At 42.6% G+C, this 50,973-nt stretch overlaps 3 protein-coding genes across 3 annotated transcripts; 2 read left to right on the plus strand and 1 right to left on the minus strand.

Moving 5' to 3' along the window:
- Positions 1–2,177: 2,177 nt before the first annotated feature.
- Positions 2,178–14,709, minus strand: CT55 (cancer/testis antigen 55). The gene is made up of 5 exons (XM_043897763.1): positions 14,483–14,709; positions 11,200–11,384; positions 8,635–8,779; positions 3,779–3,891; positions 2,178–2,585 (listed from the first exon to the last, which is right to left on the minus strand). Exons 1-5 carry the CDS (start codon positions 14,571–14,573, stop codon positions 2,394–2,396), a joined length of 726 nt encoding a protein of 241 aa, XP_043753698.1. The 5' UTR covers positions 14,574–14,709; the 3' UTR covers positions 2,178–2,393.
- A 10,490-nt stretch (positions 14,710–25,199) lies between these two features.
- Positions 25,200–30,984, plus strand: LOC122690623 (small integral membrane protein 10-like protein 2A). Its single transcript, XM_043897503.1, has 2 exons — positions 25,200–25,962; positions 27,522–30,984. Exon 1 carries the CDS (start codon positions 25,392–25,394, stop codon positions 25,626–25,628), a length of 237 nt encoding a protein of 78 aa, XP_043753438.1. The 5' UTR covers positions 25,200–25,391; the 3' UTR covers positions 25,629–25,962; positions 27,522–30,984.
- A 2,489-nt stretch (positions 30,985–33,473) lies between these two features.
- Positions 33,474–34,949, plus strand: LOC122690323 (heat shock protein HSP 90-alpha-like). Its single transcript, XM_043897376.1, has one exon. The coding sequence runs from the start codon at positions 33,489–33,491 to the stop codon at positions 34,947–34,949; it is 1,461 nt and encodes a 486-aa protein (XP_043753311.1). The 5' UTR covers positions 33,474–33,488.
- Positions 34,950–50,973: the final 16,024 nt, after the last annotated feature.

A 50,973-nucleotide genomic window follows, 5' to 3' on the forward strand; every position in this document is an offset into this window, starting at 1 on the left:
GTGAAAAGTTGTTTATGACAGTTGAGTTTGAGCTCCAGATAGACTGCAGCAGGTGATTGGTTACACATTTAAGGAATGTAGGCAGCACACCTGGGTGGGAGTGGACATTTGAAATTCAGATTTTAAGTGGCATCTGATACCATCTATTAAGTGTGACCACTTGAAGGTTGGCACTTGGGTCTCAATGCTTATAGGGCTTCAGAACCACTTGAAGAGCTACCTTTCTTTTAATATTTATTTATTTACTTATTTTTGGCTGTGCTGGGTTCATTGGCTTCACTGCGCATGCAGGCTCTCTCTAGTTGTGCCAAGTGAGGGCTACCCTGTAGTTGTGGCACATGGGCTTCTCATTGCAATGGTTTCTCTTGTTGTGGAGCACAGGCTCAAGGGCATGCAGGCCTCAGTAGTTGTGGCACATGGGTTCTAGAGCACAGGCTCAATAGTTGGGGTGCATGGGCTTAGTTGTCTCGTGGCACATGGGATATTTCTGGACCAGGGATCAAAACTATGTCCCCTGCATTGGCAGGTGGATTCTTAACCACTGGACCACCAGGGAAGTCCAGAGCTAACTTTAAGATGTAGTGAATGGAGTGGATGTGCCTGTGACTGTATCAAAAAGGTGAAATATACAATCTGATTTTTATTTCTGATATGGGGTGTTTTTAAGTGGGGGTGAAAATGTCCTAAAATTAAGATTGTGGCAATGGTTGAATACCACTGCACACATACTACAAACTACTGAATTGTACACTTGAATTGGGTGAATTGTATATTATGTGAATTCCATCTCGGTGAAAGTGAAAGTCGCTCAGTCGTGTCCAGCTCTTTGTAATCCCATGAACTATACAGTCCATGGAATTTTCCAGGCCAGAATACTGAAATGGGTAGCCTTTCCCTTCTCCAGGGCATCTTCCCGACCCAGGAATCGAACCAGGGTCTCCTGCATTGCAGGCAGATTTTTTTACCAGCTGAGCTACCAAGGAAGCCCTCCATCTCAATAAAATTGATTAAAATAAAAAAGGCACAGTTCAGATTTGGCCCAAGGGCTGTAGTTGGCAGCTCAAGATGACTGTCATATTTCTTTTCCTGTTACATGTATCCCCTGAATGAGCTGAAGGGAATTCGCATATCAGCACTTCAGGTTGGAAAGCTCTACCACGCAACACTGGAGTCCCAGAAGTGTGTGGTGACAGGTCCCTGTGTTTACATGGAACTTATTAAAACCCCATTTCTAATACAAGCCAGACTCATACTTTCTGCTCCCCAGTCCCCGCACCATGATGTCGTTCAGTTAGGGAGACCAGGTGCTGCACCGACGAGGATCAGATGATCAAAGACCCTGTATCCTTGAGGTGGCAAAGACCTCAGGGTTGAAACAGCCCTAAAGCAAAATGTCCAAACTAAAGTTCTGCTGGGCCAGCCCTGTGAAAGCGGACAGATTCTGGAGTTTGCTCAAAAGATGAAGGAAAAGGATTCTGCTCTCTCCCCTACTCCCACCACTGCATGCCAGGTGCTGACATGATTCACTCACTCCATTGAGGAAGTTTGTGAACTGGCAACTAGGATCGAATCACCAACAACCAGATTTACAACAATCCACTATCTCTCCAAGAACAGTCTTCCATGTCAACCAAACAGGAGAAATGAGTGGGGAGCTGACAGAATCCACGGCCCATGCGTCTTTCAAGTCCAGTGGTGGACTTTTTCGGAATTCCCACAATGTGTGGTGCTGCTTTGGAATAATCACTTTCCTAGGGACCTGGAGCCGCAGCAGCACCCACTGGCCCCTTTCTATCTGCAGACTCCATAGATCGGGAAGCCAGGTGGGCATTCACAGAACACAAGTTCCATCAGGGCACAGAATTTTGGCCGTTGTGTTCAAGGTTATAACCCTAGCACCTAGCACATAGGAGTCAATCACTATTTCTGAAGTGGACCAATGGGTGACTATCTAAAATCTAGAAAATATTGACTCCAACTACCCAACCATAAAGTGGGGAACTAACCACTAGCTGGTAGTCCCACTGGACCTAGAACACAAGCACATGAGTTCTAAAGAAACATTTCTTGGATTAGAAACTCTGAAAGGTGAAAAAAATCACAAAATGTAGATTAATTTTTAAAAATAAACACATCCACTAAAAACAGAAAATCATGAACATAAATCATTACAAGGGATGAAGATGAAAATGTCTTTAATCAATAATGAAAAATGCTAAACACCCTCCAGAAGATGCATTCCATTTAGTTAGACCACAGAAGATTTTAAAGGTTGTCTTTGAATTAACTGTTGAGGTTTACTAAGCTATTTTTTTTCCAGAATACATTTAAACCAAGCCTTTTACTGCCAAGAGAAGAAAAGATGCACAGGGAATAAAAACATTGCTTTCTTATTACCCCCTTTTCACTAGAGTCATAGAAATTGCTCTCCAAACATAGCTGGACTGAACACTCTCCACCACGATTGCATCGACCATGTCAGATACTCGAGGTACGTAGTCATCAGGAAGTTTCAGAGATTCCAGGGTGAAAAAGATAGTATCATCTAGCACCCCATTTCTTCCCTGCAGGCTAGTAATGCAGACCTGTAATTACAAACAATGCAAACGTTTATGTAAAAGGCTCATGCACTTTCACAAGGTCTGCACCTCCTCACTCAGGATTTAATCTGTTGTTTAGTCGCTAAGTCCTGTCTGACTCTTTGCGATTCCATGGACTGCAGCACTCCAGGCTCCTCTGTCCATAGGATTCTCCAGGCAAGAATACTGGAGTGGGTTGCCATTTCCTTCTCCAGGGGAATCTTCCTGACCCAGGGATCGAACCAGTGTTTCCTACATTAGCAGGCCGATTCTTTACCACTGAGTCACCTGGGAAGCCTGGATTTAATCTGTAGGTCACTCCAAATCAGTGATTCCCAACATGGCTGGCACATCTGAGACACCAGAGTGGAGCACTTTGTAAAACTACTCATGCTGAGACCCCATCTCACATCAATTCGGTCAGAATCTCTGTGGATTCAAGTCTAGTATTAGAAACCCTGCTCTAAATATAACATACTCTGTCCATTAACCTCCACAGTAACAGCAGTGAGAGTGAAAAGGATTGAGTAAGAAAGGAATGCGGTGGTAAATAGAACATCATTTCCCCCACTTTCTCTGTCACATTTCAAGCTTCATCTGTGAAAAGTGAAAGTGAATGCCACTTAATCGTGTCCGACTCTTTGCGACAGTCCATGGAATTCTCCAGGCCAGAGTACTGGAGTGGGTAGTGTTTCCCTTCTCCAGGGGATCTTCCCAACCCAGGGATCAAACCCAGGTCTCCCACATTGCAGACAGATTCTTTACCAGCTGAGCCACCAGGGAAACCCTACAAACTGAATTTCTATTAGTCTCCAGGACCCAAACCACACCCAGTGTTTACTGTAAGATCTAGTCCCTTCACCCATGACATTCATTCTTCCCCAGCAATTCCCCAAACATGGTTTGTTTTCTGTTCTGTTGCTCTCAACATTTTAATACCTCTCATATAAACTGTATAATTTAGATCTTAATTTTATATATATATATATCTTAATTATATATAATTTAGATCTTAATTATTTTTTTTCTTTAATTATTTCCTTTCAGAAGCACCACCTTTTCAATAAAAAAATAAACTCTTAGGCAAAGAATGTATTTTCTTTTAGGTTTCCCAAGCCAACCAATAGAATCCCAAGCAGCAAATTATCACCACAAGCAGGCTAAGCCAAAACAAACAAGGGCAACATCAGATGAATTACCTTGTGCACGTGCTTGTGTCTCAGAGGCTTCACTGAGAGGGCCTTTCTGCTTTGTGCGTCTGGCTGGATGGAAAATACAACTTCTACTCGGTCACCCTGATAAGGTTCAAAATCTAAAACCACCAGGGAGAGAAATCAAGTTGGAATTATCTCACAATGTTGTCATGTGAAATTTCACAAGTTACTTTGATGCTGGAATACCCTAAAGTAGATTCTATGACATTGAAGGTCCATTTTGAACATTTAAAAACAGGTAACCTGCAAGTCTTCCTGTCAGAAAGGAATTTTATAATGTTTTAGGCATTGATTCTCTCTCCTGACTTCAAGTCAACTGGGGAAAAGCATTAACTGTGCATCTCAGAGCAATCTTTGTTGAGAGCAGCACAGAACCTGATCAAACTGTTGGTCACATTCACACTCCTTCTGGAGAAGAAGGAAAGTACGTAAGAATATGCCTGCCTGTGTTCAAACCTTAACACTGCCCCTTACTCAATTGACTTAATTCTCTGGGCCTTGATTTCTTCATCTGTAAAATGAGAAGCATAATAGTTGTACTTACTACATAGAATTGAAGGGACAATTAAAACGCATATAATAGTATTTGGCACAGAAGCAACACCAAATACATGTTGATTGCTATTAGTGGGAGCCATAGCAGAAGATGGTTGGATGGCATCACCAACTTGATGGACATGAGTTTGAGCAAGCTCTGGGAGTTGGTGATGGACAGGGAAGCCTGGCTTGCTGCACTCCATGGGGTCACAAAGAGTCAGACACAACTGAGTGACTGAACTGAACGGATAGCAGAAGAACATATTGCTAGAGGAAGAGACAATTTTCTCAAGGGTTTTGGACCAACGATGAACTCTATATAATTTACATTTTTCAACTGTCAACAAATCTTTACAGATTTTACACAAGTTAAAAGCGAGTCACAGTGCCCAAATGTACCATGGAGCATTTGAAGCCAATAGAATTCTCAAATGCTGCTACTGAAAGTGAAACTTGATACAACCACTTCAGAAAGCTGGCAATATCTATTAAAGTTAAATGTTTCTGTACCCTATTTCTAGTTCCATCATAGCCCTTTCTTTGTTCTCCTTGGTTTCATCACAACTAAATTTTAGAAGGACTGAAAACCACACGAGGGACCTCTTGTCTTCTTTCTCTCCACATTTCCTTTGTGTGGCTTTCTATAATATCCATAGGCTAATAATTCCAGTAACTGGAGCTCTAACCAGTTTCAGATCCATATATCCAAATGGTTACTCAAATCATTATGTTTAAAGCTGGGCTCTTGCTAGTCTTCTCATGTGCCCAGTTTTGCTCCTTGGTCTTTCCATATCTCAAAAATGGAAACTCTACCCTTACCATTGTTCCAGCGAAACACTTAGGAGTAACTCTTGACTCCACTTTCCTTCACACCAAATGTCCAGTCCATCAGTCAATACTTTCATTTCTAACTTCAAAGTATTTCTAAAATCAAAGCAATCCTTACAGCCTTCCTTTCTACCAGTCTTAGCCAAGTTTCCATCATCTCTCACCAGGACTATTTCAATAATAGATTCCTAACTTGTGTTCCCAATTCCATCCCTGTCCCATGTAACCTGTTCTCAGCATGACAGCCAGAGCGAACACATTAAAACATAACTCACTTCATATCACATCATTGTTCAAAGTTCATCCCCCCCAAAAGGCCAAATCCTTAATATGATCTATAAATCCCTGTGTAGCTCACCTCCTTACTTTTCTCTTTAAGATATTTATTGAAACTTTACTTTTTCAGTAAAACCATCCCTAATTTTTCAACCCATAGCTCCCTAGATTTATCATTATCCTAAAACTATGATTCAGCAGTTTCAAGCCTAGTCCTAAGAATCGAGCCCTGACAAAGAAAATCATAGGTTCACAAAAAAGACTTATATAAGAATGTTTTTTAGCACCTTTATTCATAATAGCCAAAAGCTGACAGCAGCCAACATGACCTTCAATAGGAAAATGGAGAAACTGTGATGTACAGAATGAGCTACAGACATATGCAACAACATAGATGAATCTAAAAATACACTTCTGAGTAAAAAAGTATTAAAGAAGTATATATGTCTGATTTCATTATATCTATAAAATTCTAGACCTCCAAATTAAATATATGGTGGGGAAAAAAACTCAAAACTGTATTTTGCCTTGGAGATGGGGGCGGGGATTGACTGGGGAGAGGCATGAGGGTAATGTTTAGGCACTTGGATTTGTAAAAACCCAAAGACACTCCAAAAAAAAAAAAAACTAAAAACAAATGATGAACTTGAGCTGCTGACACACATGTTGCTGACACAGATATGATGCCTACTCACAATGCTCCAGCCATCCTGCCCCTCCTTCTTTTCCAAGGAAATGCCAGAATTTTTCCATGTCAGGACTTTTCTCACATTTCTTCCCTGTGAAATATTTTTCCCAGGTGGTTCCTTCTCCCTCAGGTCTCAGCTCATGTGTCACCTCCTCAGAGAGGCCTTTGGTAACCTGCTGTCTATAGTAAAGCTCACCTCACTTTACTCCCAGTTTTACTATCACAATGCCTTCCTCAAGTCCTGGAGAGCAGAAAACAATCTGTATCGCTTTTGTGAGGGGGGCTGGGGGAGGTTTACTTGCATATTGTCTGAGTTCTACCTCTTTCTAACTCATTAGAATATAAGTATTATGAAAACTGTACCTGGAACAGAGTGAGGTACTCAAATATCTGTTGAATGAACATAAATAAGGAAAGAGCATACACGGACTTGGCATGATGTGGAACAAACAAAAAAAATCAACACAATTTTTCCTTCTTTTAGATTCCTATTATGTTTTAAATTGTAACAAGTTTTTACCATTTTCATTGGGTTTTATAATTAGATTAAAAACAGCTATTCTGACATTTCTAAATATGACTGGCTAGGTGCTCAAGTCTTCTTTTTCATCTACTCTCTCTTTCACCCTAGACAGTCTATTACTTCAATTCACTCGATTTATTTTGCAGCAGTAAATCCCTCCACCTGTGCTTTGAGTCCCATCCTCTCTTTACAACCAGGGACTGTGTTTTATCAGTCCTTCCTGCTCTCTTCTTCACTTTCAATTAATCCCTTTGGCATTAGCAACATGTTCAAGTGTTTCCCATCTTGAGAAGAATTCTTCTAGCAAGGGCTATCATTGGTGGTGACTTCCTGTTGACATGGTTTATAGGGACCAAGAGATTGCCTTTAGAGCTTAGCAATCCAAGAGGCCTGCCTCTTCTCTTAGCATTAGGTATTTCTAACTAAATGGGTCTAAGATCCTAGCTGCCACTAGACAATCATTTTTGGGAACTTCTCTTTGGACTTAGGTACAATATTTTTACTTATATTCATCTTTCAAAATCCAGCCTGGCAAAGGGTTGCAGGGGTACGGAGACCAGCTGGGAAATCACCTCACCCAGGTAGCCTTTCCCAGTTCTCTCCATAGCAGTCAATCATTCTCTCTCCTCTACTCAGTAATGTGGTTTTTTAAAAAAAAAAAAAAAAACATTCTTTTAATCACATTCTTTTAATGTCAGTCTCTCCCAGTTGGACTATCAGCTCTTTGCAGGCAGGGTTTAGTAAAGTCTTAGTTATCTTGGTCTTGCCAATATCTAGCACTCTATCTTGAGCTGAATTAATAAATTGAAATAGCATCAACAAACCAACAAATCATTGCTTTAGGCATAAAATAACAAAGTGTTATACCTGATAATTAATGGACACACACACACACACACACACACACACACACACACTTGGAATGTGTTGGAGGAGGTGAAGACGTAACCATGGTTGGCCCACAAACTGGACCTGGGCACTTGGAGGCTGCTCATCTCTTCCACGGTCCTTGGAATGTACGTTCCACCTACCGTTCCCACGTTTCAAGGACACAGCCTTGACAGAGTAACGTATCACTGAGACCATTTGGGTGGTATTCGTGACTGAACTCTGTTAAGACCTCTGTATAAAGTGTTGAAATTCTGGCAGGGGAGGGTATAGATCTACTTGTACACTCAAAATAAGGCTCATACATTAAACTCCCTTGCTTATTAAACCTGCTCCCTACCCATCTGGAGTGGCCTGCCTCTTTCTAGGTCTCTCCTTATTTTCCATTACAGGACCAGTTTGTGAACCAACAGAAAGGTACAAGGTTACTTCCAAACCTTATTTTAAAGCTTTTGAAGAATTAAAAAAAAACATTATCCCTGTATACTTGTATTAATAATATTTTTCAGTTAGATTAGAAATTCAATGCCTATAGGAATGGAAAAATTACACAAATACTAGTGATTACATCTAATAAATGACAATGCAACAAATGACAGGATGAACTTTTAAAAATATAACACATCTATCCCTTGCTGTACATAATTTTTAACTCCAAAAGTTCACCTCAAGTATTAAAGAGCTTCCAGTTGGAGTGAAGGACAATGGAGAAGTAATTAAATCCTCTTACCAGTTAGTGTTAAGCATGTCACAAATTTGACCCTGGAAATGATGCCTATAACCATCTTCAAATGCAATCTATAAAATTAAAAAATAGGTAAAACCTAATTTTAAATTTAAAAATTTTTTGGCTGTGTCCCTTTGCTGTCCACTTGAAACTATCACAACATTGTTAATCAGCTATACCTCAATATAAAATAAAAAGTTTAATTAATAAAAAAGACAAAGTTGGAGCATTTCAGAAGAGATTATTTACAATGTTTGAAATGTCTTTGTGAAAAGTATCTTGTGTATACATTTGGCATTTCCAAAAATCTCTTTTGCATTGCTTATTAAAGGAACATTTCAGCAATCTAGTAAAAATATATATGTAAATTGTACCTTTACAAACAATATCTAGAGAGAAGTAAGCTGTGTGATAAATGAACTCAACACCTTCCATCAGAGAGTTCATACAGCCAAGTGAGATTCTAGTACAGGAGTCTGGCAGTTCATCACCGTGGCTATTATCACAGAAAGCATCCACCTACGAGAAGAAGAAACACTTACTTCACACATAACAAAAGTTTAAAAATCAGAAACATATGCTTAAATCATTGTTTTTTAAGAAAGAGTTTAAATAACTATAACAAACAGTGGTGAATATATTTTACATAGCAAACATATCATAGACATGAGATGATAAAATAATGCCTGAGCTTCATATATTTTTATGTTTTAGAGCAGTTTAGGAAAATTAAGCATCAGTTCAGTTCAGTTCAGTCATGAGCTTCCCATATATTCCTTTTCTACACTCACAGTTTCCTCTGTTACTAGTATCTTGCATTTGTTCAATCAGTACATTTGTTCAATTGATGAACCAATATTAATTATATTTAATTAAAGTCCATAGTTTAAATGAGGGTTCACACTTTGTGTTATGCTGTCGTATATTTCTAAAAATGTGTCTGAAAACATTATTTGTGCACCAACAAATTAAATGCACTGACCATATTAGATGCAAAAATAAAAGATACTATTCCTGCCTGTATGAATTCATAACCAAAGGGGAGAAAAATGCAAAAATAATGAATTCAAAGCAAGTTATGACAAATAGTAAAAATATGTGCAAAAACTGGCTTTGGGGAATTCCCAGTAAGGAAAGAATTTATGATTCAGAGAATACAGGACAATTTCTTGGAGAAAGTGGGATTTGACCTAGGCTGTGAAAGAAGAGAAAGATTTTACTAGCCAATGAGAACAGGGCTGAGGACAAGGGAGATAGCAAAGGAGAGAAATCACATGGCAAAGTCGTGAACAAGGAGGAAAATCATAAGATTTCAGATCATGGCACTTTGTGGGAGAGTATTATAACACAACACAAAGTTGGGAAAATAAAGGCGGGGGGAGGGCATAGCTCTAAAAGACAAGTCAAATTAGGACTTAATTTATCTATAACAGAGAGGCATTTGAAAGTTTTATTATTGAAAATAAAAAAGTCTTTATATTTTTCTTTGCTAATTACACTAATAGTACATGTTCATTGTACAAAAAATACAAGGCAGAGAAAAGAAAAAAAAAAAAACAATTATACATAATCTGTAAACCCAACAGCTTTCTGAAGATAAGCATTGACCATATTATATTCTGGTACTTACCCTGCTCCAGATGTTTTTACTATGCATAAATATCTATGCACTATTTGAAGGAAAATTTAATAATATGTATACTACTAATGCACCCTCAAATGATCACAAGTATGTCAACAATTCATCAAAGCACCATGACTGAGGAATAAAAGTTGCATGAAAGGGGATTTTTGCCTTTTCATCCTAGAGTTAGAATTATTTCTGTATTATTTTATGTGTATATAAAACTTTCCAAATTTAGAGAAAGTTTATATTAAGCATTCAGTTGAGAGCTGCTATCTAAATAATAGAGATACTACTACTACTACTAACAACATATATCTTAACAATTTAAGAAAGAAAGGCACAAAGGAAATTTCAATGTTTTCCATCAACCAAGTTATATAACAAAAATCCATACTTTACAGTGAAACCAAGAGGGACCCCGTGGGTCTTTCCTGGGAACAGACCCTCTGTCCCCAACTCCCTGCACTCTGCCTCTTGTTTGTAGAAAAGCTTTAGCTTCCTAAGCCTTCTCCAACTTCCAAAGAGCAAATTTAATCAGAGAAATAAGAAAACGCAGAAAGGAAAACAGTCAAGTAAGACAAAATAATTGTTTAGCCATAAAACAAGGCTCTTCAGTTCCTCCACAAGGACTATAGATAATATTCTGAGCCATATCCTTTGAGCTGTTCTGCAGATACTGAAATCCCCACCAGTCGGCAGAAGTTAATTGCATGCTGACCACCAGCACATAGACCTCAGATCAGTTGGAACCATAAGGTTAACACTGTTGACTTCTGAAATACCACCCAGTTCCTCATCACCAACCTATCAGAAGGATATCCATGAGCTGATTAGGCACACTGCTCCCCCTCTTCCCTAGCATGAAAGAAACTTGAATTCTACTCTGAATTACGATTGTTCCTTAGGGCATTAGTCTGCCATCTTCTCAGTTTGCTGGCCTTCCAAATAAAGTCGATTTTCCTTGCCCCAACACCTTTTTTCTAGACTTACTGGCCTGTCATGGGATGAATAGAATGAGCTTGGACTCAGTTACAGTAGGAGACAAAATTTGTTGGAATATATAATATATATAAATATATAAATATGTTGACAATGGTTTAAATTATCCTAAAAAGCAAAAAGCTTATTTTTTAGAGTTTATTTATTTGTCCATGCTGAGTGGCTTTTGGAATCTTAGTTCCTCAACCAGGGATTGAACCTGGGCCCCTTGCTGTGGAAGTGCCAAGTCCTAACCACTGCTCAGACAGGTTGAATAAATAGAAACAAGGTTGGAATCCCCCAGGAAAAAAGACAGTCCCCAAACTTATCTTACTTTGATTGCTTTCAATCCATGAGATGTTTCATTTTCCTCCACAACTGCAGTAACCTTTTGCCCAACTTTCAGGAGCACATTGCCAGTCACAACATCACTGCTGAAGTAGATCAACTCATCGATCAAGCCATAGTTACTACAGAACTTTGTCACGACTCCTTGCACAGTTTTTGACTTGGTGTGACCTAAGAGATAAGTAAAGGTTTCATTAATCTTAAAAGCAAACACACATTATAAAGAAGCCCTACCAAAGGAAGATGGGCTTCCCAGGGGGCTCAGTAGTAAAGAAACTGCCTGCCAATGCAAGAGACTCAGGAGGTGCCGGTTCAATCCCTGAGTCGAGATCATCTGGAGAAGGAAAAGGCAACCTACGGGAGGGGGGATCGGGATGGGGAACACATGTAAATCCATGGCTGATTCATGTCAATGTATGGCAAAAACCACTACAATATTGTAAAGTAATTAGCCTCCAACTAATAAAAACAAATGGAAAAACAAATAAATAATAAAATAAAATTAAAAATAAGATGGTTAAAAAAAAAAAGAAAGAAAAGGCAACCTACTTCAGTAGGTTGGAAAATCCCATGGACAGACAAGCCTGGCAGGCTACAGTCCATGGGGTCACAAAAAGTCTGACACAACTGAGCATGCATGCGTAGATGATACCAAAAGAAGATATAGCAGAAAATGAATTAAATCTAGAAATAAATTGGGTTAGATTTAAGATACAGATGACAATGAGAGTAGAACATAGTGGTAAAGTGTGCAGGATTTGGGAGGCAGGTTGCTTAAATTGAAATGCTGGTTCCACCATTTATTTCTGTTTGGCACACTGGCTCCATGCCCAAGGCAGTGGGGCTTTGAGGTGAAGAAAGCTGAGTCTGGAGCCTGACCTGATTTCAAATCACACAGCTCTTCCCGCTTACCTAAATCTGTGTAACCTGGGGTTTATTTCTTACCCTCTCTGAATTTGTTTTCATATGTAAAACCAGGGCAATGACAATGTGAATTCACAAGGGTGAATCTTAAATGGTCTCACCTTACTGGCCTCCCCAATCAATAGAAATTGACTAGACGCCAGACAAGAAATTCAGGCAAGACTTTATTGGGGCCCTTGATGCAGTTGGGGGGGGGTGGGTAGCTAAAGAAACAAAGTGTCTTTACTTCCTCCCTCCCAGAGCCTGGTGGCAAGCAGGCTCCTTATGTGGGGTGTGGGTAGGGGGTGCGTCCAGGGGTCAGGCCTAAGGGGTGGCTTAGGTAGTTTGCCCACCCTTCTGGTGATGCATGCAGGGGGCAAGCACAGTATCCTGCTTTTGCTCCCAATCCCCTGCTTGTGCTCCAGGCCCTTCAAAAGTGACAGTTTAGTCTCTTTGTATCTTTTGGGTCTGGAATTTGCCCCAACTGCACATGCATACAGTTATTTTTAGTCCCATACAGTTTCTTTGTATTTTGTTGCTCAAGGAGAGGTGTGTACAGGTGCAAACATTGCAGCACTGCAGCAACTTGGGTCCCAGGTTCCAGCCTGTCTCATCACCACAAAAAATAAGATAATTTTATCAGGTGATAAGAGGCATTAACTAGCCTTATTATGTAAACATTTCACAATATATACATATATCAAATCATCACATTTTACACCTTAAACTTATAATTTTATATGCCAATTGTATCTCAATAAAGTTGGTGGGAAAAGGTCGTTATAAATATTGACTGACACATACATATCAACTGCTTAGAACTGTGAGTGCCTCCCACCAATTAGAGCTTATATGTTAGTCGCTATCATGGTATCTACATCTAGACAGCCTAAAGCATCAACTGTTATATAATTTTACTGTAATCAACAACAGCACGAACAGCAGATCTGGAAATTCTTGAGCAACCCACCAGACAAAGCACATAAAGAGATCTGGGGATTTAAATCTAGCCAAAATGTGCATCTGAATCACTCGGGTTTATTTTCTTTTATTTTATTTTGTGAACAAACACACCTAGTAAGCCATAATTTGGGATCTGAATCTAGAGGTCAGCCACGCTATGAACCACAATGCTTGACCAAAGACTTGGATGAACTGATTGGGGAAGGCTAGGGAATACCTTGATTATAATAGATTATAGAATCACAACCGAATAAAATCCTGAAAATTTGAAAAAAAAGAAAAAAGAAAGGGGAGGAGTCACATTTATTACTTTAAATCATAGCACTGAAAAAAGAGGAATACAAGAGAGACAGCTTCCACTCAAGCACATGATAACTTGTCAAAGACTCCTGTGTTGTTCCTTGGGTAAAAGGGAGGGGAATTAAGGGATGAAGCAGTGTCAGCTAAAAGCTACGCAGCAGCCTTCCATCGCAAACTTCGCTAAGACTCAGCCGCCTCTCTGGGGCTCAAACTCCTACAGAAGCTGCAGGGAGATTCGGGCACCTGGGAGCCGGGGCCCTGCTGAGGGAATAATGCTGCTCAAGAGCCGTCTCTGGCAAACTGCTACCCTAGGCGAGCGCACAGTGGATTCACTCCCATGGCATGAAGCGCCTGCGGCGGGAGCGCAGAGGTCGGGAAGCGTTTGCAGGGCCTGGAGTCTGGGTGTCTGGTGACACCGGCTGGGGTCCGCTCCTCCCTGCCTGTGTCGCTCTGACCCCGCTGTCCAACGGATCGACAACCCTGTGACTTCTCTCGGGGAGATTTTGAAGATTAAAGCACGTGGATGCCCCTGAGCCCCTGAGCCCAGGGCTTGGCCACAGACAAGCACTCAGTACACAAGAGAATTAATGCAACCAGAGCAGGGACGCCACTCTCCCAGCAAACCTTTTCATTTTAAGGGATTCCCACCAACAAAATCACGCCTTCTCAATGCTCCCCGAGTCATCCCCTCAGTGCCAGACTCTGGGGCAAGTTTTTAGGGCACAAAGGTGATCAAGTTAAACGCGGCCCCTGCCCTCCGACCGGGGACAGATGTATGATTCGTCCACTTGCCTCTAAACACGCGCTTTTGTGAAACCATAGCAGATTCACCCTGTACGGAAAGGCCGTCGCAGCACACTCGCAAAACACAGGCACAATTTCCAAAGGCATCTGCGGAAATGCAAGGGTGGGGCACAGCTCCCCAGGGAGCTTCTCAGTCAACATATTAACTCTAGACTAGGGACTCCGGGTTGTGTTCAGGGACTCCCCACATGGAGGTGCCGCCTGGGACACACAGCGCCCTTCTGGGCTCATGCGGCCTAGAACTAGGAGTGGGATGCACCGCTAAGTACTCAAGGGGAAGGAAGGGATGAGGTGAGTACCTTCCAGGAGCCTCTGATGCTGCGCCCTCTCTGCTTCCGACGAGTCCACCTTCCTCCAAAAGGCAAGAGCCCTGGAAATAAACCGGAGCATAGTCCTGTAGTCAGGGCGGCCTGGGCTCCGCGTGACAGTGGGCACGAGGCTTGCTTCTGTCTAATCCTCTGCCTCCAAGCCGCACTCTGATCACAGCCGCTGCCCAGAGGCCGTGCCTGCCTCTCTGCACCGCCCAACTTCTAGTAAGGCCCTCACACAGGACTTGGCTGGAGCTGCTCTACTAAGAACTTTACGGTTCCCACCCTCCAGCCAATCCGGGCGTAGCCCCCTGGGAGGAGGGTCCTGAGATGTAGTGGGCTGGTGGGCGGGACTTCGTGGCTCCTCCCATCACAGAAGAAAGTGGAAACCTGGAGGCCATGCTGGAAGTCGCTTCCAGTCTAATCCTTTTTTGCATCTCTTAGGGTAGACAAATTCGCCCATGGGCTTCTGCAGGGAGGGCCTGGTGCCTGTTTTGGAAGATGGCGCCGCAGCTTGCCCTGAGGATGGAGGCGGGCTCCCAGGTGTGGAGCCCCATCCCTCAGGGCCCGAGTTCTTTTCCTTTGCCTCTAGAACCCCTCCACCCACCCATACCCCAACAGCACCACCTCCTCACCCCTACACAGGCTCCACAGAGGGTTCCGTGATCCGCTTTAAGCAACAGTTTTCTGTTCAACGTTAAACCAATACCATCGATATTGCGGAAAAGTCAAACTTTTGCATCAGCTTGGGCCTCAAAACGAAGGCATGGCAACCCACTCCAGTGTTCTTGCCTGGGAAATCCCATAGACAGAGGAGCCTGGCGGGCTACAGTTGATAGGGTCTCAAAGAGTCCGGACACGACTGAGCAAAGCCACAAAGCTGCTTGGAAGCTGGAGCCAACTGCTGCTTTATAGCGAAGCACTCGTGGTCCTGAGAGACACTTTTAAAGTGTAAGCTGGAGATGAGGGTGGCTAAGTGAGGAGGATCAAATGATGTAGCACCATGCAGAGAGTTTGGATTGCATCCCTACTAGTATTTGGCTTGGCGGGGGTGGGAGTAGGGGGGAACGGACCATGCAGACATGGTCACATTAAGAATATTAAATGAGGATTTGGGTTGTCTTCAGTAAACCACTCACACACACAAAAAAATCAGTAAAACATCCTTTAGCGTTGCTCAGTCACTCAGTCGCTTGCGACTCTTTGCAACCCTATGGATTGTAACCCACCAGTTAGGGCAAATTCTGAACAAAAGATGCAAAGAAACAAACAAAAAAACCCCCAAAAAACCCAAATCCAACTGCCACTTTTGAAGAGCCTGGAGCAAAAGTAGGGTACTGAGCGTGCTCCCTGCACACAACAACATTAAGGAGTGGGCAAAACACCTAAGGCACCCCTCCAGCCAGACTCCTGGACACACCTCTACCCTCACCCTATATAAGGAACAAGATTGCCCCACATGGAGGAGTGAGCAAGCAAGTGAACTTGTTGTTTGTTCCCCTACTGCAGCAGGGGGTCCTAAAAAAGTCTTGCCTAAATTTCTTCTCTGGCCTCTAGTTGTTTTTTTTTTTTCTCTAGTTTGTTTTTATTGATTTGGGAAGGCCAAGAACCTGTAAAATCTGTTACTTTTCTCAATATCTTAAAACTGTTACAGGCTGCTGGGGCTCAGAAATAGCCCCAGACTCTGGAGTCTGGGACAGAGCACACTATCTCTTTGTGCAACCTTCCCTGGACAGTGGGCAGCTTAACATCCATGGCATCTAGTGGCTGTCCAGCAGTTCCCTTCCCATTTCTCAAGTTGAGGTATTTCCACTCTATTCTCAGTTTTTCGAGTGACTTTATCATCAAAGGATGTGGGATTATGTCAAACGCTTTTTTTAATTGAGATGATCATGTGATTTTGGGCTTTATCCTATTAGCATGGTGTACAACATTGATTTTCAAGTTTAACCAAACTTGTGTTCCTGGGGTAAATCTCACTTGGTCATTGCTATGGACTGAATTCTGTCCCCTAAAATATATATGCTAAAGTCCCCAGACCTCAGAATGTGACTGAATTTGGAGATAGGGTTTGTAAAGGTGTAATTGGTTAAATGGAGGTCATTCGGATGACACTGATTCAATATCAGTTCAATATCAAATTCCTCTTATCAGCCCTCATAAGAGGAAAATTTGACACAGATTCAGATAGAGGGAAGGCGAGGAAACAAAATAACCATCTATAAGCCAAGGAAAGAGGCCTTAGGAAAAAATCAACCTTACTGACATCTTGTTCTTGGACTTCTTAGCTTCTAGAATTGTGAGAAAATGAATTTCTTTTGTTTAAGCCACCCAGTCTGTGATACTTTGTTATGGCAGTCTTAGAAAACTAATACAGTCATTGCAGACAGTTCTTTTATATGTTACTGGATTGATTTAAGGACTTTTGCCTTTGAATTCATAAAGGACATTGGTCTGTAGTTATTTATTTTTTCTTGTGTTGTTTCCATCTAGTTTTTATATACTAGATGGATAATACTACTCTCATAGAATGAGTTTGGATGTATTCTCTCCTATTCTGGCTTTTTGGAAGAGTTTGAGAAGGATTGCTATTCATTCTTTGTAAAATGATTGGTAGACTTCAACAGTGAATCAATCTAGACCTGGATGTGTGTGTGTGTGTGTGTGTGTTTGAAGTGCTTTACTTACTAATTCAATCTCTTTGCTTGTTATAGATTCATTCAGATTTTCTGTTTCTTTCTTATAAGGGTTTTGGGGGTTATGCTTAATTTTTATAACAGCATTATTGAGATATACTGTTACTGTTAGTCACTCAGTTGTGTCTGACTCTTTGTGACCCCATGGCCCATAGCCCACCAGGCTCTTTCTATGGAATTTTCTATGCAAGAATACTGGAGTGGGTTGCCATTCCATTCTCCAGGGGATCTTCCCCATCCAGGGATCAAACCTGGGTCTTCCACACTGCAGGCGGATTCTTTACTGTCTGAGCCACTAGGGAAGCCCCTTATTGAGATGTAATTCACATACTATTGAAAGTCGCTCAGTCGTGTCCAACTATTTGTGACCCCATGGACTATACAGTCCATGGAATTCTTCAGGCCAGAGTACTGGAGTAGGTAGCCTTTCCCTTCTCCAGGGGATCTTTCCAACCCAGGGATCGAAACCAGGTCTCCTGCATTGCAGGCAGATTCTTTACCTGCTGAGCCACAAGGGAAGCCCTCATATACTATAGTAGTGACCTATTTATACAATTAAATGTCTATTTCTTCTTTGGTTAGTTTTGATCATTTTTGTCTTTCTAGGTCATCTAATTTTTTAGCATACAGTTGTTCATATCATTCTCTTATAGTCCTTTTTATATATAGGGATGTCCTCTCTCTTTCCTGATTTTAGCAATTTGAGTCTTCTTTTTCTTTGGTGAGTCTACCTAAAGGTATATTGATCTCCTGATCATTTCAGAGAACAAACTCTTGATTTCATTTATATTCTCCCTTACTTCTGTATTGTCAATTTGATTTATTTCTGCTTTGATCTTTGATTTCTTTCCTTCTGCTCACTTTGGGTTTAGATCACTCGTCTTATGGTAGAAGGTTAGATTATTGATATGATATCTTTGTCCTTACTCTGCAATTTCTAAATTGATTCTCACTTAATACTCTTTAGTTGCTCTCACAATAAGGCACAATACTCCAGTAGGCCCTTGGCTTGGCAACTTCATCTTGGATCCCTTACACTGGGTAAGCTGTCACGGTGCCCAGACATAACACAGGTGTTCAGAGACACCAGCATTCTGAAAATCTCCTGTGAACTTACACTGCCTTGAGTTGTTTATTCATTCTTCATTATTTGTTTAATGTCTCCCTTTCCTCCAGACACTGTCTCATTTCTCCATTTTTCTTAGCATAGTGCTTGGCTCTGGAGTAAGCCCTCATCAGTTTTTATAGACTGACTGATAAACTGACCAGTGGACCCATCATGCTATGTGGTATCTGCCTATTCCCTTGGCCATATCCCTCTTATTAGAAGTTCAATGAAGGCAAGACCTTGTCTGCCTTGCTCCCTGAATCAGTCGAGACCAGTCAGTTTAAAAGAAAGCATTATAGGCATTTCAAGAAGGAAAAAAACCTAATGCTGGAATTAGATATTGACTAATCTGTTTAAGGATTAGCAAGAAGAGATAAGAAAGCCTTCCTCAGTGATCAGTGCAAAGAAATAGAGGAAAACAACAGAATGGGAAAGACTAGAGATCTCTTCAAGAAAATTAGAGATACCAAGGGAACATTTCATGCAAAGATGGGTTCGACAAAGGACAGAAATGGTATGGACCTAACAGAAGCAGAAGATATTAAGAAGAGGTGGCAAGAATACACAGAAAAACTGTACAAAAAAGATCTTCATGACCCAGATAATCACAATGGTGTGATCACTCACCTAGAGCCAGACGTCCTGGAATGTGAAGTCAAGTGGGCCTTAGGAAGCATCACTACGAACAAAGCTAGTGGAGGTGATGGAATTCCAGTTGAGCTATTTCAAATCCTGAAAGATGATGCTGTGAAAGTGCTGCACTCAATATGCCAGTAAATTTGGAAAACTCAGCAGTGGCCACAGGACTGGAAAAGGTCAGTTTTCATTCTAATCCCAAATAAAGGCAATCCCAAAGAATGCTCAAACTACTGCACAATTGCACTCATCTCACACACTAGTAAAGTAATGCTCAAAATTCTCCAAGCCAGGCTTGAGCAATACGTAAACCGTGAACTTCCAGATGTTCAAGCTGGTTTTAGAAAAGGCAGAGGAATCAGAGGTCAAATTGCCAACATCTGCTGGATCATCGAAAAAGCAAGAGAGGTTCAGAAAAACATCCATTTCTGCGTTATTGACTATGCCAAAGCCTTTGACTGTGTGGATCACAATAAACTGTGGAAAATTCTGAAAGAGATGGGCATAGCAGACCATCTGACCTGCCTCTTGAGAAACCTATATGCAAGTCAGGAAGCAACAGTTAGAACTGGACATGGAACGACAGACTGGTTCCAAATGGGAAAAGAAGTAAGTCAAGGCTGTATATTGTCACCCTGCTTATTTAACTTATATGCAGAGTACATCATGAGAAATGCTGGTCCGGAAGAAGCACAAGCTGGAATCAAGATTGCCAGGAGAAATATCAATAACCTCAGATATGCAGATGACACCACCCTTATGGCAGAGAGTGAAGAGGAACTGAAAAGCCTCTTGATGAAAGTGAAAGAGGAGAGTGAAAAAGTTGGCTTAAAGCTCAACATTCAGAAAACTAAGATCATGACATCTGGTCCCATCACTTCATGGGAAATAGATGGGGAGACAGTGGAAACAGTGTCAGACTTTTTTTTTTTGGGTTCCAAAATCACTGCAGACGGTGACTGCAGCCATGAAATTAAAAGATGTTTACTCCTTGGAAGGAAAGTTATGACCAACCTAGATAGCATATTGAAAAGCAGAGACATTACTTTGCCAACAAAGGTCCGTCTAGTCAAGGCTATGGTTTTTCCAGTGGTCGTGTATGGATGTGAGAGTTGGACTGTGAAGAAAGCTGAACACCGAAGAATTGATGCTTTTGAACTGTGGTGTTGGAGAAGACTCTTGAGAGTCCCTTGGACTGCAAGGAGATCCAACCAGTCCATCCTAAAGGAGATCAGTGCTGGGTGTTCATTGGAAGGACTGACGCTGAAGCTGAAACTCCAATACTTTGGTCACCTCATACAAAGTGTTGACTCATTGGAAAAGACCCTGATGCTGAGAGGGATAAGGGGCAGGAGGAGAAGGGGATGACAGAGGATGAGATGGCTGGAGGGCATCACTGACTCGATGGGCATGAGTTTGAGTAAACTCCGGGAGTTGGTGATGGACAGGGAGGCCTGGAGTGCTGCGACTCATGGGGTCGCAAAGAGTCGGACACGACTGAGCGACTGAACTGAACTGAACTGAATCTGTTTAAGGTCTGGAGGAGCAAAGGTCAAGGACTATGGATACCACAAAGAAATTAGCACAGTGCAAGAACTGTGCCGAACCCATAGAGCTTTCCTGATACCCCAGTGCTGGAGACTGACAGGTAAGGGTGCAATTCAGGAAAGCTGCAGGAACCTCCACCCCTTAAGCCTGCAACTAGTCTGCCACCACCAATATTAGAGAAAGAATGCATTCCTTCTGGCCTCCACATCTTGCAGCAATGCCTCTCAGAGAGACTGTGATTAGAACCTTGCCTGCAAGTGGTTATGGGCATGAGAATGGGACCAAATGCAAACAAAACCCAGAAGTAATGACTTGCTTGAGTAAAGTGTGTTGGTCTTATGGGCATGCAACATTTTAGGAATGGCTGATACCTGCCTTTTATATTCTGACTCCCTTTATGGATCCCAAAGGTAATTTATCATGGACTTATTTCTTTATCACTACTACTATTTATTAAGTGCTTACATCACTATGCCTTCCAGTCGGTCTGCCAAATACTTTCCATTTATATATTCATTTAATTAATATTTGTTGAATGCTATGAGCCAGATAACTCTTCTGAGCCCTTAGAATATATCAGTGAACAAAGAGAGAAACCTTGGTCCTTAGAACTAACCTTCTTGTGGTGGGGGAAGGGTAGATGATAACATAAAATGGCATGTTACTTAGCCTTCTACTCAAAGTGTGGTCCAGGACCTCAGGGTTTATTCTTGCCTTCCTTCTTGCTTACTTGCAACTTCTTTTTCTGACAGTGAAGAACCTGACTTCCAACGTCCTGTGTAGGTATTTTTATTTTTACCAGAATAGTGCTTTATTATAGGTCTCATCCTGTTTCTTACTTTTTTCATTTGCACTGGTCAAGATCTGCCTATGTTGCTGTGTGTATGTCTAGTCTCTTACTTCCAACTACAGCATACTATTTCATCATGTGTATCCCCCTGTCTTACTGACTTGTAACGTTCTTTGCAGAAAAAAATATGTTACCACCAAAAAGAGCTTAAGCAAAGACCTCATCAACAGTCGCTAGGGAGAATCAACCTCAATGCCTTTGCAATCGCTGTTTCCTCAGCCTGGAATGCTCTTCCTCTAGCTTTTCCATGGCTATTTCTTTCCCACAACCCTTTGGATTTCAGCTCAAATGTAATCTTAGAGTTCTTTTCCCTGACAGGTTTCTATAAAAGTGTTCTCTCCTTCTACCATGAAACATCCTATCACATACTCAGATACTCCTCTATTCTCTTTATGTCCTGGTCATTAGCTGAAAAATCTCATTTACTGATTTATTTACAAATGTACTGCCAGTCTCCCTCAACTCAAACATCGGCTTCTTTTTAATTTCATTCTTACACTTTTTAATGTTCAGGATTCCATAAAATGTTGAGTTTCCAGAAAATAGGGTTAGTCTCAGGGCTGTCACATGAAGCTCCTTGGGTTGTGTGCTGCATATTTACATCGTATTCTGTTGTGATTGCTTAGGCTTCCAGGGGAAATTGCTAGGAGGCCTGGAGATGTGATTCCTGACTGGTCCTTCAGGAGCAACTCTCAGAGTCACATCTCCAAACCTGCCCATCTTGGAAGCCTGCTCTGCCAATCAGGAAGGTGGGGAGGAGAATCCGCTGGATTTATTCATTGGCACTTTCATCTCAGGATCTGGAAGCTGTCACTTGCCACCACCACCGCACGTGCCTCTCAGCTCCCAGGAAGCTAATGGTTGGTCACTGAGAAACTGGTACAGAAAAATCAACATCTCCATGACTACACTTGCCAGCATTTTTTTATGTCAATTTATTGAGGGCAAGGATTCTGTTGGCATTGTTCTCTTCTATGTTTCTAGCACCTAGAACAATTCTTGGCATTAAAGAATAACTGAATGAAAGAAAGGTAATGTTCTGGGCAATTCCAGATGACCTATAGGGAGGATATGTTTCATAACCAAGGTGAGTCAGACCAAATCAGAATATTTTACTTTCCCACTTGTCCCTTACTCAACAGAATTCGTCCCTACTCCTGATAGTGTTGGTGTTATACAGCAGGCTGTAAACAGAGGGGTATTTCTCAGAAGATAACATGGTTCAGTCCTTAACCCTTCCTCATCCTGATTTTGTGACCTACCCTTAGGGCTTAGGCTATGGCAATAACTTGCAAGTAAAATCACCCGATAACTTGGAGTTTCTGTGATACTGGTGACATTATCTCCTCAGTGTAAGTGAAATGCAATCCGTAGCAAAATGATGTTTTAAAGCTACAAAAGGTCTTTTGCCAATAAATAATCTACTAATGTTTGCAGAAACAACTCTCTAAACTTACAGTAGCATTGCTTTTAACTTTATTTATTTATTTATTTATTTGGCTATGTTGGGTCAGTTGCGGCATGCAGGATCTTTGTTGCATCATGTGGGATCTTTTGCAGGACACAGTCTCTCTAGTTATGGCACATGGGTTCATTGTTCTGCAGCATGTGAGATCTTAGTTCCCTGACCAAGGATCGAACCTACGTTCCCTGCATTTAAAGGCAGATTCTAACCACTGGACCGCCAGGGAAGTCTCTCTCCTTCACTTCTGAAGGATGTATTCACAAATATAGAATTTGGATATACATTTATGGGTGGTAAACTGAACCACAGATTAATCTTGGTCCATACCACTTCTTTCGGTGTCCTTGATGCTTCAAGTTTGCCTTTTTTCCCTTGACCATGTAGGTAGGACAATTGTCTAATCAGTGTATGTAAATCTGTTGGCTTTCTTAAGAAGTCACATGGATGCCATAGAGATGTTCAAGTGTGCTGAACAGGCATTTTGAGAAAGCCTTAATACTCAGATCAGCCCTCCTTGTGAAACTGGGATGGAGTCGTGGTGACTACCTCTTAAAGACAAGTTTTAAAGTTATGACTAAAAGGAGACATGAGGATTTTTCCACTTCTTTAAATAGTCTTGAAAACATGGTCAAGTTTGGGTTGGACTTGGTTTAGAATAAAGATGAAATGAAGCTACAAAGGGGCTTTTAAACACACCAGTAAGAAATGCCATGTATGAGGGCAGATGAAAACCTGAGTGATTTCTGTGCAGTATCCAGGGCAAACACAGGATTAAGACAAGTGTTTAGAAATCACTATAAGGTATGAAGAAGTTTAGTACATGCCGCCTCAAAATATGCCACTTCAGTTATACTGATTATTTTTAGCTGAAGTCATCTGAAAAAGGAGAAGGCAATGGCACCCCACTCCAGTACTCTTGTCTGGAAAATCCCATGGACAGAGGAGCCTGGTAGTCCATGGGGTCTCAAAGAGTCAGACATGACTGAGCGACTTCACTTTCACTTTTCTGACAAAACAACTTTTTCTTAAATCCCTTTATTTGCCTAAAGACAGATCTTCCAAAAGGAACTCAATAGTCATAAATCCCCTCCTTGGAAGTTTCAACAACCAGGAAATATTGACTCTTACCACAGGAGAACTAGAAGTCCTTCAGTCATGTCTGACTCTTTGTGACCCCATGGACTGTAGCCTACCAGGCTCCTCCATCCATGGGATTCTCCAGGCAAGAATACCAGAGTGGGTTGCCATTTCCTTCTCCAGGAGATCTTCCTGACCCAGGGATTGAACCCAGGTCTCCCACATTGTAGGCAGACACTTTACCATCTGAGCCACCAGGGAAGTCAAGGAGAGCTAGAAGTCAACACCAAACCCAGACAACTCTGTCTCAAACTATCAAATCTCCCATCTATGCTTCTAAGGAGTCATTCATTTTTCCATAAATCATTTACTGTCTCCTAGACTGCCTATATCCTCCCTCCCCTATCCTTGGCAAAGTGGTATTATAAGATCTCAAGTCTCACTGTCTTTCTGGGTATATTTTTCTTATGATGCCCATGCTGAAATAATATTAAAAATTAAGGAGTGTATATACATTTTTTGTAAATCTGAATGTTGTCAGTTTTTTTTCATTGACCTATGAAGTGTATATAGCTAAGAGAGTAGAGGGAAAGTCTTTGCTCCCCAACAGGTAAAAAGTAAGGACAATAGGGCAATTCAAGAATAGAGAAATACACAGCATCAAGCAAATATACCAGAGAGGGAAAAAATGTGCGTGTGGATTTGGTGAAACTCCATAGTGCAGAGTTACCAGGGGAAAAAATTATGAATTAAAGAAAAGTTGGGGCTTCCCTGGTAGCTCAGAATGTGAAGAGTCCGCCTGCAAAGCAGGGACCTGGATTCCATCCCAGGGTCGGGAAGATCCCCTGGAGATGGAAATGGCTACCCACTCCAGTATTCTTGCCTGGAGAATTCCTTAGACAGAGGAACCTGGCGGGCTATATATTCCATGGGGTCGCAAAGAGTTGGACACGAGTGAGCGACTAAAACACACACACACATACACACACTGTGGGTTGACTGACCCGGTTTTCTGCGGAGACAGAGAGGGAAGAGGATGGTGCAAAGGGGCAGAGAGCTCCGGGTGGGCTTTCCTTGCAGAATAGCGCACTCCGCAAAAGGATCCCTGGAGGGCAGCGCCTTCCGAACCATTCAGGCCCTCCGGCTCTCTTCTTGGGAGTCCAGGAGGAGGCGGGGCTTGTCGGAGGGGCGGATCCCGAGGGTGGGGCAGAGTCGCTGGCAGCGGTTCTGTGGTACCCGGCAAGGGGCGGGGCCACGTTAGGGGTGGAACTGCGCTGGCAGTCGCTAATGTGCGTGCAGGCGAGGGGGCGGAGCTGTGGCTGGGCAGCTCAGGCCTGGCCTTGGATGTGGCAGAGGCGGCAGTGGGAGACCACCCCCCGAGGGGAGACCGAGGTTAGGGCGCGGCGGGGAGGGGCGGGGTGGGACGGGACTGCTGTCTGCCAGGAGCTCCAGGCATCGAGTCCACCTGCCCGCCAGCTCGTGCTGCGGTCGATCCGCGGAGCCCGCGCCGGCCCGGGCCCATGGCGGCGTCGGGGGTTCTGTCTGCCGCGGCGGCAGCAGCGGCCCTGTCGGGCGTGGCAGTGCGGCTGGCGCGCTCAGCCGCGATGCGCGGCTCGTACGGTGCCTTCTGCAAGGGGCTCACGCGCACGTTGATCACCTTCTTCGACCTGGCCTGGCGTCTGCGCATGAACTTCCCCTATTTCTACATCGTGGCCTCGGTGATGCTCAACGTGCGCCTGCAGGTGCGGATCGAGTGAACGCCCACTACCACCTCCGCCCGGCCGCGATGGCAGGGGCATCGGCATGAAGGGTCATGGGGCCGCGGGCCGCCGGGACATGCCAAAGAAGGGGCGGCCCAGGCCTCTAGGCCCTAGACCTCCGCGGAGGACGCAGCCACAGAGCCCCGGCTCCGGCCAGCCACGTCGCGGCCGGTGACGAACTGCACAGAAAACTAGCGAAAAGGGCCCTTTCCGTCGAACTCGAGAAAATTATCTGAGTGCAGCCGACCTGTTGCCTCACTTTGGCCGAAGAGGGGAGCAGAAGGAAGAAATTCTTCAATAGGAACATGAATGACTGACCCTGACCCAAAAGGTAGGAAGCCAGAGGTTGGACTTGCTGGCTGGAGGGAGGCGGTTGCCATGATATCTAGATGTCCAGCCCCTGGGCGGCTTGGAGGAGGAAGGGACCCGTGGAAGCCAGCCTGGAAAGCTGCCGAGCCGAGGGTAGGCAAGGCAGGGTGCACACAGGCCCTCCGGACTCCCTTGTCATATTTCCAACTTGGGGATGAGAGGCGGCTGCCTGGGCATCTCCAAGGGTCAGCCCATCACCTCGGCCCATGGCCCCGGTAGTGTCACCTGAACACGGGGGGATGGAGGGAAATGGCCCCGGAGAGGCCCGGAAAAAGCCCTAGAATAGAGCGCATGCTGGCCCACTTGTCCTCCACCCATCAAGAGGCAGCCTGGAAGGCTGGTTGTGTTCTTGGCCCAAGCCCAGGTCTGTCTCTTTCTCAGCCCTTCACAAGACTTCCTCCTGGTGGGTCTCTGGGACTGCTCTCTGCCTGCTCCTGCTGTCTCTGTTGCTCCTCTCCACCCTCCAAAGCTTTGCATCAGGGGACAGGGAAGAGTGGGAAAGACGTGTTCCTCCCAGCCCTGCCCCGTCTCAGCCACGCTCCCTCCACCTCCTACCAGTGCCCTCCTGGTGCCACAGAATGCGCTGCTCCAGTCCTGGACAGCCTCCAGCAGCCCCTGTGTCCCAGAGGATTTGGGAAAGTAGGGGTCTCCTTGAGTGGAGGGCAGCTGTCAGGCTGGGTTGGGAGAGCAGTTGGAGAAGAGGCTTGTAGGGTAGGCGACAGCTGGGGAGACGGGGACATCTCTGGGTGAGGAGGCAACTCTCAAGTCCCCATGTTTTTCTTGCAGGAACTGGTGTTATAGAAGGTGAACTGCCCCTTCTGTGGTCTTGTTGAGAGAGTCAAATCCCTGCCTGGGGCACCCCTGACCCTAGAGCTGCCTGGGGAGCAGCCAAGAGAAGGGCCTGACACCCCGAGGAGAGGAAGGGCCTTCCAGGCAGAGAGTCTGAGGGGAGGGGTGGCCTGGTGATCCAGTACTGGCATGAGGAAGGAAGGATGGAGCTAGAGACACTCTGGGGGAGCTCTTTTCTCCCCACCTGCTGGGCTCTGGGAAGGGAGACATTTGCCCTTGTCACATAGATCAGAAGTGGGGGAGCTGAACCTGCCTCTGGGCCTGCATTCCCCACCTGCCCCCCAGTCTCTGGGAGACCTGGCACAGTGGGATGGGGGAGGGGAGCACAGGCTCCCAAGGGACCTAGAGAGAAAGGCCCGTGGTAGGGAAGGGGGGTGTATGGCAAGTCACAGGGAAGAACCGGGGGGCAGTCTGAGCTGAGATGGTCACAGGAGAGATGAGTCCCAGAACCCCTTGGGGAGCAAGGCCCTCACACACGGTCAGGCCTCCCCACCCCAATCCAAGCCCCACCCAAGGCTTAACCAGGAGTTCCTTGGTGTTGAGTGGCATAGGCCTCTCAATTTGGGTGGGGGTGTTGGCTGGCTCCTGGGGCCGAGTGTAATCGGAGGGAAGGGATACATGTGGGTGGAGTGGAGCTGAGATCCACGTGTGACCCCATGTCTCTGTCCCCAGGCTGCCCCTCCTGCTAGGATCTCACAGGAGCAGCTGCTCTGGATGGGCCTGCAGCGGTCCTGGCTGTGCTGCTGACTGGTGCACCAGGAGTGGCACTGAGGGGAGCCGGGAGAGGCCCTGGCCCTCACCCCTCATCCCAGATCCACATCTGCTCCCTCACTGATTGCTCGGGGTCCTGGTCCTCAGTTCCTGGGACTAAGAACCACAGCAGCATGGTTGCCTCCGGGACAGAGGGGCAGAGCCTCACACCATGTGCCCTCCTCAACCACCCAGGTCCCGGCTGAAGATCTCTGCCTGCCTCACCCTGAGGCCTGAGGCGGCACCCAGGCTACCACATGTCCCCTGCAAATTCCCACAGATGGAAGGGTCCTGATGGCTTCCTCCCTTGTGCCAAGTTGCCTGGAAACCCCTGGTCCTGGTGGCCCCTCCTCCTCCCCAACTGTGTCCCTCCAGGACCACTTCCGGGAGCCTGCCAGCCTTCGGACTGCATCCCTGGAGCTCTGGGGACAGCCTCTGAGAGACTGTGACGTGGGGCTGCAGGGGAGGAGAGGAGCGGAGGACCAGGGGCCTCCTTGGGGCTGATGCATAAATGTGTGCGCTTTTCAAGTTCATATCTCATCCTCTGGGTCACTGGATCCCCAGCTGTAGCCTCTTCCTGGGCCATTTTGAGAGGGCCTGCAGAGGGCACTAGGGAGGGTCTTTACTTAATATGTGTGTGCCAGTGTGTGAATATGTGTGTGAGTGCTCATGTTGAGTGCACGTGTGAGTGTGAGGATGTGTGTGCAAGTTTGCATGCACATGCATGAGGGCTTGAGTTTGTGAGTGTGGGGATGTGTGTGTGGATGTGTGAGTGTGGATGAGTGTGTGGATATGAGTGCAAATGCATGAATGCATGGATGTCTGTGTGTGAATGTGCAGGTGTAAGAGTGTGTGTGTGGGTGTGAATACATGTGTCAGTGTGAATGCATGTGTGTGAGTGCACTAGTGTGTGAGTGCTTATGCACACAGGAGTGGCTGTGCGTTGCAGAAGGCGCTGAGCTGTTTAGTGGGTGTGCTCTGGGGGACGGGCATCCTGTCCTCCCCAGGCTCCCAGCTCTGTTGGAGCTGCCTGGGCCCTGGGAGGCCGCTTCCCAAAGTGGAGAAAGTATGTTGGAGATTCAGGGGCCCCAGGCTCAGAGACCCATCATCATCTGCAGAGAATTCCCCTCTCCCCATGGGGCTCTGGCTGGGGCTGTCTGCCCCCAAAGGTATTGGCCGTGGGAGGGGCAGGGACACGTCCTCAGCATGTGTTCCTGCCACTGCTTTTCTTACCATTTTGATCTTGAGTAGTTTGCTGCTTCTGCTTTCCCGCTTCTTCCTCATCTCCTCACTGGGCCTCTGCTGCTCTCTATGCACTTTATTTATTTGCAGTCTCTTTTTCAGGTAGTGGAGGTTCTACGCCATCACTGACTTGAATAAGACAGCTTTCCCTTTTCTGTGTGTGATGAACTCTGCACCAGTCAGCGCAGTCTGGTCAGAGAAGTGTTCTTGTTGCAAGTGTTGTCAAATCTTGTGTCTATCTAAGTTAATAAAAAAATTATTTGAGTTCAATGAAAAAAAAACAGAGGCCTCTTGTTTCTGGTGTGGTGCCCCCTTGGAGGAGAGGGGCTGTTGGACCCCACTCTGGTGGCCAGAAGCTGGGGGAGGGGAGCATCCTGAGGGCTATAATTGGGTGGGGTCATGGCAGGAAACCAATGAATGTTATACTTCATATTAATAGAACAAAGGGATAATACATAATCATTCCAAAAGATTTAAAAAATGGATTCGGTGAAATTTGATACCCATTCGTGATTTTAAAATCTTTTAACAACATTAGAATTGTTAGGAACTCATTCTCGTGGCAAATAGTCTATAAAAAAACCTCAGTATACATAATATTTAATGGTAAAAGAATGTTCCTAATATTGGGAACAATTCATGGTGTCTATTATTGCCATTTCTATTCATCATTGTACTGGAAGCTTGAGCAAATGGAATAAGCCCCCTACCCTGACAAAATAAATCCATCTTGATTGGATAGGAAGAAATAAAGCTTTATTTATTCACAAATCATCCTGTATGGAGAAAATATCAAGTAAAGCACAGACAAAAAAGCTACTAGACCCATAAACAAATTTAGCAAGGCCAACAGGACACAATATCAACATCAAAATATCAATTATACTTGTACATACTAGCACCAAAAATTCCAAAAATGAAATTAAGAAAGCAACTAGATACACAATAGCCCTCAAAAGAATAAAACATTAGGGATAAATCCCATAAAATATGAATAAGACCTGCAAACTAAAAATTACTAAAAAATTATAAGACATAGCTGAGAAAATTTAAACTTAATAAAGGTAGTTCATGGATTGGGAGACTCAGTATGGCAACCTTCCCCAAGTTTATTTGTAGATTGAGCCCAATATCTACCAAAATCTCAGCTGAATTTCCTGTAGAAAATGGCAAGCTGATCTTAAAATGTATGCGGAATATACATTTATATCACCTTAAACAGCCAAAACATTTTGAAAAAGGAAAACAGAGTTGAAGGATTTATCATACCTATTTCAGAAGTCATAAAGTCACAGTAATCAAGACAGTATGAATCTTGTACAAAGATAGTCATGTAGATCAGTGGAACAGATTGAGAAAGTATGAACAAATCCTTAAATTTATGATGAAATGGGTCTTCTATTATGGCAAAATACACATAACAAATGTTGCCATTTTAACCATTTTAAAGTATAGAATTCAGTAGCATGAAGAACATCCCCAATGTGTAACCATCACCATTATCTAATTCTAGAACATTTCCATCACCACAGATGAGAACACCATGTGCATTAAGTGTCAGTCTTCATTACCTCCCTACCCCACTCCTTGGCAAATACAAATATGCTTTCTGTCTCTATGTATATGCTTTTTATGGGTATTTCATACAAATGGAATCATATGATATGTAACCTTTTATGCCTGGCTTCTTTAACTTAGCATAATATTTTGTAGTTCATACACATTATTGTATGTATCATTCACATTGTCTGTAGTACATTCACATTATTGTATGTTCCTTTTAATGGCTGAATAATATTCCATTTTATGGATATATGACATTTTATTTATCCATTCATATGTTCATGGACATTTGTGTTGTTTCTACCTTTTCGCCATTGTGAATAGGGTTACTATGGACATTCAAGTACAAGTTTTGTTTGAACACCTGATTTCAATTTTGGGGGTCCACAACTAGGAGTAGAATGGCTGGATCACATGTTAATTCTGTGTTTAACTAATTGAAGAACCCACCAAACTGTTTTACATAGAGGCTGCACCATTTACAGTCCCACTTAATAATGTATGATGATTCCACACTTTCTCCAACAGTTGTTATTTTTCTTTTCTAATTTATGGTTATCCTAGTATGTGTGACGGAGAAGGCAATGGCACCCCACTCCAGTACTCTTGTCTAGAAAATCCCATGGACGGAGGAGCCTGGTGGGCTGTAGGTCCATGGGGTCGCTAAGAGTCAGACACGACTGAGCGACTTCCCTTTCACTTTCATGCACTGGAGAAGGAAATGGCAACCCACTCCACTGTTCTTGCCTGGAGAATCCCAAGGACAGGGGAGCCTGGTGGGCTGCCGTCTATGGGGTCGCACAGAGTCGGACATGACCGAAGCGACTTAGCAGCAGCAGCAGCAGTAGCAATATGTGTGAAGCAGTAATTTTCATTTGCATTTCCCTGAGGCTAATGATGTGAAATTGGACTTCCTGGTGGCTCAGACAGTAAAGAATCTGCCTGCAATGCAGGAGACCAGGGTTTGATCCCTAGGTTGGGAAGATCCCCTGGAGAAAGTAATGGCTACCCACTCCAGTATTCTTGCCTGGAGAATTTCATGGACAGAGGAGCCTGGTGGGCTACAGTCCCTGGAATTGCAAAGAGTTGGACATGACTGAGCAACTGACACTTTCAATGATGTGGAGCATCTACTCATTTGTTTGGTAGCCATTTATATGTTTTCTTTGCAGAAATATTAGTAATTTGGGATAAATTTGACAAAATTTCTGGAAGACCTGTATACTGAAAATTACAGAAGGAATTAAATAATACAAACATAAATAAATTGACTGATATATCATGTTCACAGATTTGAACACTCAATATTGCTGGATGTGAGCTCTAGAAAACTGACCTATAGATTCAATGCATTCCCAATGAAGCAACAGTTCAGTTCAGTTCTGCTGCTCAGTCGTGTCCGACTCTTTGCAACCCCATTAATCTCAGCACGCCAGGCCTCCCTGTTCATCACCAACTCCTGGAGTTTACTCAAACTCATGCCCATCGAGTCAGTGATGCCATCCAGTCATCTCATCCTCTGTCGTCCCCTTCTCCTCCTGCCCCCAATCCCTCCCAGCATCAGGGTCTTTTCCAACGAGTCAACTCTTCGCATGAGGTGGCCAAAGTAATGGAGTTTCAGCTTCAGCATCAGTCCTTCCAATGAACACTCAGGACTTATCTCCTTCAGGATGGACTGGTTGGATCTCCTTGCAGTCCAAGGGACTCTCAAGAGTCTTCTCCAACACCACAGTTCAAAAGCATCAATTCTTCGGCGCTCAGCTTTCTTCACAGTCCAACTCTCACATCCATACACGACCACTGGAAAAACCATAGCCTTGACTAGATGGACCTTTGTTGGCAAAGTAATGTCTCTGCTTTTTAATATGCTATCTAGGTTAGTCATAACTTTCCTTCCAAGGAGTAAGCGTCTTTTAATTTCATGGCTGCAGTCACCATCCGCAGTGATTTTGGAGCCCAAAAAAATAAAGTCTGACCCTGTTTCCACTGTCTCCCTATCTATTTCCCATGAGGTGATGGGACCAGATGCCATGATCTTAGTTTTCTGAATGTTAAGCTTTAAGCCAACTTTTTCACTCTCTTTCACTTTCATCAAGAGGCTTTTTAGTTCCTCTTCACTCTCTGCCATAAGGGTGGTGTCATCTGCATATCTGAGGTTATTGATATTTCTCCCAGCAATCTTGATTCCAGCTTGTGCTTCTTCCAGCCCAGCGTTTCTCATGATGTACTCTGCATATAAGTTAAATAAGCAAGGTGACAATATATAGCCTTGACATACTCCTTTTCCTATTTGGAACCAGTCTGTTGTTCCATGTCCAGTTCTAACTGTTGCTTCCTGACCTGCATACAGGTTTCTCAAGAGGCAGGTCACAGGACTTTTAAAATAAATTGACAAAGTGATTCCACCTTTCCATAGAAATACAAAAGACTAAGGACAGCCAAAATTTTTGAAAAAGAACAAAGATGCAGGATTTATACTACTTCATTTCAAAACTTGGTATATATCAACAATAATCCAGTGTGATCTTGGTATAAAGATAGATTTACAGATCGATGGAACAGAACAGAGAGTTCACAATATACTCAAAACTATATGGACGATTGCCTTTTTAAAAAATTAATTTATTTATTTTAATTGGAGGCTAATTACTTTATGAAGTGGATGAAACTGGAGCCTATTATACAGAGTGAAGTAAGTCAGAAAGACGATTGCCTTTTGACTGAAATGTAAATTCAGTACAACAGAGAAAAATAACATTTTCAGCAAAATACTGGAAACATTGGAAAAGCACATCTTTAAAATAAAAAAAAACTCGCATAACATACAAAAATTAATTAGATATCATGACATACATATGAGACAAAGCCAAAATACATGCCACCTGCAAAGTACTGCAGTTCAGTGTCCCACTTTGGGTTGCCTGTTCTTATAATAAAAAGATTCTATCACCCTGGGAATCACAGTGAAATGGCTAAAGCAGAGGCTCAACAACCTCACATTGACATCTACTCCCCCTGCTACCTTCCTGTTCCCCAAGACCTCTCTTCTCTTTCTTCTCTTGCCCTTAACAAAACTAGCTGTGCATGGTGACTGTCCCTGTCACTGAAGGCCTTGGCAACACAACACCCTTCGGGTTTTCTGATGTAGTTCAAGTAATCAACCAGCAGATGGCGCTGCTCCTTTTTGTGGAGAAGGAACGTGATAAGGAAGTTAGTGATGATGAGGCAGAAGAGAAGGAAGACAAAGAGGAAGAGAAGGAGAAAGAAGAAAAGGAGTCTGATGACAAGCCTGAGATAGAAGACGTTGGCTCAGATGAGGAGGAGGAAGAGAAGAAGGACGGGGACAAGAAGAAGAAGAAGAAGATCAAGGAGAAGTACATCGATCAAGAAGAGCTGAACAAGACAAAGCCTATCTGGACCAGAAACCCTGATGACATCACTAACGAGGAGTACGGAGAGTTCTACAAGAGCCTGACCAACGATTGGGAGGATCACTTGGCGGTCAAGCATTTTTCAGTTGAAGGACAGTTGGAATTCAGAGCCCTTCTTTTTGTCCCAAGACGAGCTCCTTTTGATCTGTTTGAAAACAGAAAGAAGAAGAACAACATTAAGTTGTATGTTCGCAGAGTTTTCATCATGGATAACTGTGAGGAGCTAATCCCTGAATACCTGAATTTCATTAGAGGTGTGGTGGACTCTGAGGATCTTCCTCTGAACATTTCCCGTGAGATGTTGCAACAAAGCAAAATTTTGAAAGTTATCAGGAAGAACTTGGTCAAAAAGTGCTTGGAACTCTTCACTGAACTGGCAGAAGATAAAGAGAACTACAAGAAGTTTTATGAGCAGTTCTCTAAAAATATTAAGCTTGGAATACATGAAGATTCTCAAAATCGGAAGAAGCTTTCAGAGCTGTTGAGATACTATACTTCTGCTTCTGGTGATGAGATGGTTTCTCTCAAGGACTATTGCACAAGAATGAAGGAAAACCAGAAACACATCTATTACATCACTGGTGAGACGAAGGACCAGGTAGCCAACTCTGCCTTTGTGGAGCGTCTCCGGAAGCACGGCTTGGAAGTGATCTACATGATCGAGCCTATTGATGAGTACTGTGTGCAGCAGCTGAAGGAGTTTGAGGGGAAGACCTTAGTGTCAGTCACCAAAGAGGGCCTGGAACTTCCAGAAGATGAGGAAGAGAAAAAGAAACAAGAAGAAAAAAAGACAAAATTTGAAAACCTTTGCAAAATCATGAAGGACATTTTGGAGAAGAAAGTTGAAAAGGTGGTTGTGTCTAACCGGTTGGTGACATCCCCATGCTGCATTGTGACAAGCACATATGGCTGGACAGCAAACATGGAACGGATCATGAAGGCTCAAGCCCTGAGAGACAACTCAACGATGGGTTACATGGCAGCCAAGAAGCACCTGGAGATCAACCCTGACCATTCCATCATCGAGACCTTGAGGCAAAAGGCAGAGGCTGATAAGAATGACAAGTCTGTGAAGGATCTGGTCATCCTGCTGTACGAATTCATAGGTTCTTAATCGCTCAATATTGCACCTCATAAAACTCGATAACCTAGTGGATCAGCCAATTCTGTAGTCTATGCTTGCTTGCTACTCAAAGTGTGGTCCAGGGACCAGCAGCATCAGCATCACCTGGGAACTTGTGACTCTGAATCCTCCACCAAAGACCTATTGAATCAGGACTTTCTCTTTCATAATACGTCTAGTGATTCCAGTGCACATTACAGTTTGAGAAGCACTGCTCCCTGGAAGCTTGAGGGCCAAGAGGTTGACGTAAGTGAACTGTGTTTTACAAACAAACTAAGGAAGATTCATAACAATATACCCAAAGCTACACAACTAGTGGGTGGGAGATCCAAGGTAGCAGCCAGGTTTCCTGACTTTCAGCTTAGGCTTTTCTGCACTATTCTGGTCAGTTGCACCCTGTGGCAGATTCCCCTCTCATCCCAGAGGACAAGTTCATGCCTTGTTTCTGGGACAAAGCCCCTGTCACATGTCCTTGCATCTAAATCCATGACTTGTGGGACTTCCCTGGAGGTCCAGTAGTTAAGACTTCACCCTTGGGGGCTCCCCAGGTGGTTCATTGGTTGAGAATCAGCCTGCCAATGCATGACATGTGGCCTCGATCCCTGGTCTGGGAAGATTCCACTTTCCACAGAGCAACGAAGCTGGACTCCACAACTATGGAAGCCCTGGTGCCATAGGTCCTGTGCTCTGAAACAAGAGAAGTCATGGCAATGAGAAGTCTGAACACTGCAAAAAAGAGTATCCCTGACTCACCGCAGCCAGAGAAAGGCCCCCTCACAGCAACAAAGACCCAGCACAGCCAGAGTAAATATATAAATAAAAAATTATAAAGAACCTATGAACTGATTATGTGCTTCCAATATCTATGTTAGTGGAGCATCGTCATCTGCTGGTTGATTCCTTGAACTACATCAGAAAGCCCTTGGGGTGTTGTGTTTCTAAAGGCTTCACCACAGACACAGTCACTGCTGCACTATGGCCTTACCAAAAGCCAGTTTTGATAAGGTCAAGAGAAGAAAGAGAAGATAGCTCTTGGGGCACAGGAAGGGAGTGGGGGTGGTGGTGGATGTCAATGTGAGGCTATAGAATCTTGTATAACTCGAAAATACATTTGAGCAGCATCTTCTACTGGTGGATTCCTTGAACTGCATCAGAAAGGTCTGGGGGAGATGTGTTCCCAAGGCCTCAACAACAGTGACAGTCATCTGAGAAGATCCAGTTTTGATAAGGGCAAGAGGAGAAAGAGAAGTGAGGTCTTGGGGCACAGCATAGGAGTGGGAGGAGCAGATGTCAATGTGAGGCCGTAGAGCCTAGTATAACTCGATAATCTAGTGTAGCAACGCCATCTGCTGGTGTATCTCATGAACTACATCAGAAAGCCCTGGGGGGGTGTTGGCAACTCATTTTACATCAATCAATGAACACTGACCAAGGGGAACACTGACCACGTGGAAGCAGTCTATCTGCTAGGATCAGTCTTTGTTAGTGATCAGCTTTTTCAGAGCTGATCAGACGAGCTCCACAGTCTCAGGACCTCAAAAGGCAAGGCACTGGCTGAAGCTTGTGAAGGTGTGATGACTAAAGTTCTGCCTCTGATCTTCCATCCACACCAGCAGTGAGAGCCCTTGAGCCACTTCTGTCATGTATGCTTGCTTGCTACTCAAAGTGTGGTCCCAGGACCAGCAGCATTAGCATCACCTGGGAATTTCTGACTCTGAGGCCTCCATCACAGACCTATTGAACCAGGACTTGCACTTTCATAACGTACCTGGTGATTCCAGTGCACATTAAAGTTTGAGAAGCACTACTCCCTGGTAGCTTGAGGGCCGAGAGGTTAACATAAGTGAACTGTATTTTACTCACAATAATGTACAAAAGCCACAGAACTAGGAGGTGGGAGATTCAAGGTTAGCAGCCAGATTGCCTGATTTTCAGCTCAGGCATTTCTTCACAATTCTGGTCAGTTGCACTCTGTTCATGCTTTGTTTCTTGGACCAAGCTCCCGTCATATGTCTTTGCATCTAAATCTATGACCTGGGGGGACTTCCATGGTGATCCAGTAGTTAAGACTTCACCTTCCAGGTCTTCCCTTGGGGTCCAGTGGTTAAGATTCCACCTGCCAGTGCATGGGACAGAGGTTCAATTTCTGGTCCAGGAAGACCCCATAGGCTATGGGGAAACTAAACCAGGGCACCACAACTATTGAAGCCATCACACCGTAGGGCCTGTGCTAGGAAACAAGAGAAGTAACAGCAATGAGAAGCTCATGAAATTGAACCAGGAGAAGCCCTGGATCACTGCAACTAGAAAAAAGCCCGCTGAAACAAGGATGACCCATCACAGTCAAATAAATACATAAATAAAAAATTAAAAGGAACCTATTAACTGATTATGTGCTTCCGATTTCTATGCTAGTGGAGAAGAGCCATCTGCTGGTGGATTCCTTGAATTACATCAGAAATCCCTTGGAGTGTTGTGTTGCTAAGGTCTTCAGACACAGAGACAGTCACCCTTGCACAATTTTGATATGGAGAAGAGAAGAAAAAGAGAGGTCTTGAGGCACAAGAAGGGAGCGGGAGTAGATATCATTGTGAGACTGTGGAGCCAAGTAGAACTCGAAGAGCTAGTGAATCAGTGCCTTCTGATGGTGTATTCCTTGAACTAAATCTGAAAGCCATGGAGGTGTTGTGTCAACAAGGCTTTCAGCGACAGGGAGAGTCACTCCTGCACAGTCACTTTTGATCAGGGCAAGAGAAGAAAGAAAAGACAGGTCTCGGGGCACAGGAAGGGAGTGGGAGAGTAAATGTCAATGTGCGGCTGTAGAACTGCATAGAATTCAGAAAATGTAGTGGAGCAGCACCATCTGCTAGTGGATTCGTCGAACTAAATCAGAAAAGCCTGTGGGTATTATGTTGCCAAGGCCTTCAGTCACAGGGACAGTTCCTCCTGCACACCCAGTTTTCAGAAGAGCAAGATAAGAAAGAGAAGAGAGGTCTTGGGGTACAGGAAGAAAGTAGGGGGAGTATATGTCAGTGTGAGACTGTAGATCCTTATATAACTGGAAAACCTACCGGGGCAGCGCCATCTGCATGTGGAATTCTTGAAGGACATCATAAAGCCTTGTGGGTGTTGTGTGTCCATGACCTTCAGGTACAGCAACAGTCATCCAGCACAGACAGTTTTGATATGGGCAAGATAAGAAAGAGAAGGGGGGTGGTCCCAAGATAGTGGAGGAAAAAGATAGGGATACCACTTTCTCACCCACAAATTCATCAAAAGATCATTTGAATGTTGAGCAACTTCCACAAAATAACTTCTGAACACTGGCAGAGGACACCAGGCACCCAGAAAAGCAGCCCAATCTATTCAAAAGGAGGTAGGACAAAATATAAAAGATGAAAACAGACAAAAGATTTAGGGACAGAGACCTGTCCTGGAAAGGGAGTCGTGAAGGAGAAGTTTCCACATAGTAGAAAATCCTTTCATAGGTGTGTCTGTGGGGAGTTTTGGGATCTTAGAGGGCAACATAACAGGACAGGGGGGATACCCTACAGAATACGCACCTAACCACAACTACAAGCAGAGATGGAGAAGTGGCACAGACATTCACTTCCACCACCAGCAAGTGGGGGCTGGCCTGGGAGGTATGGGCTGCATCATCGGTCCTTAGGGTAAGGATCGGGCCTATGCCCTGAGGACAATCTGAGGAAGCCAATGTGAGATAGCTACCTAAACCGTGGGATTGCTAGAGAGATGAAAAAAAGAAAAAATCTTTCCTGTGAAAGGCTCTAAGGCCACACAATGACCCCCGGTATGCTCACAGAACAAAGGATTGAGCGAATACCAAATGAGAGCAAGCCAGCTGCCATTTAGGGCCCTCCCTCCCCAATGCCAGAGAGGCAGGTGTGTGACAGCCAGAGCCAGAAGGCAAGGGGCTGCTGCAATCTCGGCCCTAGAGACTGCATCTTCCATCAAACTATGAGCAGGCTCCCAGTTGCTAATCATGTCTTCCTGGGATCCTGGACAGTTCACATCTGCCAGGCATGTCACAGCCTGAGATCAGCTCCCCAGAGGAGATACATAGCACACCTGGGGCTGTGCTCTCAAGTGCACCTAGGAAACCAAGTGGCCAGGACCGGGGAGGTGCACAAGATGCATGGCCCACCTGGGACAGTGCGCTCACCAAGCACCCAGTCACTTGAGCTGCTCGGACCTGGGAAAGGCACAAAAATCACAGCCCATCTGGGTCTGTGCCCATGCAGAGCACCCAAGAACCTGAGCGGCTTAGACCTGGGAAGTGCATAAAATGCAGGGCCCACTTGGGACAATGCCCTTGTAGAGCACCCTGGAGCCTGAGCAGGGTGGACCCAGGAAGTACAAGCTGCCTTGAGCTGTGGCAAACCCAGTGTGGTCCATCCACTGCAAGCACTCCCCACACATGCCAGTGGTATTTGTTTGCAGTGTCCCTCCCTCCCCACAACACAACTGAAGAAGTGAATCTAAAAAAGTGACCACTTTCACCCCCTTGTATCAGGGCAGAAATTAGACATGGAAGATAATTGAAAACAGAGTAAGTCAAAATAAACAAAGAAGGGGGAACCACTCTGGAAGTGACAAGTGCAACAGATTAAAACCCTGCAGTTAATATTGAGACTGTGCACTTGAGAGGCACCTATAGACCTTGAAAACAAGGTCTCAAGCCAGAGATAAGCCAGAATATATATAAGATATATATGCCAGATATACAAGCCAGAATAAGGGGTTATCTGACACTGAACTGACCCCACACTGCCCACAAAAGCTCCAGAGAAATGCCTAGATAAATTTTTACTATTATCATTTATTGATTTTTTAAAAATTTTGATTCTTTTTACTCCTTTAACTTTCATTTTTATAGCCTACTATTACCTTTCTTTTTAAAAAAAAACTATATTTTTTTCATTTATTTTTATTAACTGGAGGCTAATTACTTTACAATATTGTAGTGGTTTTTGCCATACATTGATATGAATCAGCCATGGATTTACATGTGTTCCCCATCCTGATTCCCCCTCCTGCCTCCCTCCCCATCCCATCCCTCTGGGTCTTCCCAGTGCACCAGCCCTGAGCACTTGTCTCATGTATCCAACCTGGGCTGGTGATCTGTTTCACCCTTGATAGTATACTTGTTTCAATGCTATTCTCTCAGAACATCCCACCCTCGCCTTCTCCCACAGAGTCCAAAAGTCTGTTCTGTACATCTGTGTCTCTTTTTCTGTTTTGCATATAGGGTTATCATTACCATCTTTTTAAATTCCATATATATGCGTTAGTATACTGTATTGGTCTTTATCTTTCTGGCTTACTTCACTCTGTATAATGGGCTCCAGTTTCATCCATCTCATTAGAACTGATTCAAATGAATTCTTTTTAATGGCTGAGTAATATTCCATGGTGTATATGTACCATAGCTTCCTTATCCATTCATCTGCTGATGGGCATCTAGGTTGCTTCCATGTCCTGGCAATTATAAACAGTGCTGCGATGAACATTGGGGTGCACGTGTCTCTTTCAGATCTAGTTTCCTCGGGGAACAAATCATAGAAGAAATCAAAATATGCATAGAAACGAATGAAAATGAAAACACAACAACCCAAAACCTATGGGACACTGTAAAAGCAGTGCTAAAGGGAAGGTCCATAGCAATACAGGCTTACCTCAATAAACAAGAGAAAAGTCAAATAAATAACCTAACTCTACACCTAAAGCAACTAGAGAAGGAAGAAATGAAGAACCCCAGGGTTAGTAGAAGGAAAGAAATCTTAAAAATTAGGGCAGAAATAAATGCAAAAGAAACAAAAGAGACCATAGCAAAAATCAGCAAAGCTAAAAGTTGGTTTTTTGAAAAGGTAAATAAAATTGACAAGCCATTAGCCAGACCCATCAAGAAACAAAGGGAGAAGAACCAAATCAACAAAATTAGAAATGAAAATGGAGAGATCACAACAGACAACACTGAAATACAAAGGATCATAAGAGACTACTACCAGCAGCTCTATGCCAATAAAATGGACAACTTGGAAGAAATGGACAAATTCTTAGAAAAGTATAACTTTCCAAAACTGAACCAGGAAGAAATAGAAGATCTTAACAGACCCATCACAAGCACGGAAATCGAAACTGTAATCAGAAATCTTCCAGCAAACAAAAGCCCAGGACCAGATGGCTTCACAGCTGAATTCTACCAAAAATTTAGAGAAGAGCTAACACCTATCTTACTCAAACTCTTCCAGAAAATTGCAGAAGAAGGCAAGCTTCCAAACTCATTCTATGAGGCCACCATTACCCTAATGCCAAAACCAGACAAGGATGCCACAAAAAAAGAAAACTACAGGCCAATATCACTGATGAACATAGATGCAAAAATCCTTAACAAAATGCTAGCAAACAGAATCCAACAACATATTAAAAAAAACTATTTAAAAAAATAAATTCCATATATATTTTTTCATTTTTTGTGACTGATTTTGTTTTGTATTTTTTATATTGTATTTTTGAGGGTCTAACTTCTATTTTAGTTTTTTAACCTTTGCTTTTTGATATTTGTTATCAATTTTGTACCTTTAAGAATCTAATCTTCAGTATCCATTTTCACTTAGGGATATCATTACTGGCTTGATTGCTCTCTCCACTTTTGACTCTCCCTTTTCTCCTCATGATCACTTCTGTCTCCCTCTTCCCTCTTCTCTTCTCTATATAACTCTGTGAATCTCTCTGGGTATTCCTGGCTGTGGAGAGTTGTTTCACCATTAACTTAGGGGTTTAATCTTCTGTGCTGTATGGATGGAGATGTTTTGAGGCTACTGTAAGAGGAGGACCAAAACCCAGAGGCAGGAGGCCCAACTCCGGAACTTTAGAACATCAGAGAACTCCTGACTCCAGGGAACATTAATAAACAAGAGCCCACCCAAAAGTCTCCATACCTACACTGAAACCAAGCTCCACTCAAGAGCCAACAAGTTCCAGTGCAAGACACACCAGGTTAATTCTCCAGCAAAACAGGAACACATGCCTGAACATTTAAAGATGGCCTGCCCAAAGCATACCAAACCCATGGACACCCCCCCAAGCTCACTACTGGACACTTCATTGCATTCCAGAGAGAAGAGATCCAACTCCACCCACCAGAACACAGACAGAAGTTCCCCCAACCAGGAAACGTTGAAAAGCCACTGGTCCAACCCCACCCACAGGGAGCAGACTCCACAATTAAGAGGAACCACGAACTTCCAGCCTGCAAAAAGGGCACCCCAAACACAGCAATCTAAACAAAATGAAAAGGCATAGAAACACTCAGCAAGTGAAGTAACATGATAAAAACCTGCCAAACCAAACAAATGAGGAGGAGATATGGAATCTACCTGAAAAAGAATTCAGAATAATGATAGTAAAGATGGTCCAAAATCTTGAAAACAAAATGGAGTTACAGATAAATAGACTAGAGACAAGGACTGAGACAATGCAATAACATTGCATTAACAAGGACTGAGAAGAAATAAAGAAGAGCCATTCAATAATGAACAATGCAATAACTGAGATTAATAACACTCTGTAGGGAATCAACAGTAGAATAACTGAGGCAGAAGAGAGGATAAGTGAGGTGGAAATAGAATGGTGGAAATAAATGAAAGAGAGGAAAAAAGAAAAAGGAATGAAAAGAAATGAAGACAACCTCAGAGGCCTCTGGGACAATGTTAAATACCCCAACTTTTGAATCATAGGTGTCCCAGAAGAAGAAGAAGAAAAAAGAAAGGGCATGAGAAAATACTTGAGGAAATAATAGTTGAAAACTTTCCTAAAATGGGGAAGGAAAGAGCCACCCAAGTCCAAGAAACCCAGAGAGTTCCAAACAGGAGAAACCCAAGGCAAAACACCACAAGACATGTCACATATTAATCAAACTAACAAAGATCAAACACAAAGAGGAAATATTAAAAGCAGAAAGGCAAAAGCAAAAAATAACACATGAGGAGATCCCCATAAGTATAACAGTTGATCTTTCAATAGAAGCTCTTCAGGCCAGAAGGGAATGACAGGACATAAATTGATGAAGGAGAAAAACCTACAACCAAGATTACTCTATCCAGCAAGGTTCTTGTTCAGATATGAAGAAGAAATCAAAAGCTTTCAGTTCAGTTCAGTTCAGTCACTCAGTCATGTCTGACTCTTTGTGACCCCCTGGACTGCAGCACATCAGGCCTTCCTGTCCATCACCAACTCCCAGAGTTTACTCAAACTCATGGCCATTGAGTTGGTGATGCCATCCAACCATCTCATCCTCTGTCATCCCCTTCTTCTCTCACCTTCAATCTTTCCCAGCATCAGGGTCTTTTCAAATGATTCAGCTCTCCACATCAGGTGGCCAAAGGATTTGAGTCTCAGCTTCAACATCTGTCCTTCCAATGAACACTCAGGACTGATCTCCTTCAGGATGGACTGGTTGGATCTCCTTGCAGTCCAAGGGACTCTCAAGAGTCTTCTTCAACACCACAGTTCAAAAGCATCAATTCTTCAGTGCTCAGCTTTCTTTATAGTCCAAATCTCACATCCATACATGACTGCTGGAAAAACCATAGCCTTGACTAGATGGACCTTTGTTGGCAAAGTAATGTCTCTGTTTTTTAATATGCTGTCTAGGTTGGTCATAACTTTTCTTCCAAGGAGTAAGTGACTTTTTATTTCATGGCTGCAGTCACCATCTGCAGTGATTTTGGAGCCCCCCCAAAATAAAGCCTGCCACTGTTTCCACTGTTTCTCCATCTATTTGCCATGAAGTGATGGGACCAGATGCCATGATCTTAGTTTTCTGAATGTTAAGCTTTAAGCCAACTTTTTCACTCTCTTTCACTTTCATCAAGAGGCTTTTTAGTTCCTCTTCACTCTCTGCCATAAGGGTGGTGTCATCTGCATATCTGAGGTTATTGATATTTCTCCCAGCAATCTTGATTCCAGCTTGTGCTTCTTCCAGACTAGCATTTCTCATGATGTACTCTGCATATAAGTTAAATAAGCACAGTGACAATGTATAGCTTTGATGTACTCCTTTTCCTATTTGGAACCAGTCTGTTGTTCCATGTCCAGTTCTAACTGTTGCTTCCTGACCTGCATATAGGTTTCTCAAGAGACAGGTCAGGCGGTCTGATATGCCCATCTCTTTCAGAATTTTCCACAGTTTATTGTGATCCACACAGTCAAAGGCTTTGGCATAGTCAATAAAGCAGAAATAGATGTTTTTCTGGAATTGTCTTGCCTTTTCAATGATCCAGCAGAGGTTGGCAATTTGATCTCTGGTTCCTCTGCCTTTTCTAAAACCAGCTTGAACATCTGGAAGTTCACAGTTCATGTATTGCTAAAGCCTGACTTGGAGAATTTTGAGCATTACTTTGCTAGCATATGAGAGGAGTGCAATTGTGCAGTAGTTTGAGCATTCTTTGGCATTTCCTTTCTTTGGGATTGGAATGAAAACTGACCTTTTCCAGTCCTGTGGCCACTGCTGAGTTTTCCAAATTTGCTGGCATATTGAGTACAGCACTTTCACAGCATCATCTTTCAAGATTTGAAATGGCTCAACTGGAATTCCATCACCTCCACTAGCTTTGTTCATAGTGATGCTTCCTAAGGCCCACTTGACTTCACATTCCAGGATGTCTGGCTCTAGGTAAGTGATCACACCATCATGATTATCTGGGTCATGAAGATCTTTTTTGTACAGTTCTTCTGTGTATTCTTGCTTTTTCATCAAAAGCTTTACAGACAAGCAAAAGCTGAGAGAATTTAGTACCAACAAACCAGCTCTTCAACAAATGCTAAAGGATCTTCTCTAGACAGGAAACACAGAAAAGGTTTATAAAATTGAACCCAAAACGACAAAGTAAATGGTAATTGGATCATTTTTTTCAATAATTACCTTAAATGTAAATGGTTAAATGCAGCAACCAAAAGACAAAGACTGGCTGAATGGATACAAAAACAAGACCCCTATATATGCTGTCTACAAGAGACCCACCTCAAACCTAGGGACACATACAGGCCAAAAGTGAGGAGCTGGAAAAAGATATTTCATGCAAACGGAGACCAAAAGAAAGCAGGAGCAGCAATACTCATATCGGATAACACAGACTTTGAAATAAAGACCATGATAAGAGACAAAGAAGGATATAACATAATGATCAAGGGATCAATCCAAGAAGTAGATATAACAATTATAAATACATATGCGGTCAACATAGGAGTACCTCAATATGTAAGACAAATGCTAACAAGTATGAAAGGGGAAATTAACAGTAACACAATAGCAGTGGGAGACTTTAATACCCCACTCACACCTATGGATATATCAACCAAACAGAAAATTAGCCAGGAAACACAAGCTTTTAATGATACAATGGACCAATTAGACCTAGTTGGCACTTAACCCCAAAACAATGGATTTCACCTTTTTCTCAAGTGCACATGAAACATTCTCCAGGATAGATTACATACTGGGCCACAAATCTAGCTCTAGTAAATTTTAAAAAATTGAAATCATTTCAAGCATCTTTTCTGATCACAGTGCAGTAAGATTAGATGTCAACTATAGGGGAATAAAAACTATTAAAAATACAAACATATGGAGGCTAAACAACACACTTTTAAACAACCAACAGATCAAAGAAGAAATCAAAAAGGAAATCAAAATATACACAGAAACAAATGAAAATGAAAACACAGCAAACCAAAACCTATGGGATTCAGTAAAGGCAGTGCTAAGAGGGAGGTTCATAGCAATACAAGCCTACCTCAAGAAGGAAGAGGAACATCAAATAAGCAACCTAATTTTACATGTAAAACAACTAGAAAAAGAAGAAAAGAAAATCCCCAAAGTTAGTAGAAGGAAAGAAATCATAAATAAGAGCAGAAATAAATGAAAAAGAAATGAAGGAGACTAAAGCAAAAATCAACAAAACTAAAAGCTAGATCTTTAAGAAGATAAATAAAATAGACAAACAGACAGACTCATCAAGAAAAAGGGGGAGAAAAATCAAATCAATAAAATTAGAAATGAAAATGGAGAAATCACAACAGACAACACAGAAATACAAAAGATCATAAGAGACTACTATGAACAATTATATGTCAATAAAATGGACAACTTGGAAAAAATGGAATTCTTAGCAAAGTATAACCTTTCAAAACTGAACCAGAAGAAATAGAAAATCTTAACAGACCCATCATGAGCACAGAAATTGGAACTGTAATAAAAAATCTTTCAACAAACAAAAGCCCAGGAACAGATGGCTTCACAGCTGAATTTTACCAAAAATTTAGAGAAGAGCTAATACCTATCCTACTCAAACTCTTCCAGAAAATTGCAGAGGAAGGTAAACTGCCAAACTCATTCTATGAGGCCACCATCACCCTAATACCAAAACCAGAAAAGATGCCACAGAAAAGAAAACCACAGGCCAATATCACTGATGAGCATAGATGCAAAAATTCTCAACAAAATTCTAGCAAACAGAATCCAACACCATATTAAAAAGATCATACATCATTACCAAGTGGGTTTTATCCCAGGGATGCAAGTGTTCTTCAGTATTCACAAATCAATCAATGTGATACACCATATTAACAAATTGAAAGAGAAAATCATATGATTATCTCAACAGATGCCAAGAAAGCCTTTGACAAAATTTAATACCCATTTATGATAAAAACTCTCCAGAAAGCAGGCATAGAAGGAACATAACTCAACATAATAAAAGCCATATATCACAAACCCACAGCAAACATTATCTTCAATGGTGAAATATTGAAAGCATTTCCTCTAAAATCAGGAACAAGGCAAGGGTGCCCACTCTCACAACTACTATTCAATATAGTTTTAGAGGTCCTAGCCAGAGCAATCAGAGAAGAAAAAGAAATAAAAGGAATCCAGATTGGAAAAGAAGGAGTAAAACTCTCACCGCTTGCAGATGACGTGATCCTCTACATTGAAAACTCTAAAAACATCATCAGAAAATTACTAGAGCTAATGAATTAATATAGTACAGTTGGAGGATATAAAATTAATACACAGAAATCCCTTGTATTCCTATACACTAGCAAATAAAAGAACAGAAAGAGAAATTAAGGAAATAATCCCATTCACCATTGCAACAAAAAGAATAAAATACTTAGGAATAAATTTACATAGAGAAACAAAAGATCTATATATAGAAAATTATAAAACATTGATGAAAAAATCAAAGATGACACAAATAGATGGACAAATATGCCATGTTTGTGGATTGGAATAATCAATAGAGTGAAAATGAGTATACTATCCAAAGCAGTCTATAGATTCAACACTATCCCTATCAAGCTACCAATGTATTTTTCACAGAACTGGAACAAATAATTTCACAATTTGTATGGTAACAGAAAAAACCTCGAATAGCCAAAGCAATCTTGAGAAAGAAGAATGGAACTGGAGGAATCAACCTTCCTCACTTCAGACTATACTACAAAGCTACAGTCATCAAGACAGTATGGTACTGGCACAAAGAAATATAGTTCAATGGAACAAAAAAATAGAAAGCACAGAGATAAATCCACATATCTATGGACACCTTATCTTTGACAAAGGAGGCAAAAATATAGAATGGAGAAAAGACAATCTCTTTAATAAGTGGTGCTGGGAGAACTGGTCAACCAAGTGTAAAAGAATGAAACTAAAACACTTTCTAACACCATACACAAAAATAAACTCAAAATGTCTGCTGGCCTGCAAATAAATTCTTAAGTATCATTTTTCTATATTCTGCATATATGCGTTAGTATATGATATTTATCTTTCTCTTACTGACTTACCTTACTCTGTATAATAGGCTCTAGGTTCATCCACCTCATTAGAACAGACTCAAATGCATTTTTAAAAAAATTTTGTTGTTTTCTGTCAAACTGCAACATGAATCCGCCATAGGTATACATATATCCCATCCCTTTTGAACCTCCCTCCCATCTCCCTCTCCATTCCACCCCTCAAGGTTGATACAGAGCCCTGTTTGAGTTTCCTGAGCCATACAGCAAATTCCCATTGGCTATCTATTTTACAGAAATACATCTATTTCTGCTTTATTGACTATGCCAAAGCTTCTGACTGTGTGGATCACAATAAACTGGAAAATTCTGAAAGAGATGGGCATACCAGACCGCCTGACCTGTCTCTTGAGAAACCTATATGCAGGTCAGGAAGCAACAGTTAGAACTGGACATGGAACAACAGACTGGTTCCAAATAGGAAAAGGAGTACATCAAGGCTGTATAGTGTCACCCTGCTTATTTAACTTATATGCAGAGTACATCATGAGAAATGCTAGTCTGGAAGAAGCACAAGCTGGAATCAAGATTGCTGGGAGAAATATCAATAACCTCAGATATGCAGATGACACCACCCTTATGGCAGAGAGTGAAGAGGAACTAAAAAGCCTCTTGATAAAGTGAAAGAGGAAAGTGAAAAAGTTGACTTAAAGCTCAACATTCAGAAAACAAAGATCATGGCATCTGGTCCCATCACTTCATGGCAAATAGATGGAGAAACAGTGGAAACAGTGGCAGGCTTTATTTTGGGGGGGCTCCAAAATCACTGCAGATGGTGACTGCAGCCATGAAATAAAAAGTCACTTACTCCTTGGAAGAAAAGTTATGACCAACCTAGACAGCATATTAAAAAACAGAGACATTACTTTGCCAACAAAGGTCCATCTAGTCAAGGCTATGGTTTTTCCAGCAGTCATGTATGGATGTGAGATTTGGACTATAAAGAAAGCTGAGCACTGAAGAATTGATGCTTTTGAACTGTGGTGTTGAAGAAGACTCTTGAGAGTCCCTTGGACTGCAAGGAGATCCAACCAGTCCATCCTGAAGGAGATCAGTCCTGAGTGTTCATTGGAAGGACTGATGCTGAAGCTGAAACTCCATTACTTTGGCCACCTAATGTGAAGAGTGACTCATTGGAAAAGACCCTGATGCTGGGAGGGACTGGGGGCAGGAGGAGAAGGGGACAACAGAGGATGAGATGGCTGGATGGCATCACCGACTTAATAGACATGAGTCTGAGTAAACTCCAGGAGTTGGTGATGGACAGGGAGACCTGGCATGCTGCAACTCATGGGATCGCAAACAGTCAGACATGACTGAGTGACTGAACTGAACTGATCTATTTTACATATGGTAATGTAAGTTTCCATGTTACTCTTTCCATACATCTCACCCTCTCCTCCCCTCCCCCTATGTCCATAAGTCTATCCTCTATGTCTGTTTTTCCATTTTGGCCCTGTAAATAAATTCTTCAAAACCATTTTTCTAGATTCCATATATGTGTCTTAGAATACAATATTTATCTTTCTCTTTCTGATTCACTTCACCTTGTATAATAGGTTCTAGGTTCATCCACCTTATCAGAACTGACTCAAATGCATTCCTTTTTTATGGCTGAATAATATTCCATTGTGTATATGTACCACAACTTCTTTACCTATTCATCTGTCAATGGACATCTAGGTTGCCTCCATGTTTTGGCTATTGCAAATAGTGCTGCAATGAACAAAGGGATACATATGTAATAGACTTATGGACATGGGGAGAGGAGAGGAGAAGGTGACATGTATGGAGAGAGTAACATGGAAACTTACATTACCATGTGTAAAATAGATAGCCAATGGGAATTTGCTGTATGTCTCAGGAAACTGAAACAGGGACTCTGTATCAACCTAGAGGGGTGGGATGGAGAGGGAGATGGGAGGGAGGTTCAAAATGGAAGGGGTATATGTATACCTATGGCTGATTCATGTTGAGGTATGACAGAAAACAAAATTCTGTAAAGCAATTATCCTTCAATTAAAAAATAAAGAAATTTTTAAAATAAATTAATTAAAAAACAAAGAAAAAAGTTTTGTTAAGAAGATGGTTTCATATATTGTGTGTTTTTTACCACAATAAAAAAGCACTAACTTTTTAAAAATAATTAAATAAATAAATAAACTCAAAATGGATTAAATATCTAAATGTAAGACCAGAAACTATAAAACTCTTAGAGGAAAACATAGGCAGAACACTTTCTGACATAAATCACAGCACAATCCTCTATGATCCACCTCCCAAAGTAATGGAAATAAAAACAAAAATAAACCAATGGGATCTAATTAAACTTAAAAGCTTTTTTGCACAATGAAGGAAATTATAAGAAAGATGAAAAGGCAGCCTTCAGAATTGGAGAAAACAATAGCAAATGAAACAACTGACAAAGAATTAATCTCCAAAATATACAAGCAGCTCATGCAGCTCAATACCAGAAAAACGAACATCCCAATCAAAAAGTGGGCCAAAGAACTAAGCAGACATTTCTCCAAAGAAGACATACAGATGGCTAAAAAAAAAAAACCATACATATGGTTAATAAACACATGAAAAGATGCTCAACATCACTCATTATCAGAGAAATGCAAATCAAAACCACACTGAGGTACCAAGTCACACTGGTCAGAATGGCTGCCATCAAAAAATTTACAAACAATAAATGCTGGAGAGGGTGTGGAGAAAAGGTAACCCTCTTACACTGTTGGTAGGAATGCAAACTGGTACAGCCACTATGGAGAACAGTGTGGAGATTCCTTTAAAAACTGGAAATAAGACTGCCATATGACCCAGCAGTCCAACTGCTGGGCATACGCACCGAAGAAACCAGAATTGAAAGAGACACATGTTCCCCAATGTTCATTGCAGCCCTGTTTACAATAGCTCGGACATGGAAGCAATTTAGATGTCCATTGGCATATGAAAGGATAAGAAAGTTTTGGTCCATACACACAATGGAATATTACTCAGCTATAAAGAAGAATGCATTTGAGTCAGTTCTAATGAGGCAGATGAAACTGGAGCCTATTATAAAGAGTGAAGTAAGTCAGAAAGAGAAACACCAATACAGTATATTGACGCATAATTGGAGATTAGAAAG

The sequence above is a fragment of the Cervus elaphus genome, chromosome X (genome assembly GCF_910594005.1).
Source record: "Cervus elaphus chromosome X, mCerEla1.1, whole genome shotgun sequence".
NCBI classification, from domain to species: Eukaryota; Metazoa; Chordata; class Mammalia; order Artiodactyla; family Cervidae; genus Cervus; species Cervus elaphus.

Coding starts and splice junctions, on each gene's coding strand:
- CT55 (XM_043897763.1), bottom strand. CDS start 14,573: ATGCTCCGGTTTATTTCCAGGGCTCTTGCCTTTTGGAGGAAGGTGGAC. Junction 11,385..14,482: donor GCATCAGAGGCTCCTGGAAG/GTACTCACCTCA, acceptor CTTATCTCTTAG/GTCACACCAAGTCAAAAACT. Junction 8,780..11,199: donor ATGGATTGAAAGCAATCAAA/GTAAGATAAGTT, acceptor TTCTTCTCGTAG/GTGGATGCTTTCTGTGATAA.
- LOC122690623 (XM_043897503.1), top strand. CDS start 25,392: ATGGCGGCGTCGGGGGTTCTGTCTGCCGCGGCGGCAGCAGCGGCCCTG.
- LOC122690323 (XM_043897376.1), top strand. CDS start 33,489: ATGGTGACTGTCCCTGTCACTGAAGGCCTTGGCAACACAACACCCTTC.